General features: G+C 42.1%; 2 protein-coding genes across 3 annotated transcripts; both read left to right on the forward strand.

Annotated features, from left to right (window-relative positions):
- The first annotated feature begins 1,033 nt into the window (after positions 1 to 1,033).
- On the forward strand, positions 1,034 to 33,757 carry kat6a (K(lysine) acetyltransferase 6A). Of its 2 annotated transcripts, none has more exons than XM_022212393.2 (17): positions 1,034 to 1,188; positions 2,605 to 4,071; positions 15,588 to 15,696; positions 17,510 to 17,625; positions 18,211 to 18,292; positions 18,603 to 18,717; positions 19,872 to 20,188; positions 21,207 to 21,319; positions 22,630 to 22,745; positions 23,272 to 23,413; positions 24,369 to 24,530; positions 25,005 to 25,098; positions 25,241 to 25,472; positions 26,547 to 26,745; positions 26,856 to 27,554; positions 27,718 to 27,979; positions 28,074 to 33,757. In XM_022212393.2, exons 2-17 carry the CDS (start codon positions 3,370 to 3,372, stop codon positions 31,433 to 31,435), a joined length of 6,822 nt encoding a protein of 2,273 aa, XP_022068085.2. In that variant the 5' UTR covers positions 1,034 to 1,188; positions 2,605 to 3,369; the 3' UTR covers positions 31,436 to 33,757. The 2 variants fall into 2 exon arrangements, with proteins under 2 accessions (XP_022068085.2, XP_022068087.2); XM_022212395.2 differs by having other exon boundaries at positions 27,721 to 27,979.
- A 6,365-nt stretch (positions 33,758 to 40,122) lies between these two features.
- ap3m2 (adaptor related protein complex 3 subunit mu 2) lies at positions 40,123 to 52,561 on the forward strand. The gene is made up of 9 exons (XM_022212396.2): positions 40,123 to 40,253; positions 42,143 to 42,427; positions 42,527 to 42,698; positions 44,644 to 44,781; positions 45,046 to 45,131; positions 45,492 to 45,625; positions 46,129 to 46,336; positions 46,571 to 46,715; positions 50,770 to 52,561. The coding sequence occupies exons 2-9, from the start codon at positions 42,155 to 42,157 to the stop codon at positions 50,868 to 50,870; spliced, it is 1,257 nt and encodes a 418-aa protein (XP_022068088.1). The 5' UTR covers positions 40,123 to 40,253; positions 42,143 to 42,154; the 3' UTR covers positions 50,871 to 52,561.
- The last annotated feature ends 11,737 nt before the right edge of the window (positions 52,562 to 64,298 follow it).

The raw sequence follows: 64,298 nt of genomic DNA on the forward strand, positions 1-64,298 counted from the left end.
TCATGATGATCATGAAATTGAAGCAGAATAACTCAGTTTTCCTCTATTGATTGTATTTCCTTTGAATGAGGACAAGGCTGTACTTAAATTGCTCAGAGTTCCCCGTAGCAGATTAATAAATTACATGGCAATATGTGTGACTTTTCCATGATTAATAGTCTCTTTTGTAGTTTTTTAAATTTTGTGAAACATATTAGGGCTCAAAGTATCCATAACTTGCACATATTCATCGCAAATGGCATTTAAATCAAGCATGGTGCATGTTCAGACACACTGAGAGTGATGCCTTTACATTATGTCGCTTCCATCTGTCACCAGATGCTGTAATTGATGTTGCACTGAGAGCTGTGAAACCCCTCCTTTCTCCACACATAAATTATATGGGAAAGGTGTTAAAATCAGATGTCATTTAATGAAAAGTAACAAAGTGGATCAGCTGCAGAGAGTTTACATAATCATTTTCTTCGGTGGAAAGATAATTCTCTGTTTCACAGTCTGACGAGCAATGCATCAGTGGACTTCTCTGCATAGGCAGATAATAACATGCTTTATCATGTACTGTAATACTCCAGATAGCTACTCACTGCAACATCTGATCATCTCTGGGGACCGAATCTGTGTGGCTCGCTTTGCATCTTCAGTTTGAAAAACACACAGCTTCTACAATAGACTGCAGTGTGGAGGGGTGTCTCACTTTGATCTTTAAATACCCTCTAACGTTAAGGCACGCTCATTGGCTTTGATTTTTTTTTTTACAACTGATAGGCAAAATGCAGACGCTCCCTTGAATCTCCCCCTATGTGGCTGTAGTACAGCAGAGAATGCGTGAACACCTATCCTTCCTTTTTTTTTTTCCTCCTCCAACACCACCACCATCTGTCCCTTTCTTCCATTTCATGCGCTCCAGCAATATCCACACCCCTCTCATAGCAACAGCACGCCGCCGCCCCCGCGCCTTGCAGTGAATTTTTCTTCTCCTCGATCTTCGCCTCACACTATGCAGACGGTCCCTTGGCCCTGCCTGACGGTTCAGTGTTCCCCCCTCCCCCACCAGCCGTGCTCCTGTTTCACTCAAAGATGGCGTCGGCTCTAGAGCCTCTAGTCTCTGGCTGCATTTTTAGGCTTGTTGTTGTCTTCGTTTCGCACGGTTTTGGCACCTTCTTCTCGGCGGCTCGACACGAAATTCCGGTGAGTAGCAGCGGAAGCCGGACGGAGGGAGATTTTTTTCCACGGTCCGCTTTACCCGAGCTTCCCTCGGAAACCAGAACCGGACCAGCTCGGGCTTTCTGGGGAACCGCGAGAGGTAGAAGGAGAGAGGGGTACGGAGGGATGGTGATCGCGGAGGTGGGTGGGGGGTATGGAGGGGGGAGCCGAGGCCTAGCTACTCCGCTCTAGCGGCCTTGTCTTCACCGCACCGCAGGCTCTAGCGTTACGTGGGAGGGCGGCTGGTGGAGGGAGGAAGTCAGCGAGGTGGGGACCGCTTATAGGGATGCGTCTGGGCGGGCAGAGGCTCCTCGCCCATGCCGAAGGCTGAGAGCTAGGCCGCAGAACATGTAATGCTGCAGAATCCGCCGCTAAGATACCTTGAATTTTGCACTTGCCCGCTAGCCGAGATGGCCGTCTGCAAGTTGCATTGTGCCTTTTACAAGGCCGCAATCTCACGTTAATATCAGAATGACATTCAGAATGAGATTATTCATTTTATTTGCTGCGGTGTATTGGTTGGTTTTGTTGGTAGTATCGGCCGAAAGGGAAATGCTCTGTTTTTGTGTCAGAGCGCTTGCTAACCTCTCGTTTCATGCTGTTTACGTTTCGGGTTAGCGAGTAACGTTAGTAACATAATCGTAACGTTAGCTCGTTGATTAGCTTCTAACGTTAGCTGGCTAAACAACAGTACTAAGCGGGAAGGCTTGTTGTCAAGACACTGAGCTGCCTGACATAATATCAGAAAGAGTAAACAGTACGACAGGAAACGGCATGCCAGTGCGACAGTTAACCTGGTTTTGATTTTTAGCTAGCCTCTCAGCTAATGTTTGCTAACAGTCTGTGCTTTGACTGCATCATGTTTACGTTAGCAACCCAACTAGCCAAGTTGTCAAGTTGGTAGTGCAGTTTTTAGGATGATGATGTTTACAACTTGTGTACCTTACCATATACATCACTGTGTGAGATATTTGTGCCATTTTGGATGTTTATGGTCGTACTTGTATGTCAGCAATGCTTCGTTGTGGTTTTCCTCAGTGATATATATCTATGAAATAAGAGAACTGCATGGCTCGTAATTAAAAGATTAGCAAGCTGATTAGAGATAATATCTATTAGACCGCTTGCTTTTCTTCCAGTTTTGATAATAGAGAATAGCAAACATCATAGTGATGTTTCAAAAGGAAAGCATGGCTCTTGTTTATATGTCTGTGTGAATGCAGTGCATGGTGTAGCAGTGTTTAGACAGTTGTATCATCTCTACGCTACCTCAAAATAATCTTCCTTAAAAGACATGTTGTTGCCATGTTTTATTCCGATTCAAAATAAGTTGTTTCACTTTTGTTCTGTGAGGTTTCTCTAACCTTTTTGTCTGTGTATTGTTTTCTTTTTTTTCTACAGTTTTTGTCAGCAACCGAAGTGCATTAAGCATGAAGGTGATCAGCCCTGGCTGCTCCCTGGGGTGAGATAACTGTTCCGTCCCACAGCTGAGAAGTCCAGACTGCTAGAAGACTTAGAGATAACAAAGGAGAGCAAGTAAAGACAAAGAAACGTGGATGAAGAGAAAAATCATCATTTTGTGACATATTTGATATGTTGCCCTTTCCCTTATCACTGAAACACTAAAGCTGTATCCTGGGGACCATGATCATCTCCCACAACTGACATTGAGAATCAGCTAGTGTGCCAGTGGCAGGAAACTTTCTGAGCAGGTTTTATTGTCTGTTTTTAGGTTTTTGTAGCAAACACCTCATTTCTGTGTAAAAACTCTGATATTAGGATCTGCTCTGTTCCATATTGTATCTTGTGAGAGTTTAAGTCGCCAATAGACCTGATACTTCCTCACCTCCCCCTGCTTCTTGCCAGGGACCTTCACCTGGCTGGGAGTGGGTGGTGGGTGGACCAGATTCTACCAGGTGGAGGCTTGGCTCAGGGCGGTTGTGCTATGATCAGCTGCTCCTTTCCGTGCTGCTCATACTCAGCTTCTGAGGGACTCTCTGTGCGACCCCAGGACAAGGGATAGTAAGCAGGTAGAGGGCAAAGAGGAAGACGAGGAGGCGGCGCTACGGCGCAGGCCAGGTGTTTCCTTGGCTTACAGTCCAGATTTTTTGTGTGCGGTCCTTGCAATAAGGCCCCAGGGGCCCTGCACCCACCCAGACTGCAGCCATGGTGAAACTGGCAAACCCAATGTACACTCAGTGGATCCTAGAGGCCATCAAGAAGGTAAAGAAGCAGAAGCAGCGACCATCAGAAGAGCGCATTTGCAATGCAGTCTCCATGTCCCATGGTTTGGATCGCAAAACGGTTCTGGAGCAGTTAGAGCTCAGTGTCAAGGATGGTACCATACTTAAGGTTACCAATAAAGGTCTCAATTCCTACAAGGACCCAGATAACCCAGGGCGATTGGCTCTGCCAAAGCCCAAAGGTGGTGGCAGCTCCGGAGGAGGAGGAGGAGGAGGAGGAGGAGGAGGAGGTGGTGGTGGTGGCAGCAGCAGCAGCGGTGGTGGTGGAGGTAGCTCTCACTCGCATTCGGGGAAGAAACCAGGACTCGATTGGAACAAGCTCATCAAGCGGGCCCTGGAGGGTCTACATGAGCCTGGTGGATCCAGCTTAAAGAACATTGAGCGCTTCCTAAAGTGCCAGGCTGATGTGGCGGCCTACTTGTCAGGCAGTGGCTCCATGGGGCCTGGCCTCTTCCACCAGCAACTGAGGGTAGCCCTGAAGAGGGCCGTGGCACACGGACGCGTGGTCAAGCAGGGTCCACTGTTCCAGCTCATTAGCCGTAGCAGCTCCCAGGATGACGGGACCGGGACGGTGTCTCTGGAATCACTGCCACCCGTCCGCTTGCTGCCACATGAGAAAGACAAGGTAATGTGTCTGCTCACATGTACACCAAAAAACATCTAAAACTGTGCATGCACCTCAAACTTGGACACAATGACAAAATATATTTTAAAAGTAAACACCTTATCATATTTTTGATTTGCTTTGTATATGTTGGCATGTCACCTGGCTTTGTTATTTACCATTTGGATGTGCCATGTTGTCTTTTTATTTAATATAAGGAAACAGGAAGTTGCTAATCACTTAGCCATTTCTGAGATCAAGATCAAGCCGAGATTATTAAGTATAAAGCACCATTCTCTGCTTTAGTCAGCTGTTTCATGTATAATTGTGGATATCCTGTTGAAACAACTATAGTTTAGGTTGCTGTGACAAATTGAGAAGTTTAGTGTACTCCTCACTTAACTTTTTTGGCGCAACAGAGAGAATGTAAAAATGAACTGTGAAAGTGAAAGTAAACACCCTTTTTATTGTTATACTATACTTCTTGCGTAGTAGCTGCTGCACTCACCGAATAGTCCAGATCTATCTGTGAGAAATACCTGAGACATCGGCATTGAATTTTGTGTGCTTGTCCAAACTGGTCATGCCCTACGGGGCTGTAATTTATTACAGAAAAGTACGCTTTGGCTGTGTGACTGTCAGTTGTGAATTTTCATCCAGCATGTGGTGTGGCAGTTTACAGCTGACTTATTTCAGAATTATTTTAGAAGTTTTCTAAGAATGGCTGGGCAACACTTGCAAGGAACACACATCTTTCCAAAAACTGGAGTGCATGTTTTTATGTTTAAGACATTATCACTGTGTGTTTTGGGTGACAGGGTTATCAGATGAGATACATGTTCGACAGACTAAGTGTAATTAGTTGGCCAGAGCTCTAGTGGGAGTCACAGAATCTCAGATGTGTGTGTTGTGGGCCAGGCGGGCATTGTCGGAGTGATGCTGGATGGGAAGTTGGTGGGCCAGTATTCATAAGCAGAGGAGGAGTAGGTCAGGGGAGAGAGTCACATGACTCCCAGCCTCCTGCAGAGTGTGTGGACCAGCTGCAGAGCTGCTCCCTGTCAGGAGCTGTCAGGAGATGGGAGGAAGAAAGAAAGGAAACAAGGGAAGGGGAGGAACATAGAAAAGCTACAGAGAGGTGGTCTGTAGTGGTGCCAGAGGGAGAGGGTTGGATGACGCAAGCTTCAGGCCTCTGTAACCAGAAAGAGGGAAAGAGGCAGAGACATAGCACAAGAAGAAAATGAGAGAGACAGAATGAGTTGGAGAGGGGGAGAGGCAGACATGCAGGCGACAGAGGAGAGAGGGAACACACCCACTTTTGTAACCTGATCATAGAGAGCAGCCGGCTGCTAACCTCTAGTTCTTATGGCCAGCGACATGTACACACACACTCACACTTGAACCAGTACTATTACATGCAAAGAAAGAAACAATGGAAAACAGGGTACAATCTGACATGATGGCATACACATATTTGTTCACACGTCATAAATCCTCGTCTTTAGAGACATGCACACATTACAGATATACATTCCTACAACCACCATACTCCTTAAGCCCCACACTGCTAACGACCCTCCATGCGATCACATATATCAGACAGTCATTCGATTTGGAGGACACTAAACTGGTCCTAACCACAGTTTTGACTGACTTCTGGCTTTGTGTGGCCCCTTTGTGGGTGTGTGTATGTGTCTGTGCAGCCACGGGGCACTTGGTAAGGAAGCCCATACACGTACATGCACACACAGAGTAGGATTAGCCTAGAGAGCAGGCGGCAGTCACATGGGGTCTGCCTAACACAGTGACCTGCTTGGCTGCAGATGGTCCACCTCTTAAGATGAACACAGCTCAACCTCCTCCTCCTCTCTGACTCAGCCAGTGATCAGCCTGCTACACTGCCTCGAAATTGAATGAAAACACAACCTGAGTAATGCACACCTCAGTGTGAATACATTATTTTTACATGGGCAGATTCATGTGTTATGCCAAGTTATAATGAAACTTTCTCTTATAAATGGAAAGTAAATATTGCGAGGATAGTAAATTTTAGCACTGATTGAGTTGAAAATTCCACCCTGTTGCATCAGTGAAATTGCTAATCAGCCTGAGATTAGAAATTAAATGTGTGGGCATGGATGCTGGGGTTGTGGTGTTTCTTTGTGACGCTTCAGGCTAGATAAAGCATGAAGAAGCTGCTGCAGCAGGGAGGAAGTTGACATTTGTGTCTGGCATTCACCCAGTCCTGTTTACTGTTCTTTGCTGCTTTTTCTTGTGATGGTGCCTTGATGTATCTCTCTGGGAGAAGCAACCTTATTGCTGCTCAATCATCTGCGTTTTGTGGGTGGCTGTTGGTGTGTTCTTGATGTATATGTTAGTCTCTGCCTGTACGAGCGGCATATGCGTCAAAAAGATAAAACTGTATGCGCAAAAGACGGGGACTGGCGTTGTATGATCACTCTCCTCCGTTCACTACTTCTCCACCGGCACATCATTGCCATATTGCCCTGAGTGATTGCTAACAGTTATGATTTCCCAAGGAAAGGGGGAGAGAGAGTGAAGGCAGAAGGGGGAGGCAAATCAAAACAAATGGCTAAGCTCAGGCTTTGACCCCATTTGCAGGGAGATTTGTGTACTCAACATGCTGATGTTTGCGTCAGGGCGTTCCATTCGACCGGGAACCCAGACCCTATTTCTGTCTCTCTGTCTCCCCACTCTCACCCTAATAGGGTGCCATTGCCAGGTCATTAAGGGGGAGGTGAATGGGGGAGTGAAGTCAACCAGGGGTCATGGATATATAGATGGCAAACCTCATTGCCTCCCTGAGCGCCCGTTAGTAGTATGAGGCTACGGCCATTAGGTGGGATGGGCTGGATGCTGAGCCTTTGTGTGTGTATCTGTGTGGGAATATAGTTGTCTGTGTGTGTGTATGTGTGATGTTCGTCCCGTCATAATAGGCAAGAGCAATCTTTCTGCCCTGCAGTTGCCCTCTCCTCAACAGCTGGAGCGGGGTGAACCAGAGTTCTCGATGTCGTCGTGCAGTGTCAAGGCGAGGACGTGTGAAAAAAGTGTGAATAACATACCCACACAGCTATGTCTTCTACTTGTACACTGTGTTGTGGTGATTTCCCTCCAAAACATCCCACTGAGTCCTTTACAGGTTTGGCTAATCTTAGTATCCTGTAACTAATGGATCCTTTGCTGGTAGTAGTGGTAGAGATGCTACATTAGACATTGCATATTATGAATCATAATTAATAGATTTATCCAATGTAATTGTTCCTTTTTCCCTAAATTGAACCAACCCCAAACCTGCTCCTCTAACGTCACACACATTACCCCCTGCTTGTGTTTGCTCAAGGTGAAGACATCACATATTAGCACTCAAAGGATGATTATTACTAAATGCCCCTACACATTGATTATATGCCTTCACTGCAACATGCCTCTTCATCTTTTTCTTTCTCTTCCACTTCCCATCCCCCTTTGCTGCTACATCATGTTATGTAGTCATAGGAGAGGATTTTGTCTGTTCGCTGGATAGATGGAACCATTCCCAGGGTTAGCACTGCACCACAGGAATGCTGGGAAAATGACTAAGTTTGGTGCCATGAACTGTCCTCTCTGTTGTCAGCTTTTCTTGAATTTCAGTTTGAACTGATGCTTTTTCATGGAGGGAAACTTGTAGAAACTCTTTTCTGTTTCCATTTTGCCAAAACATGCCCTCAGTTGACCCATTATTAGTGTTTGAACTTACAAAAGGCACGTTCCACTCTTTGATGGGACCAGCTTTAACTTCATGGTTCGTGGCTGAGTTCTTGTTTGACACTTAGTAATACACACCGGCAGAGATGTGGGAAAGCTGTGCAACTTTTGCTTATTTACAGAGTGAGTTCACGCAAATCACATCAAAGATGTGACTTGAATAATCAGTGATATGATAGTAAAAAAATTAACATCCAACTATACTTGCAATGTGTTAAGCATTATGTTAATCTTAGTTTGTCAAACGCTGTGGTGGCAGTTTCTCAAATGTGACCAATTGTTGCTTTTTTGTTTCAGTTCTTTGTGTTTTGAACCTTTCATAACTTCACCATCGGCCAACTGTGATTGGTATTTTGCATGATTTTCTGTCACTCTCTGGATCAAAGAGTTAATCATTTAATTGAGGGAATAATGTGCATTTTGGTTGATTGTGAGAATGAAAAGTTGCCACTATATAGACCCTCCAGAAAAACGTGGGCAAAAATCCTTGATTATGCGGGCTAAAATCCTTGATTATGTGAATAAATATGCGGGTTTTTATGCCATTTTATGTGGGGAAATTGCGGAAAGTTGCAAAGTATGCGAATAGTTGTGAAATATGCAAAAATATGCGCAATTCACCTGCCGTCTGGCCGCGGAGGGATGTGTCCTCTAATCAGACACTGGGACTGCTGCGGGGTTACTGGACTGACAGCCTTTGGGAGGTTGAGAAGCTCACAGCAGCACCTGCTGCTTGTTGAGGACAGTAACTGCAGAATGATCCGAGTTTTCCTGTCAGTCTCCAAAATGGCAGAAAAAGTCGCTAGATTTGTGGCTAGTCACTTTTGACAAAAAAAGTCGCTAGGACGCTTTGGAAAGTCGCTAGATTTAGCGAGAAAGTCGCTAAGTTGGCAACACTGGCGCCACACTCCGCATCAGCTCGTGCTTCTAGTGTGTGTGTGTGAATGCGCGAACTGATGACGTCAGTCCAGGCGTCACATAAAAACTCACAACTCCATTTATATTGGTTACAGTTTTCTCATTTTATGCGGAAATGGTGAAATCAAGCGGGACCCGCATATTTCTCTTTTCTTTCGTGGAAATGTGAGATTCTTGCGGGAATTATGCGCTGTTTTGCGGGGATTATGTGGCCTTTTGGGAAATAATTGACCCCCGCATAATCAGTGGCATTTTGGTGATTAATGCGGGAATTCATGCGATCGCATAATCGTGTTTTTCTGGAGGGTCTAACTATAGTTGAACCATCAATTGAACTATTATCAAAATCTCAACATGAACAAATGGCATATCCAAATGGTGGGGGTTGCAATTTTACAGAATAGGTTGAATCTGTTCCAACATACTGTTTTACATGAAGTTTTGTGGTGATACAGAGATCACCTGACCTACAAATCATAATCTACAGATGTAAGGGAACATACTTGTTTGGTACAGGCTACAGCAGAAGTAACGATCATTTTCAGCGGAAAAGAAATGCAAAAAAGATTCCCACCAAAATCATGACGCCTCGCAAAAACTCAAAGTATTCACAATTTTTTGCACATTGTTGTGCCCTGACAGCAACCCTTATCCATATTGCAACACAAGGTCTCACATACAGCTCCTGTAGTGATCTCCAGCTGTGTTGTTTTTTGTTTTATATAGCAAATTTTATTGCTTGATGTTAAGTGTTATTGCCACTCATAATTCTGCTGAAAGTCTAGTAGAGTGGATCAGAATGAACATTATTTTGTACTGCACAAAGTTAAAAAAAAAAGAATACATGTAAAAAAAAAACATTTTTTTGTGCTTTTACAAGATAAGCCACAGAACTCGCTGTCAATAGCTTTTATTTGGACTGTCTCTGTAGAAGTTCCTGTCATGCTTGTTACATGTAAAGTACATGCTGCGCTTCACCTATGCAGTTTCAGTGTTTTGTCAATGTCTTCCAGTATATCACTAGAAGCAGCGAAGGAACCATCAGGAACAGATGCAGCTGGCCACCACTCTATAGAAGCAGCATTAGCAGAGGTGTCAGGGCAGAGCGCCAAGGGGGAGCAGTTACCTCGAGCTCACTAGTGACTGTGATGTGAATGGCATTTGGCACGGGAAGTGTAGCTGTGTGAGGCCTTGCGTATGGCTAACCTCACCGCCCCGCAAATAGAGCCAATGTGTTGAGCAGCTGTGGAAGTGACGGCTGGAGCCTGGCCAGCCCTGCTCGTTTGATGCTGTGATTTAGCTTTGTGCTCCCTGGCTAACCTTGATTTTAATGGCGGGTGATGTTTGAATGAGGGACGGGCACGTTGGCACAATACAGGGTCTTCCTCAGGCTGTTGTTGATGTCACACCAAAATGTAAGTTTTCAAGTCATTACCTGGCTAGTGGGGCTGCAGGGATTTTAGATTTGAGATGCTGTATTTATTCTTTTACCTGTCAGCTGATGTCATGAGAGTATCCATGCGTGTAAATGTAACGTTATTGTGTCAAGGTGTGTCTGGTGCTTAGATCATCTTAATGATTTTCGGAACAAGTGCATATGTGGTTGTGTGTTGTCTCTGCTTGCATGGCATGCCCTGTAACAGTGATCAATGTGTTTGTGTTGGAGGTGGGGGCGGCCATAAGGGAAGTGTGGTGGGGGGGCAGCTGAGATTGGGCTCCCATGTTAATGAGATCCTTGACTTGAGACGAGACAAGGACAACAGCAATGCTTTTCTCTTTCTTTTTTCTGCTATTGCCTTTTATTCTTTCTCCCCTCCCTCCTCCTGCATTTCTTCTTTCTCCTTTCGTCCTTCCTCCATTGTTCTCTTTTTCCTGTCTCACTCGCATGTCGTCTGTCTTTGGATAAGAGAAACCAGCAAATAAAGGGTCAACTGGGCCACCACCACTTGTTTTCTATAACCTATTATCTCTCTGTACAAGGTCTTAGACAATGCAACGCGTTGCCTCAAGTATTCATTTCGACCATTTAAAAGCAAAAACAAAGAGCCAACTAACACTGTAGTACAGTTCTACTGGATTAGGAGTATGTTGAACAATACTGTGGTTAAGTGATCCATAAAACATGGTTGGGTGTGTCAGCTGGGTCAGACTAGGGTGTCTTTACCTGTCCGTTTGTGTTAAGGTGTGTATTTATATAGAAACCTGTTACTTGACAGACAGGTTTGTATGGAGTAATGACCTTACAAGGCCACCCTCTCAGTGCAGTTAGTTGCTAAGAGTTACCATGAGGTGTGTCTTTTTTGGCTCTAAACAGCATTTTGTTCCTGTAAATCCTTTGTACATTTGGGAAAAGATAAGAACATGTGGGGCGGCATGGCTCAGTGGGTAGAGTGGCCGTCTTGTAACTGGAAGGTTGCCGGTTCGATCCTTGGCCCATCGTGCTCACGTCGAGATGTCCCTGAGCAAGACACCTAACCCCTAATTGCTCCTGATGGGTTGTGGTTAGCACCTTGCATGGCAGCTCCCGCCATCAGTGTGTGAATGGGTGAATGTGACATATCATCATGTAAAGCGCTTTGGATAAAAGCACTATATAAATACAACCATTTACCATTTATGTCAAAACATGAACACATGGGCTTAAAATAGTTCTACACACAAACAAACGCCCCAAGTTAAATGTCGGCCATGACACTTAAGTCAAACAGTCCATCGATGTGAGAAATTTCTAGAGTGGCGCTGTGGTGCAAGAGTGATCCTGGCAACCAGCGCTGGCTGAGGTAAATAATAAAAAAAAAAAGACAGAAACAGGGAGAAAAATGGCTCTCTGGAGGAATTTGAGGTTGTGTTTTGCAGTTCCAATATCCCTGTCATGGAAGGAGGATTAGCTTTTCATTTTTTAGTATCTGTTGGGGATTAATTTACAGTGGCAGCTAGTAACTGAAGCCTCACTGTAGCGTCAGTCTTTATACAAGGTGTCTGTGCGAAAGGCGATGCTCGCTCTCGTGCTCTCGTCTCGTGTTTACTCAAGCGCTCACAGAGCGTGCGGGAGCAGTTGACCTCCTCCAGCAGGGAAAGGGTTAAGCGTCAGGAATGATTGAGGTGTTGGTCGCACGCAGGCTGCTCAGAAGACTGCTGCTGCAGATTTTCTCTCTTTCTTTACGCTTTCCATTTCCTTCCCTCTCATGCCCTCTGGATTGTTATTTTTGTCCTCGCTCTGTCTTTTTTTCACTCTCCTCTCCTCCTCCTCTTTTCTTTCTTCTTGTTGCTGACTTCCATTTCTCTTCAGTGACTTTGCTGGCATGTTGTGTAGACTATAGCTGTTCTCTGTTTTGCTTCATATTTGCTATTTTTTTCTGCAGTTAGATCATATTGCTATTAAGAATGATTTGTTCTCAAATTTTACACTACAGATCAGTACATTATAATTTTATATTATTTTCACCTGTGAGAACGTAAAATGTTTCCTGTAATAAAAGGCTAGGACTTATACATTCATCCACGGATAAGCCTCTATCTTCCTCTCTGCACCCTGCATGTCTACCTCTCTCTTCACCACTACAACCCTCCTCTTTGTCTTTACCTCTTACTTTTCTTAACTCTCTCACTCTATCCCTTTTGTTTTTTGTTTCTGTCTCAGTCGCTTTGCTGTGTTAGGTGGGTAAGGAGTAGTGGGGTGGAGGGTGTTGGAAGCAGCCCGAGTCAGAAGGAAATGAACCCAATAAATCAAGCTCTTGTCCCCGTCTCCTCCCTGCCAGGACATGCTGCCTACCTAGCTCTCTGCAGCTACAAGCATTTACACAGTTGTGCTGTAGGAAACAACAAAAATAACACCAACTTCAGTGAATGTCATGTTGTTGTTGTTGTTGTTGTTTTTCACCCTTTTGAATTAAGGATTTGCATCACAGACAGCATATTATGGTCTTGGTTGTATGACAGCCTGCTACGAAGTTGTTTATATTTACAAATTATACAATGGTGTAAAATGTACAGATTAGTATATTTACATTAGGTATTCATCCTTGTCACCAGGGATGGACTTTTTCAGTCATGTCTGGCTGTTACCCTGTGGATTCATAGAAAGAGGCAAAACCCGTGTAACTCAGAGTATGTTGAGGTGGAAATATGTCCCATATGTGCTGGTGGCTGGATTTTGCAGGAGAATAACATGGTGCCTTTTCGTGCCTTTTGGGAAGTGACTACATGTGAAGAGCCAGCAAACGTGATTGGTCTAAGTACAGCAAATGCACTGTGTGTGTTACCTTATTTGACAGAAATCTATGCAGGTTTTTTGTTATCTCTGTCCACTTGATAAACCAAGCAAAATTATGCTTTCTTAAATGAGGTGCCAATTTGCAAACTTGGTTTGTTTTCAGTTTTTATCCTTTTGGTGATGGTGATTTTCCTTTGCCACTGACTAAAACAAACCTCTTTGTGGGGTGCTAAAAATTCTTCTGTGCAGGAAAAAGCCTGGTTACTAAGCAGTGGTTAGGTACCACAAACTACAGGCTCCTGAGTTGGAATAACTGAATGAACAGCTGGCTGACGATCCCAACAAGAAATAAATGCAGCCTTCATTAACATACTTTGTGTATCTGTTACATTGTTTCATAACATTCTAAGCACATCTTATAAAGTGTGAACAATTGAAAACATTCTTTGACTCAGATACTTAAACCTCATGATGTAAGGCACTTAAAAGCATTTATCTGCTCCATGCCTTTTTTATGTTATGTTGTGTTACCACTTTGAAGAATTAGTGAGGTAGTTATGCTTGACTCTGAGCACAAAATGGGTATGTCAAATTAAAAACAGATCTCTGCAGATTCATCTAAATTAAGCAAAAGTATAAAACACAAAGTACTTGGTGTTTAAGAAGTCTTTAGTTGCATTGCAATAGCAAGAATACTGCTCAAGCTCAGAACATAATAGCAACTTTCAGATTTTGAATTGGACTAAGACCTGGAATCTGACTTGTCCACTCCAGGATTTCATTGTTTTAAAGCTTTGATTATGTATTTTATCCCATGTGTAGTGCATCCTGCATCCTTGTTGGCCCCTGCTTTAAAGATGCACCCCCGCAGTCTTGGATGTTTGCTCTGATATGCAGTGTGTGAATTACATCAAACATAAGGATTTAGAATGATAAAAAGCTCCAACTGGGTTTCATCAGATGGTAGGGAAATCTTGTTCCACTTTATACATTTCCAGTATAGCTGATGACAAGCACCAATCCAGATGTCATGTGAACAGTTTTCACCAGTGGCTTCTCACTTTCTTGTTCTGTTAGAAACAGCTGAGAATATGGAAGCAGTCAGGTAACAGATGTTGTAAGCGGAGTGTTTCCCGTCTTAGCCATCAAGCCGTGTTGTTACTCCAGAGTGTCCATCACCCGTGCTTTTCTCTCACCAAAGAGTGTGAGAAAAAAAATCAGTTTTTGAGGACAGCTTGCCGTAGGCAGGCTGTGCCACAGCTACACTTTTTTTGATAAACATACTGTACTTGGGCTCATATTCAGTGCCTTGGAAATGTTCTGGTGCTCTTCTCTTGATTAGTACTTTTCAGTACACTTTCTTTTGAATTGTTTGGAATCTTCCCTGTCCTCATGCCATCTTTTCCTACTAAGCTATTATTGACATTGGTTATACATATGGAGCGCATGTTTAAACAGAAAATACCCAAAATATATTGAGTACACATAGATGATCTTCATTTTACACTATATGTGACTTTGAACAGCTGGCACTTTATATGTCTTAGCTGACCATTATTGTGTGCTTTTTACTTGTGCACGAGTCAGTTTGTAAAGATTTGGTTTTATATTCACCTCACATCACCTCACAACGTTATAACAGAGGTTTTAAAGCATAGTACAGCTTCTCTTGGCATTTATTGCTACCAGTATCCATTTGTATACAAGACATTTATGTGAACTGTAAGTAACAGAAGCAAACTAGTAGGATTGTTATGGGTAAAGTGGGACATTAATTCAGAATTGACTGAGCTTTTCTGTTGGATCATGCTCAGCGTGTTGGTGAAAATGACTTGTGGTGTACTCAGAGGTAGAAGTAAGCCACCACTTCCCCTCAGGGCTTCCAGGCTCCAGAAACTTTGAAGGAGAGTCACCCTATGTCCCCTCCTCTCTTTTTTTGTTTGTCTCTGTGTGAAGTGCACCTGCAGTGCTTAAGGGATGTGATTTTTCAGCTTTATTGGACACACAAGTCCTATTTGATGTCTAACAACATGTTAAGTGTTATCCTTCCTTTTGTTTTCCTTTACAAAAACCTGGCTTAGGGTTGTGCCTGTGTGTATGTGAGAAATGTGTTTGTTTTGTGTCATAGTGTACACCTGCTGACATGGTTTGAGCACTCGGGGGACACGCTAAAAGATTTATGCAGCCCTAGAACTGAATGTCTGATGACACGTTTCAAAAAAAAGTGTCAAAATAGGACACGTTGCAGTGGAACTAAACTCCTCAGCCAGTAGAACTAAAGGAGTTGAGTTCCAGCTTTTGATCAAACAGCACAGGAGTCAGCAGAGACATTGACACATGATGTCAGCCTCTAACACGACATGCCACATGAATTATACAAGCTCACTCATCACAGAAGCTCTCATGCTCTTCATTATCCTAAACTCTCTGTTCACAGATCCACATGCTCTGTGGTGTCATTGTAGTTTTTAGTCTGCTGTTAGCTTCTTAATACACACAGCAACAGTCATTCACTGTGACAGGACACACAAGGCCACTTTGTTGTTTTCATTTGTACAATGAAGCTGTTAAGTTAACTGACAGTCTCAACTTTCCCTCCTCTATCCCATGTCCCCCTTTCCCTTCTGCTCTGTCCCTCTGCCAGCCGGTGGCAGAGCCCATCCCCATCTGCAGCTTCTGTTTGGGGACCAAGGAGCAGAATCGCGATAAGAAGCCGGAAGAGCTCATCTCCTGTGCTGACTGTGGTAACAGTGGTGAGTACTGCTTCTGGACCGGTAGGTCCCGAACTTCTCTTGAACATTTATGTCTTAGTGCCAGTTTAGTTGATGACTTAGATGTACTTTAAATGCCATTGCGATTGTCAAAGCACAGACACGATTGGTTTTTATAAAAAAATTTTTCTTATTTATAAAAAAGGAAGTTGCTGTTCAAATCCAAATCAACACGCAGTATAAGGACACATGGTTGACTTGAGCTGTAAGAACATTGTAGAGTGTACATTTAGAAAGCTACACACTTGAACTACTTACATGCACTTCAGCTGTCTCTGGTGCATCATTTTCATCTCTTAAACTCAGTCCATGTTCTTAAAATGAACATCATGTAAAGTTCATCACCCACCCGGTTGTACAATGGTCTGTACAAACCACTCTGCAGACATCTGCTGCCTAAAATTTGGAACTGTGCGGACTGTAAATGTACAAGGAAATAAATGAAACTCAAAACAAATGCTTGTTATGAGGGGAGACTGTACAAGAAGACTCTCTAATATCTTATCTAGAAGACCATCTAGTATCCTTATATATCATCACAAATACAATTCTAAGTGAAGTGGTCGCTGTCGGACTTTGGAGGTGCTTTAATTTGTAGGTGCTCTTTATTGACAGTGCGTAAACACAGTGGAAAGTTCCACATTCTACAGAAATCCTGTTCTGTCTGCCCGCTTACTTGACACACCTCAGGAATAATCACAATGACACACACTGCTACAGCCCAGTCTGAAACTGCTATATTCTGCCAGACTGCAGAAACTCCACCGGACACTGTATGTTTTTGTATGTTGGAAATGAAGGAAAATGTGATTGTCTGCAGACCAACGGTTACCTATTGTAGTATGAATAGGGCTGAGTGCACACTTGTTTTCCAAGTCTGCATCTGTTTATTTACAGGTATCGAGAAATGATGAATTGGTCTATACTCTTAAACTGACCCTCCATCTGCACTAATGTTTACACTCTGAGCTGCTTTCAGTCTTTACACTTGAATTGACAGCTTCACTTTTTCATCTTTAAATGTTTAGGTACAAGTCGCATTGTGGGTTCCATTCCAGAATCCAGTTGTTGAACTTGCACAAAATTTCCAGCTTGTTTCAGTGCTTCAACATCATCAGGATTTTAACTTAAATTTACATGTCAGGTGTTTTTGCATATAGAATAAAACTTCAACTTCTTTAACTTCCGCTTTGTCATTTACCTGCCATTCCAATTTCTTTCACTACTTGTATCGCTACAGTCACAAATTCTTAGGAAGTGTTTTCCATATTCTTTCTACAGTTATTCCTTATTGTCAATCTGTTGTTGTTTTTTGATATTTCTCTGCCATTTGTTCCTGTTTCAGGCCCGGGATGACGTTCTTAAACTGAACCACATAAATATTATTGGCATTGGCCTGTATTTTCTAAAAAATATGCAATGTGATTGTTTCCTTATAAAATCTTGTTGCATTGGGAAGGAAGTTGTTGTTCTTGCTACGGCCTGACATTCCTTATTCAAAGCAGAACACAAATAATATTCTGCTTCTTCCCTACGTGTTTTCTGTCCCAGACAAGGCTGTCTTGTATGCTACTTTTCAAACACAGCAAAAGCACAGCTCTGACAGATTGTCATTTATGTTTGAACACTCTCTTTGCAGCCAGGTTTGATTCAGTGAGGGCTTTCAATTCCAAAAGGAGCCTTTTTTTTTTCCTTCTGCAATGATGCAAGTGGGTCACAGCTGTCAGTCAGCAACGACAAAAAAAAGCGTGTGACGTTGATGCACTTGTTTGTGTGTGTGTCTGTCTACCTGCAGGCCACCCGTCCTGTCTCAAGTTCTCCCCAGAGCTCACAGCGCGAGTCAAGGCTCTGTGGTGGCAGTGCATTGAATGCAAGACTTGCAGCAGCTGTCAGGATCAAGGAAAGAATGCGGTGAGTGGATGAACGAATATGGCGGACTGGCAGCCAGGCACTATTTCTTAGTGCTCTCCTCTCTGCTAAGTGCCAGATAGAGATGCTGATAGACATGTCTGTGGTTCTGGGATTGAGCTATTTTAGTCAGCCTCGACATGATTTTCTCTTACTTGTCAAGTGAACAGTCATTGTTATTCAAATGTTTGTTTGGAGGTTTAACAGTGAGACAAAATGCACAACATGCTGCCAAGATGCACAATGATAAAATAACATCTATGAGGACAGCAAGAACTGCATAGTAATAAATCACTTTTTTCCAGGGTTAGGTGGAAATTTTATCAAAACTTGTCATTAAATTCAGCTTAGGAGCTTTAATCAGTATCTCATAGTTTTACCACTGAATTAAATCTCACCTGTGGTGTTGGACATGCATCACAATGACAGACATATATTGACTTAAGAAATAAATTGAGTCTAATATGTTGTTGTACATATCATGTATGTTTGTCTGGTTCACTGTCTCTTTATTGAGTCTCATCCTGTTTGAAACACACATAAAGCTTTTAATAATCACCACTACTTGTGCTTGTTTGTGCTGTATAGGACAACATGTTGTTCTGTGACTCCTGTGACCGGGGCTTCCACATGGAGTGCTGTGATCCTCCCCTCACGCGAATGCCAAAAGGTAAATAAACAGGACTGACTCATAATGTCTCTATTCTTTGCCCATTTGCAGCCGCCATGTATTCAGCTTGTATCTGTTCTGCCCTCAGACAAAGCACACACAGTTCCTACATTACTATTTAATATGACCATTATAGCTAGAGTAAATGATTAAACCATGTCCTGAGCTGTTGCTTCCAGCTCTAATGCTTCACCGTTATGTGCTCATGTATTAGATGCTTTCCAGAACATGCTGGCAACGGCACTGAAGCCTGTCTTCTCAACTCTACCTCAGTGTATGCGGATACATGCTTTATCTCTTTCTTTCCTAGGCATGTGGATTTGTCAAATTTGCCAACCCAGGAAAAAGGGAAAGAAGCTCTTACATGAAAAGGCAGCACAAATCAAACGGCGCTACAATGCACCGCTGGGACGGCCCAAGAACAGGTACTGAGCTGCCTTCAGCTAATTGTGTCTTGTGCAATTTTGTTGTGGTGGAACTCTGCAGGAAGATGCTGTGTATCTGCTTCACCACAGTAAAGACAGCTGCGATGTCTACTCTCCAGAATGCGCTTACAGCTATATTTTCTTTCATTGTAATTCTTTGTAGGGTTTGTGTGTCAGATAGGAGGTAGATGTAGCACTGCTCTGAAGTTTTATCCACTTCAAGTCAAGTGAGCATGCTTTCAAAAGTCATGCCATGAATAGTGATTATTGATCAGTGGAGGAAAAAATGCTGAATCAAATCGATATTTGGTATGAGAACACTTTTCCTTTAAGACAGGGCCATTTCCTCAGAGGAATACTTGTGCCCAGTGTTTCAGGGTAGGTGGGGGCATTCTTTCAAGCATGTTGGAGAACATGCTCAGGGTGGGTGGTGGGGCCATATAGTTGCAGGGTTGCTTGTTCTCCTTGTCAGTGGAGATAATTCTTTGACTCCAAATGGGTGAGTGAGTCATCTTGCTGCAGAATGAATTTGGCATGTCATACCTTGGTGGTATCCAGAGCCAATGTCAAAGATCCACATCACGTCCGATCAAAGCATTTTTCAGTGGATTGGTATCTGTACAACCCTAACCCTGATTCTTTGTTTATGCCACTGAGAGCTCAATTTGTAGTGAGATGCTAGGAATGCAATTTTTGAAATGATTTTCTTAATCTGCAGCATTGTCATTTCATGTTTGTCGTGGATATTGCTGTTTTAGTCCACAGGCATACGATATGGTCGCCAACACAGCTCTGCTGTACGTATGTTAATGACTTAACAGACCTCTGTCCTAGTAAATCCCTGCTTGTATGAAATGTGTTTTCTGGATAAAGGTCCTTAAGCGTCACAGAAGAGTTCCTTGCGATGTGCCATTGTTTGCTAAAACTACCACAATTCTCTCTCCTAAAAAAACTGAAAAACTCCACCTGGTGGCATATTTTGGTACTACTGTTAATCTACAGTACTTAAAGTATGTATTATCAAGAAAAATACTATTTGCGCACTATTGACAGATACTAAATTTTGAATTTCTCCATTTGAATCGGTGTCAAAATACTTGGTTGTTCAGGTACCACCTGACACAGTCTGAACCAGACTCTAATTTTTTCCGCAGGCCGGGACGGCCATTCAAGAAGCTGGGAGGGCGTGGTCGACGGAAGCGCTCAGCCTCAGCCAACTCATCGTCCAGCTCCTCCTGTGAGGGTTACCCAGGAGACGATCGACTGCTTTTTTCAATGCGAGACGACGACGATCTGTCGCACAGCAGCTTGCGCTTCAACAACAAGACCAAGGGCCTTATTGACGCCCTCACAAAGTTCTTCACACCGTCGCCTGAGGGCCGTAAGGCACGGCAGGAAGTAGTGGACTACTCACAGCAATGTCGCATCCGAAAGAAAGCCAATCGCAAAGGAGAAGGAGATGACAGAGGGGGTAAGGATTGGTTTATTTTTCTGCACAGCTCGCCGTACACCAAAAGTTAGAGGACAATAATCAAGTTTATAAAGTTAATCGATGTGAAAATCAAGGACAGCTTTGCATATGTGAAATAAAGTGGTGTACATAAAGAGATGATAAAGTGTTTTTGCAGAAAAATTTATGAAGCTCATTTGCCATTGCACAGTAATAGTTATTGAAGACTACAAAAACATGAACAAACACGCTGTGAAGTTTACCGTCTGATACAGTCACATAAATTGATCATGTTGCACTTAAATGAGCCATCATCATAACATTTAAAACCATACTGTGTCTTCATGCATCCTTTGTCAGTGTTTTGCTGACAGGCTCTGCTCTACCAGCTGTTATTGTGATGCCTCTAAGTTCTTTGTCTTTTTTTTTTTTTTTTTTTGAAAAAAAAGAGATTCACTCCTGATGTTACTTATTTGGAAATTACAGGGTAGGGGTAAAAATTGTGTTGAATTGATTTGTTATTTCCAGCTGGAGAAAATTATTGCTTCTGTGTAAAAATAAAATGCTTTGTAATTTGAAGTGGCCACCTGCAATTCTATTTCTATTGAATTTTTTTTAGACCAAAAATACATAGCCGTGACCAACAAGTTGAACAGAATAAATGTGGCAAAGCAGATGCATCATTTTTTTTAGTAACCAGCAGCACCATTATCTGTGTTTTGTAAATTGATTAACCTGCTTCATAATAATTGTCTAGATAGAGCCACGTCAACCACTTCAGTAATTTTATCATGAAACATATATGTGCATATTCGGTAAAATATAACTGTAATTTATTTTACTGTTTTGGATAATCGTATGTAGCACAAATGCCATTTAGCCAAGAAAATTGGAACAAACTCTTTGAGCACCTGTCTTTTGTGTGTTTAAAGGGAAACTCCAGTCCAGCTGTTCATTATAAACAAAGCAAACATTATAGTAATTTAGCAAGCTAGTCACTGGGTTTGTGTTAATGTCACCTTTTTGTTTCAATCATCAGACAATCAGGAAGGCAGCGACTGGCGTGACGAAGATGAAAAACTGCCTGGCCATGAGAACTTAACGGAAAAAGACATTGAACTGTTCAGACACATCCAGGAGTTGGCACTACAGGTACACAGACTGAGGGATTAAATATTGAATGTCTTAAATATTTGATAAATGAGCAGAGATGGGACAAAATTGTAGAATGAGACAGCCTTAGCACTGGAGGAGACCTGTGAGTCTAGACTGAGGTTGCCAGGCTGGAGTCACTGTACCTGGATCTCAGTTTTAATGGTGATGAGAATGTGGTTAGAAAGAGCAGAGTCAACAGCTGGCAGGTTGTAAGAGATGTTGCTGGCTCAGATGAGGTCTGCAGAATGTAGGCACGTTTGTGGGTGGAAAAGTCAATGAGCTGTGAGAAACCATTGAGTTTCAGTGCTGAAAAGAAATTAATTTGGCGTGGAACAGCTGCCAGATTCAGCATGGATATTAAAATCATCCATTACCATAGATGCAGCACACATGGGCCAGAGCTGGATGATAAATGTGGGCTACAGTGAGGATCAGAGGTTCGGTATTAAATGACCAGTAGATGCAAATAGCTGGGGGTGATTTTAGGACAGCAGCTTTACTACACGGTAATTATTCTTTACTGTTGTCACTGGAAATTTGCTTGAATCTGACATTGTGCTTGTGACTGATGGTGAACCCTGCTCCATGATTGGAAGGGCACGGCTGGTTAGTGTAAACATACTTAAAGCTGTGTGAGTCCTCTGTCATGTCTGTAAGGCTTATAAAATTTGTGTCACTTCTTATGTTTGATGGAGGTAACATTGAGCAGGGCACCTCTAATCACAGTGTCCTGAGAGGTTAACCAGTAGTTACAAGGAGGAAACATAAATTAGCCACATTAATGCCCCGTTTCAAACCATAAGTGCAGCAGTAAACTGACCAGAGAGTGGGTGTTTGGCTGCTGTCGTGGGAGTCGTATTAAAACACTACCCTGGATCCAGACTGGAATATCCATACTTGTGTTTAAGTGTTTAGGTCGGCAGAGTGGTAAGAATTAATGAACTGTAAAAAGGGTCAGTGTGTTTTTTTTCTAAGCTGAGTAGCAGTGGAGTAGAGTACATGAGCATTATAAATGGCAGGTAGAGATCACCAGACCGGTCTGTTAAGATTCTGAGGCAGTGCATTCTCACAGATCCACTTAAAGCTCCAGGGTAATGTTAGCAAGTTGACCGGTCTTTCTGAGAATTTGTTGCTACTTGTCTGTTTTGCTGATATATTTGTTTGTGTGTATGGATATTCAGTGCTCTCTCTACCCGTCATACCACAGATCTCAGGCCCATGCTGTGTTAATCCCTACAGTTAAAAACATGGATCTCACCCTCAATATCTCTCCCTCCCTGTCCTATCTTTGTTGTTCACCCCAACAGAAAGTTGGGGTGACAGGCCCTCCAGACCCTCAGATGCGCTGTCCGTCTGTCATCGAATTTGGCAAATTTGAAATCCAGACATGGTATTCATCTCCCTACCCACAGGAGTACAGCAGGTAAGCTGACAGGCTGTAATGAAGTACTCACAATTCTGCTTGTAGGTGGAAAAACTACTGCCAGCGTAATGGAACTTAGGCCTACTATTTTTTTTTTTTTACAAAATTTTCTTCCATTAGGTGTTTGAAAATGATAAGAGACAGAATACTTGCCTAGATTAAAAGCTTGCAATCCTTTTAAAAGCAAAACTCTTAATATTGGCCCTAATTTTTTTAAAATCCACTTGTTTCCATGTACGTCTCAGACAATGCAGAATTGTTTGCACCATTTAAAACAAGAGCTTTGATAAGCAGGGGCTTGTTATTCTCAGCAGTTTGCCTTTGCTCTCATTGAAGCCTTAAAAAATCCAGTCTGAGAAGCTGGAAACAGAAAATGTTTAGTGTTTTGCATTCAGAAACACTTACATTTGCCAGATTAATCAGATAAATCCTCTGCCACTCAACAATTAGTTTCATTTGGAACAGACTTGCGTAAAACTATTCCTGACTGCTCCTTCTTTTTTTGTGCTTCCTTTCCCCTTTCCAGACTACCCAAGCTCTACCTATGTGAGTTCTGCCTGCGCTACATGAAGAGCCGGAGCATCCTTTACCAGCACATGAAGAAATGCAGCTGGTTCCACCCCCCTGCCAACGAGATCTACAGAAAGGACGATGTGTCTGTGTTTGAGGTGGGCTGTAGTGATAATTTAAGAACTGGAAAGCCAAGAGATGAAATGAGTGAATGATGCAGGATGCTGCTGCCAGTAGAACCATTAAACAGCAGTGGTGTTAGAGCGATATGTTTCATGTTTTTATTATTATTCTTTATTTTACCAGGTAAGGTCAATTGAGAACAATTTCTCATTTACAATGATGACCTGGCAAGAGATCTGTTCCATTGCAAACCTCCATACAGTTGTCCAGCATAATCAATGTGCAGACCAACAAATCCTCCTTCTAAATTTATTCCATGCTTTCTCTACTTTACCACAACCCACTAATGGGTGTTTAAGACATTCATATTATCTGCATGGTCTGAATCATATGCTTGGCGCACTAGTAGGACTTCTCCACCAACTTTATTGACATACAGTATGTTAATCAGACAAATTCCTAATGGTGATTAACTGACATCGCCGCCTACCATGGTGGAGTGTTCTTTTGTTTATGTCATTGGGGGAAGACACTGTTATTATTAGAAGAATTCACATTTACCAATTTACAGTTAAGCAGTTCTTCTGGGTCCCGTAGCACAGTGGGCAGCTAATTCATTGGATTGTTGTCTGCAGGCTACTACCACTGCAGCTTCTGTCTTAGCCCGCTCTGCAGTCCATCCTCGCTCTGAGGAGAGCAGAGATACCTGGCACTCTGCCAACCTGAACCTCCCTCCTTCTCTTTCTCTTTACCACTCATTGTTTCTCCCCTCCCTCTCTATCTATCAGGGTCTCCAGAGACACAGCAGAGATCATACCCTCACACTAACTTCGACTGTTTTCACCTTCACTTTACTCCACAGCTGTCAAACAGCAGCTTAAAGATGTAATTCTGTAGACTGTTGTGTTACGGATTTTGGAAAGTAGCCATTTAAGAGACTTTCTGTCAGTATATTGTACTGATTTCTGTTTCCCGCTAATCCCACAACAGGTTGATGGAAATGTGAGCACAATCTACTGTCAGAACCTGTGTCTGCTGGCCAAGCTGTTCCTGGACCACAAGACCCTCTACTATGATGTGGAACCTTTCCTTTTCTACGTCCTCACCCAAAATGACAGCAAAGGTTGCCATCTTGTCGGCTACTTTTCCAAGGTAGTATGGGCTTTCAGTCACCACAACCTCTCAGTGAAACTCCATTCATTTTGAATTTTATATTTTCTGTTTTCCAATAACCTCATGTCTCCTGCTAGTTTTACATGGCACAGTATTCACACTGCACCAGCTTACTTAGAAGAACATGAGTGGGGGAGAAAAATCTATTCAGATTAAATGAAATTGCAATGCATTTGTATCACCCCACAGTGCTCCACTCACACAAACATACAAATGCTCATGTGTGTCCCACATAAACAGTGGGTGCTGTGAGCTCCGCTGTCCCTCTCGAGGTTGCAGCTGCAGGTGCTCCCATTAGCATGCCGCCGCGCTGCCAAAACACAGCAGTTAGTGAGCGGACGCAGCACCATCAACACCCTGCTGTACACCCACACAGGCCTGCTCTATAATGTGGTTTCATTATTTTTTTTTTTCTAATGGTTGAATGTGTCTGTGTGTTTTTCTTTTTTCCAGGAGAAGCACTGTCAACAGAAATACAACGTATCGTGCATCATGATTCTTCCACAGTACCAGCGCAAGGGCTACGGACGCTTTCTCATTGACTTCAGTAAGGATGTTAAAACACATTGAGGACACCAATAACTAGCAGAAATCATATATGTTTTGAACATTTTCTTTTTTTTTAATAGACACTGCATTAAAATATGAGGCTTATGATGTCTGTGTCGTGGGTCTTTCCCTTCCTGCAGGCTACTTACTTTCAAAGCAAGAGGGACAGCCTGGATCTCCAGAGAAGCCTCTGTCGGACCTAGGCCGGCTGTCGTACATGGCCTACTGGCGCAGTGTGGTGCTGGAGTGTCTCCATGAGGTCCGAGACCAGCAGATCACCATACGACAACTGAGCAAACTGACAGGGATCTGCCCGCAGGACATAACCACCACCCTGCATAGCCTCACCATGCTGGAGCAGCGAGGAGACAGGTCAGAGACGGGAACTAACACACACTCAGGAAGAAACAACATTATGTATTCTTGCAAAATGACTCAAAGATGCATTGTAGTGGTTCATACTGTTTTCCCGTGTTAACACTTCTCTCAGATCGCATGGTGTTATGTAAAAATTATAACGTTAACACTCTGAGTGACCTATACTTTTTTTTCCTTTCATTGTTGTCTTTCCTGCATTAGCATACTATGTAACTTAATACATTGCAATAAGAGACTGGAGGAGGATCTGATTTCCAAACAGTACTCAAAGTCCTAAAGGCTCAATTGAAACTGAATATGGCCAGTAGCCAGGTTACACCTTGCATGTAAACAAAGACAACCTTTGAAGTCGACTTTAGAAGTATTATTGCTCACATAGTCATGATAAGACGTGAGTGCAGTGTGTAGTTAAATTGACTCTCCTGATTGTCAGTATTACTTTGGTATCCCACTACTGCCTTAATTTAGAGACTTCTAAGTTATTATTGCTACATTTTTTTGACAGATGGATTAACAATTCTGTCAAATTCGAAACCATTTGCTTGCTAACTTTACTAAATAAGACTCTTAACGATGAAGTGCTGATTTTGCTGGAGTTTAATCGAAGCAGCTAAAATATTTTGCTGAGGTTGCCTAATGTCACTGTAAGAAGAAGCATGGATGGGCAGTTGGCTGTGTAATTAGCAGTGTTTGGGTTTACACCAGTGATTAATGGACTGTCACTGTCTGACAATACTGGCATGTAAAACAGGGTTTTTTGGTCACAATGATGTGAGCAGCAAAGTCAGAGACAGCATCAGAAAGATGGACAAAATATCACTTTATAAACATTGGGTTTAAACATATGCACTCGTAATGTGTGTGCATGCAGACATAGTCTTGTATGTGTATCTTTACATAGTTATCTATAGACACACAAGAAACCATACACATGACTGTTGCACACATTAACACATGGACTGTCTGTACTGACATAAGCAGTGATGTTAATCTTGTTTGTTACACTTATATGCGGGAAAACGTACACAGTCATAATGCTCTTCTTTGTGCTTGCTGTGACTTTGTCAGACTTGTCCTGGTGCGACGGGATAAGCTGGTGACTACCCACATGGCTCGTCTCAAGGCCCGGCCACGGCAACTGGAGGTCGATCCTGAGTGTCTCCGTTGGACTCCTGTCATTGTAACCAACACTGTGGTCTCTGACGCTGATGGAGATGATGATGAGGAGGAGGATGATGATGAACTAGATGAAGACAACCGCAAGGAGGTAAATACATTGAATTTGTACCTACTCCAAGTAGAGATGATGATTCATGAAAAGGTTGCTGTAGATTCTTGTTTATTAATGATGTATTTCACTGTACATTATCTAAACAGATCAAACCAAGTCACAAGGTCCCACCGATGTCCTGGCACATGCGGCAAATGAAGGCAAGGGATGAGGAGGAGGAGGAGGAAGAAGAAGAGGAAAGAAAGGGATTTCTGGGGTTTCCCATTAGCCAAAGCTCTCCGACGTCTCCTCCCATCCGCTGTCCACCACCTGTCCCAGAACCACCGCGGCCCCCTCCCCCAACAAATGGAGAACGTAGGCCCCGGGGACGCCCACCCAAAAACTGGCCTTGGGGCAAGGTGAAGGACAGCGCACGGGTGGGACGGCCGTCTAAGATCCGCCCGATGGAGGATGAAGACGATGAAGATGATGAGAGAGCAGAGGGAGGAAAAACCACAGGATCTGCCAGCAGCCCACCCTCCCTTTTCTCCCTGGACAGACAAGCAGATTCCACAGCCTTTCGCTCCCTGGACATGGCCAGGCACCCCTCCATAACCCCCACACGACGAGGGCGACCCCCAAGGAAAAAGAGAGGCCCTAAGCCCAGACTGACTGAAGGGCCTGGAGAGGGGCTGACACAGCTTCCTGGGATTTCTAGGTTGAATGAGTCGCCACCTGTCAGGAAGAGCTGCTTCAGTGAAAGCAGTGAAGAAGAGGAGGATGATGATGATGATGAAGATGATGAAGAGAGGAGGGCATGTTCCCCGCCCATCCTCACCAAGCCAGCCATGGGGCTCAAATGCAAGGTAAGAAATTGCCGTGTCATATTAAAATCTCAGAAATAGGACTGATTAAATATTATTGGAAAATGACTTACTTTGTAATCGTGTTGATCTCAGTTAGTCTTGAGTCATCATTTTAGGCTCATTTTCAAAATCACATCTAATCACCTGTTCTGTTTCTCCCTAGAAGCCCCTGAGGAAGCGGCGCTTTCGCCAGCGTAGCCACCCTCACAGCAGTGTGGTGACAGAGACAATTTCTGAGACCACAGAGGTGCTGGATGAGCCTTTTGTAGACTCGGACTCAGAGAGGCCTATGCCCAGGCTAGAAGAGGAGACGCCGCTGGGCCACCCACTGCGCCGCTACCCTCCAGCCCGATCTGCTCTGAGGTTGTCTGACCCAGCACCCAAGAGGAGCCGTCACTCCAACCTCACAGATTCAGAGGAAGATGGTGAATAGCCACAGTAGATGCTAAGCTTGGCAGGATTTTCTGATTATTTATTGTTGCAGCTTTATCTAACCCCGTTATATTCTTGTTTTCTCAGACATCACACCTGTGTTGAAGCCTGTAGCTGCTCTGCCAGCAGCTCCATCAGAGACTCTAGTGGCTAACCCCGAGGTCCCAGTCAAGAAGAAGAAAGGCTGGCCCAAAGGAAAGAGCCGCAAACCACTGCACTGGAAGAAACGAGGACCTGGAAAACCACCTAGTGGTGGGCCCAACCAGCGAGCAGCTGCAGAGAGTCAGGTTCAGAGTGGGGATCCTCAGCCCCCCAAAATCAAGATGAAGCCAGGCCGCAAGCCCCGGAGCTGGTACCTGCAGCGGGCCCAAGAGGAGGCAGAGAGGCAGGAGCAGGAAAGACGAAGACTGCTGGAACAACAAATGGACAAAGATCCTCAGCTCCTCCAGACCGATGATCATAACAGCAAGCGAATCGGCAGAACCAACACTGACAGAGACAACAAGCAAAAAGACTCTGATGAAGAAGATGACTATCTCCCTAAACCTGTTGAGCAGAAAGTGCCCAAAAGACGAGGGAGACCGCCCAAGAACCGTGCCCTCCACCAGCCACCTCAGCCGGCCCCCAAACCACCGCCAACCTCTGAGCCAGAAGAAGAAGAGGAAGATGATGATGAGGAGGAGACTGAAAGAACCTGGGAAGAAGACAAACCCAGCCGCCCACCATCCCGTCCTTTGCTGTCTCCTTCTTCCTCCTCTTCCACCTCAGGGCCCCGGGCCCCACAGTCCCGGCCTCAGGACACAGATATGGGTGACAGAGAAGAAGATGATGATGATGAAGAGAGGGAGGAAGAAGAATGTGGCAGCATGGGCAGTGGTGGTGGGAGTATCAACAGGCGAACAGCAGCCACACCAGGTTCAGGAAGCAGGCGCAGTGAAGACCATGATGCGGATGATGAAGGTGACGGCCACTTAGAAGATAAGAGCAACAGCAGTAAGAAGAGAAAAAGTCAGGACTCTGAAGATGATGATGATGATGAAGATGAGGAAGAGGACAATGCCTCCCATGCAAACTCTCCTCCAGTCAAAGAAGAACCTCAAGGTGGAGAGGCTTTTTTAGACATGGAGAACAGCGTGGCCCGGGACTATGTCAGCAAGCAGGAGGAGGAAGAAGAGGAGGAGGAGGAGGCTGAAGAGGAGGTGCAGGAGGCCAAGTGTCAGCCCTCATCAGCCGACCCCCAGCAGGAGGAGAGGCGGCGCAGAGAGCAGGAGGAGTCTGCTGCTGCTGCTGCAGCAGTGGAAACCGTGACGGCCATGTCTGTTCCTACTGAGCCCATGGAGCTTCAGCCTCTGCACCCCGATGACAAAGATGTCACGCTGTTGATGGAACCCCAACACACACATCCACACTCCCACCCTCATCAGCACTCTGACTTCAAGGAGGAGCTGGCCCACCATCACCCGCATCACCCCCATCATCACTCCAATGAGCTGGACCTGGAGACTATGCAGGCCGTTCAGTCTCTGACACAGGGAGAAGCCCAGGACGAAGAGACTGAACCCCAGCCGCATCACGGGGCTTACCAGGACTGCGAGGAGACCCTAGCTGCCTGCCGGACTCTGCAGAGTTACAGCCACACAGGGGAGGCTGAAGAGGAGGCGCTGACCTTAGTGGAGGAGTGTGGGGCTTCCCAACACAGCAGCCCACTCCCTAATCCCCCAGTGCCACCCCTGCCTAGTCAGTCTGTACGCTCGGTGAACAGTCCGGGGTTGCCCTCTGGCATCGTTGATACAACACCAGCAGGGCAGAGGGGTGGAACTCCTGGCCCCACTGGAGCAGGGGCAAGTGGTGGAGGTGCTGGAGGGGGGTACACCCAGATCACTCCAGAGCATCCTAGTTCCCTGTCTGCCCCCTCCCAGCAGAACATGGAGACATCACCAATGATGGATGTGCCATCTGTGTCGGACCACTCTCAGCAGGTGGTGGACAGTGGCTTCAGTGACCTTGGCAGCATAGAAAGCACTACAGAGAACTATGACAACCCCAGCAGCTATGACTCCACCATGGGAGGAGGGGGCAATGGAACAGGGAATGGCGGTAACGGAGGGGGAATGTCAGCTGGTGTGGTTGCGGGAGCTTCGACAGCTTCATCATCATCTGTGTCCTCTTCTTCCAGCTCAGCCACCCCTTCATCTTCCTCCCAGTCCAACAGCTGCTCCTTCGTCCCAGCCCCAAGTCTCACGTCTTCCACAGGAAGTGGTTCGTCTCAGCTGGGGATGGGCAGCTGTAGCCTAATTCAACAAACAGGACCAGGGCCCAATAGTGGACCAAGTGCCAGTAATGTTGGCAGTGCCGTGCCACAGCCCCCACCACCCCCACCGCCGTCCAACACCCCCAGCTGTGGCATTAAGTCTCCACAGAGCTGTGGTGTGATTGAGAGGCCGCCCAGCACCAACCAGCAGCAGCAGCAGCAGTCCCAAAAAAAGGTGCCTCAGCAGCAGCAGCAACAAGCCCCCAACCCTCAACCTCCGCCATCAGCCCCACCACCACCACCACAGCAGGCCCTCTCCCAGTGCAGCATGGGCAATGGCTTCGCCTCCACACCCATGATCATGGAAATTCCAGAGAGCGGGAGTGGAGGAGGGGGCCGCACCCTGTATGAGCGTATGGGTCAGGACTTTGGTACGGGGGGCTACCCCCAGCCCTCAGCAACATTCAGCCTGGCCAAACTCCAGCAGCTTACCAACACCATCATGGACCCCCATGCCATGCCCTACTCTCACTCAGCCTCTGTTACCTCCTATGCTACCAGTGTTTCTCTCTCCAACCCCGGACTGGCCCCTTCACCACACACTCCTCTTCCTCAGGGCCAGCCCACTATGACCCCCCCTCCTAACCTTAGCTCTGGCTCCATGAACCTGGGCTCCCTGCAGCTGCAATGCAACATGCCCGCTACCAACATCGGTTTGGGACCCCCACCACACACACAGCGGCTACAGGGCCAGATGACTACAGTCAAGGGCCACATTTCCATCCGGTCCAAAGCTACTCAGCAGCTGGCCCCTGCCCCACACCAGCAGCAGCTCTATAGCCGCAGCTCGGGGGCTGTGGCCATGCAGGGCACGCCGCGCACCCTGGCTGTGCAGCGTGGTATGATGCCAAACCTCATGCCCACATCGGCGTACAGTTCCATGAACATGCCTCTAAATGCCATGTCAGGCGGCTACCGAATGCCCCAACCCATGATGAACAGTGGTTACCACAGCAATCCTGCTTACATGAATCAGCCAGCTCAGTACCCCATGCAGATGCAGATGGGCATGATGGGAGGGCAGGGTTACCCACAGCAGCCTATGCAGCCCAATCACCATGGCAACATGATGTACACTGGCCCCTCCCATCACAGTTATGCTGGTGTCCCAAAACAGTCACCTTACATGAGCAGATGAGCAGCCAAGAACTGAAGAAGGAGATGTGGGGCCAGAGCTGTTTGCTCACTGTACTCTAAATGTCCATTACTCCTCTTCACCCTCTCCTGTGCCTCGGCAGGCATCAGTGAGTTGAGGTGGTTGAAGAGAGAGAGGGTCTTTAGGTTTCCTGTTTTTCTTTGTTGTCATTTGTCCCTTTATGTTTGGGCTGGTTCCCCCCTCCCCTCCCAGCTGGCTTTTTATGGGAGCAATTGGGTAGGGGTTGGGGTGTGTACATGGACCTCGGCCGTGCCATGCTGCCTCAGGCCAGGCCTACACAGTCCTGTAATGTGGTTTCACACAGGCCCAGGAGTCTCCTCCTGCTCATGATGCATTGGAGGAGAGAAGTGGAGGACAAGAATGACAAGGAAATACACAGAAAAACAATACAGGAGTACCTTGCTTTGTCAGACTGCGAATGAAAAGCAGTGGTTAACTGAATATATTCAACCATGCACACAATCTTTTAATTGATATAGGAAGCCTTACCTTGAAAAAGAGACAATGGAACATTGTAGGCGGACTGTTGTTTTGTTTTGTTAAACATAATGTTGAATCTTATTTTTGTTGTTGTTGTTTTTGTTGATTGTTTTTTGAAATACTCGTGTGCAGTCCGACCTCTTATATGCTTTGGTCTTTATATGTGTGGCATTCTGAAATGGTGATACACCATCTTGCTCTCTCAGAAGTACCCAAACACCTCTGAGGCCGCCCGGTCAGACAGCTTTTCACCCAGTTCCAGGAAAGCATGTGAGTGGGGCCTCGAGTGTTTGAGGTGCTGAGCTGTTTCCAGAGTCTCTGTCTTCCCAGATGGACAGTGTTGTACCAAAAACACAGCAAAGACACAGAAGAGACTAGCGTGTTACTGTCTATTATATATCCATAAATGAAACAAGTAGCATTATTTTCCAGTTTGCCGCCACTCTGAAACGTTTAGATGTAAATATTCTGGTACTTCCCAATATTCAGCACACACACACGAACACACACTGACTAGCTGTCGCCAACTGGTTAGCTAGCTCAGGAAAGTACAACATTCAGCTTTTTTTGTCCACACTCCACTGACAGACGGTGTACAATGTCAGCCTTTTTTAGCAGTTTAGGGAATGCAGAGCAAACAGTGGAATTTCCATTTAACTGCTTTAAGGAAAGTCGGTTAACTATAGCTGACCTCGCCTCCTCAAGTGTTAGTGGCCAGAACAGGTCTAGGAGTCTGCTTTTGAATGGTGTATTTTATTAAAACTGTTATTTTTTTCTTCCTTCTCTGCAAAATTCTGCACTCCCATTGGCTAGAAATATGGCAGCAGACAGTTAGCCTTTGTAAAAGGTGTGCCTAAATGCCCAATCTAGTGCATGGTTTGGCCCTCGCATAGAGGGTCGTTTATGAAAGCAGGGTCGGAGGCGAGTAAGTGTTCGAGGTCCTGTTGGTTCTCACTGGCAGGAGTGAAACGGTTGACCTTGTTGCTCCATGTACCAGTATTCAAAGTCAAAAGAGGAGTTTTGTTTTCCTTACAGACCTGACATGCATACTTTATTTGTGTGTATTGTTCCGTTCTGTACTTATTTTTCTTTATGTTTCGTTTCTTTTCTGAATTTTATCAGACTGGGCAGCTTTCTTTTATGACACAAGCTGACTCTTTTTGACTTTAGAAACCTATTGTAGAGAAAATGTTTTTTCTATAATATAAAAGGAAATTCTGACATTAATATTGGTACTGTCATTTTTTTCACTTCTGTTTCAGGAAACAAAAAAAAAACAATACATATTTTTTAGCTCGCCTCTTGGGTAATAATTACTAAGAAATTCAAAATTTAAAAAAATTACCACTCACTTTTAGTGACTTTAAGATGCCTTTAACCTCTCCATTCCATCTCATCTCTAGAGTTTTTCTATCTTTGTGTAGTATATTAATGCTATTTTAAACAAAAGGACTACAAATATCTAAAGGTCACTTGGCATTCTTTTTTTTTTTTTTTTACTTCTTGTGTGTGTATAGGACGACTTCCTTACATTTAAGAGGCATGTAAAAATGAGCTCAGTATATTTCTGTCTGTTTATATTGCTTCCCTTTTTGTATCCTTTGTAATTGTACATGTTGCGTTGTATGCTAAGAGAGAGCGCAAAATAAAGAGAGGGGGTGACAGCCGGGCACACAGTGAAGGTTGATTTGCGCTCAGCCGCCTCAACTCTCTACTCTGTCCTGTATGTATTTCCATTTATTTGTTTTTTTTTCTTTCTTAGCAAGTACTTTCAAAGAACTCTGTACATTTTAACATAAAATGAAAATAAATTATGTTGAGCCATTCATGTTTCCCTGATTTAGTTTAACCTGAAGAAGATGTCCCCTAAAACGGCTCCTTCCTGATTTTTATGCAGACTTATAATTTTTTTCCCCCCCAAATAGTGAATTCTTATTTTAGATTTGGAGTTTAGAACTTCAGGAACAAACTTTGCATATTAAAAAACCCCGTTTTGACAGCTTTACATATTGAACTGTGGGTTAAAGCCCACCATTGGAGTCGTTTCATGCAGCTTTCTCTTCCCTCTGCGCTGTCTGTTATCGTTTCCAAAATCTCCTTTTACTTGGAACACGTCAAAGCAGCAACCTACACACTGGAAATGGCAAGTTCGTGCTCTAAGGCAGGCCTGTCTGGTTGTTTCTCCAAATGGTTGTAATGAATTGCATGTTTACAACATCTGCCGATGAGCAGGGCTGTTCTTGCCCGATGTTTATGGAAAAAGCTTCCTTTTCCATGTTTCACCAAAACAGGTCACAAACCTTTCAGAGACGCTGCTGCTGTAGCATTCTGGGTTTAGCAAGACAATTGTAGTTAGTTTAATGATGCACAAACTTTTTTTAAAGGATAATGATATTTGGTAACTACTGCTACACAACAAAAACAAAATGATGGGCTTATGCTATTTATTTCCATTTGCGTAAACACCTCTTCAAACATCGATTCCAGGTTTTCTTGATGACGACCAATCGACAACAAACTAGTTGACAATGATGGGATAATTTATTTAATCACAAAACTGTTTGAAAAGTTGCACTATTGAAGTTTACTGTTTTTTTTTTTTTAGAATACTGATTGTTATAAAATCTCAGAAAATCGTTGGAAAACAAAAACTGCCTCATTATTTCCTAAATCCCTTTACTGACTAACATTTAAAAACCCGAAAGTATTAACTCATATTATCTTCATATTAGAAACTCTGAACTTTGCATTCTTCAGAAAAATCACTAATATGACTAATTGTTGGACTTTTTCCACGATTATCAATCGACTGATCATTTCCTCTACACAGAACTGGTTAAACTGATTTCTGGGTGTTTGGGAACATTATGACACTGCCATGTACAGTGGAAGTCAATAAGGACGATGTTCACAATATTAAAACCCCTGTTTAAATAAGTGTGAAAACATGCCCTTGGCCTTGGGTATTGTTAAGTGTTTAAAACTCAACACATGGGTAGAAGTAATCACATTTACCCGATAGTGACTGGAAACCCATCCACAAAACCCCACAACTGTTGTCAGTGTGTTACTTAAATACTGCTAAGCTCTGACTTTAGCATTTAATTGATTAGTTTCACCTCAGAGTTAGCAAGCATTGATTTAATGCATCTTATCCAGTCCGGTACCACTTATAGGTCTGCATGAACCACTTGTGGCCACTAGAGGTCACTGTTGAATCTGTTATCTCCACGTCCACTCCCAGCTGCAACAGAATCCTAATGTCCATGATCTTGTCAGTGTGAGATGTCTGGATACAGACGTCCCATTTGTCAGACCTGTGTGATGCACCACGTCTAATCGCTGACAGCAGGTGAGCATTTAAACACAACAAAATGTAACTGAGAACATCTATCAAGTTGTCTTTATTATGTGAATTAGAACACATTTCGGAGATGAGTTCCAATTTATGCTACTTCTGTTGTAGATTTTGGGGGGAAATGCCGTGTTTTACTTCACTACATTTATTTGATAGAAAAAAAGATCACTTATTTAGCTAGTAGCTTTTCAGATTAGAATCTTTATATACAGAAGCCGTGATCTTTTAAAAAAAAAAATGGAACATAGAGATTAAGTGATTTAATAGTATATAAAAAACAGCAAATTTTATCTAGAATCTATGAAAATTGAAATGCAGCTTACATGTTCTTACATTAGAAGTAAGAGTCTAACAATATACACTTCCAGTCAAAAGTTTTAGAACACACCAATTTTGCCATTTAAAAAACAAACACGAAATTCAAGTAGCACTCTTCAGTGTCCTGCCCGCAGGACACTTTGAGATCTGCATAAGCATTTCCTTCAATGTCTGAAGCTGTAAACACGACTATACAAACACTATACACCCATGGAAAGCTTAGATTCTCATGAATCCGCCGGTATAAACCACTTTCAGATGTGATTACCACAGCCGGTAATATAAACACATTTCTCCAACAAACAACAAAAATTTAAAGGGCACAACTCACCTTTGGACGCTCTTTTACTGGTCAAAGATGAAAATAATCCACAAAAACCGGCCAGAATCCAAGCTTAAGCATCCAGACAATACTAGCAAGTATACTATTTTGTCCAAAACATGTCTTGAAATAAGTAAATAATCCACAAATAGCTTGGGTCCGTGCGTGCACACCCGGCGCTGCGCGTTTCATATTCACTGTATTTATGTCCATATTTTTGTACAGAGATCCATGCGGTCTTGCACTCAAAATGGCGACTGAAGTCTTTCCTTTATGTTTACTCCACATTTCATCCAGTGATTCTGGCCTGCCTCTGAGCCCTAAATGGCCAACCGTAGCCGAGACTGACCGATCTGGACCTACCTCATTTCATCAGTAAATTCTGAGCAAATCACGTCGGAGGAAACGTTTGACTGACAGGGCTGATAGCCAATGAGCCTGCTGAATAGCAGGATATAAATAGAGCCTCTGCCAGCTGGATTCTGTGACTCTTCACACATCGGCTCTGGCTACAGCTGGACCCTTTCTGTCTCCCCCTCCCAGTCTCTCTGTCTGATACACACTGGAGCTGCTCTGAAGTGCCTTTTTGAGTTCTTTATGAGTTTTTGGAGTGAAAATAATGTGAAAACGGGCTAAAAAACGAACATATACCATTTTTGCCCAGGGTGTGCAGAGGGTGTACAGAGGGTGTCCAAAATTGACAGCGCCTGGCCATAGCAGTACAAATACATGTGTGAAACACTCATTTCTTGTAGTATTGCTCTGAAATTTTGACCTGAACTATGTAAGACCCCAGGCTGTTGCCTTTTTGTGTTTTCAAGCACTCACAGTGCTGCCACTTATTTTCAGGTGTTTTATTAGGGAAATAATTTAGGCGAGAATAAAAGTCATCCTAATTCAGTGTGTTCCAACATAAAATACTCTGTGCCAGTAGGACCTAGAGTAATTCTGACTGCACTGGGTGAAAATTCAGGTTGTCAGCTTTCAAAGGAGACCCCAAGCATGCCTGTACTCCAAACAGTTCAAGAACAGCATTCAATTTACTTTCCGTACACCTTCAGTAGAAATTTCAGGCGAAAACTGACGGAAGCTTATAGGGTTTTAAGTCTAATGAATAGCTTGAAATGTTACAAAAGTAAGTGGTGAACTGTCAGAGGTTATAAAAAAAGTAAGGTTACCCAAAACTGAAAAATAATGTACATTTCAGAATTATACAAAAAATTAACAATAGAAGAGAGACAGACGATCATAATCTAGATCTTTCCGACAGAGAAATTGCGAAGAAAGCCAAAGTGTCAGTGAGTCCAGTTTTCTTCACCATCAAAAGGCTCAGAAATTGGAGGAAACTCTGACAGGAAGAGGTCTGGAAGACCCAAAGCCACAACAGAATGAGAAGACAAGTTTCTGAGAGTCAACAGCTTGGTGATAGGCGACTCACAGGACAACAGCTTCATAGTAGTTGTAGTAAGAAGTCTCAGTTTCAACTGGGAAGAAAAGATTTGGAGTTGCAGGTTTGACATTTGGAGTTGCAGCAAGAAAGCCATTGCTAAGATGTCAGAATAAGAAAAAGAGGCTTTCCTGGACCATGAAACTCTATCAATGGACTACAGAAGACTGGAAGAAAGTATTAAGGACTGAAGAATCAAAATTTGAAATGTTTGGCTCATCACATTGGATTTTTGTATGCCGTCGAGTAGGAGAAAGGATGGTTCCTCAATGACATCAACTGTCAGACATGGAGGAGGAAGTGTGATGGTCTGGAGCTGTTTTACTGGATCTAGGTTCAGTGACGTACAGAGTGAGAGGAACCCTGAACCAAACCACAGCATTCTGCAGCGCCATGCAGTACCCTCTGGTATGTTCCTAGTTGGTCAGGGGTTCATCCTACAGCAACAAAATGACCAAAAACATCAGTCCAAGCTATGCCAGAACTACCTTAGGAAAAAAGAACAAGATGGTAAGCCTGAAAACATGGAGTGACCAGCACAGTCTCCAGACTTAAACCCATGGAGCTGGTTTGGGATGAACTGGACAGAAGAGTGAAAGCAAAGAACCTACAAGAACCACACATTTATGGGAACTTCTGCAAGAGAGTTGGGAAGAATTTTATGAAGAATATTTGATTTCCATTGTAGAAAGAATGGCACAAGTGTGTTCAGCTGTTAAATCTGCGAAAGATGGCTACTTTTAAGAGTCTAAAGTTTAGGTTGTTAATTTGCTGACATGTCCATCGGGTTTCTTTACATGCTGGAGGACACATGATTAATGAAATAAGCTGTCAACACTGCTCCAATGTTACATCTTGTCATTGTGTAGCATAGAGTACTTTGACCATGTTTGAGCAGAGTCAAATGTGAGCTGGAGTGGTTCAGGGATTTTATAGATCTGCACATTCTAGAGGAAACAGCAGAGTTACATCTGAACCATTTGAGTGCAGGCAGGGATTCTTTAAATGGAAAATCATCTAAATATGTATGCTACCATTCAAAGGTTTGAGGCCACTTAGCAATGTCTTTATTTTTGAAAGAAAAGCATTTTTTTAGTGACAATAAAATTAAATTAATCAGAAATACAGTGTAGACATTGTTAATGTGGTAAATGACAGTTCTAGCTGGAAACAACTCATTTTTAATGGAATATCTAGATAGGGTTACAGAGGAACGTTTCCAGCAGCCATCACTCCTGTGTTCTAATGCTACATTTTGTTAGATAATGGTGTTGAAAGGCTCATTGAAGAATAGAAAACCTTTATGCAATTTTGTTTGCACATGAATAAAAGTGAGAGTTTTTATGGAAAACATGAAAATGTCTGGGTGACCCCAAGCTTTTGAATGGTAGACTAACTCTGATACACAGAGATGAATTTTTAGGGGTTTAATCAATGACCTAAACCTTTGTGCCACATTAGCAATATATATTTTTTGAAGTCGAGAAAACTTAAAGCTTAAAAAAAAACTGCAATAAAATCTGTGCTGTTCACCATATTTCTCAACTTTAAACTTAACTTTATTCAAATTAAAATCTTCACTTCTATAATTCTAACCAAAGTAGGATTTTTTGTTGTGTGTTTGTTTATTTGTTCATTAATTCAACTCAGAATTTTGATAACTTACTGCATATTAAACTCTTTCAAATCTGTGTACTGTATCCATTTGAAATCCTTGGGTTACAAATAAGTATTCCTTATTGAAATGCATCATTTATTCTGTTAAACTTTGTCCTCCATAGGAGGTGCTGCTGCACTGTTAGCATTCATTATAAGCCTGGTAACAGAAGATAAATAGCTTACATGTAATGGCCTTCCTTAAGAATTATACCAAAGGGAATAAAGCATCACATGCAGTATTTCATTTGATGATGTAAGCAAAGAATTTAGTCAACTTAATTGATGATCTGAGCTTATAAAATGGTCAGCAAATGTTTAAATAATAATTCATGTAAATGCACAGAATAAATAAAACAGGTGTGCAGCTGTTTAACGTTATGAGATTTTAACATAAAGAAAAATAAAGAGATATTGAAAAAAATGCAAGTTCTAAATATTGTTTCATAGTAATAAAAACACTGAAAAAAAAAGAAATTCGGGAATGGAAGAGTTAAATACGGATAATTGAGATTTCTATGTAACAACTTGGGATGATTATTAATGTGAAAAATGCAAGTTACAGTTTTTGTAACCAGCATGAAGTTTTTATTATGCCCACATAGGTATGATTCTAATGTCCTCAGGCTTTCCTCCAGCACGAGTAGCAACTTTTTTGATGTGCATAATGTCAGACATTATGCACAATTTTCATCTATATTTTTACAATTTCATCTTGTTTTGTGGTATAATATGCATACATTTTGCCTTTGGTATAAGAAAAAATATTGTGCATTGCATTGTGTACGTCTATGGTACGTCTGCAGCCTGAACTCTGCTGAGCTCCTCCTGGTGAACATGTCCCTCTGTTTGTTTGAATGGAGAGAAACTCCACAAGATGAAATTTGATACTGGAAACAAAATGTCAGACCTGGTACAACCTCAGGCCAATCAGCGGGCAGCTTTACTGGTGTTTACCGTCATAGATATCTATGTTTACCGTGGCCCTCCTACCATGGGCCAATCGCAGCCAAGTCACGAGTCACCAGTTCCGTATTGTTGACCTATGACTCTATTAAGTAGGTGGGACTTCACATCCCTTGGGCTCTGATTGGTCCGTTTCTATCCCTCTTGCTTCATGATCTGCAGCTCCACCTAACGGGAAGCAACGACGACTGCTTAATCTTTCATTGAGAGAAAAGGTGAAAGGCGAGACGAAAACGTTTAAAAATTTCCTTCGGTAAGTATCTTTTAGTTTATGAATGGTTCGAGTGCCTTGTGGTAATTTTTCAGTCCGAATAGCATCGTTATTTGAACGTATTTCCTTCAGTGGTACCGGGTGGCGGAGCTTTTCCTCTGTCATGAGACTGAGGCAGGAGGAGGGACTGATGTAGCATCTTGTTGGTGGAGATGGAGGCCTACAACTGCTCTGCTGTGGAGATAGCTAGCTAGTTAGACGCTGAAATGTGGTATCATAGTAATAATTATGCGTAGCTGTAACTAGTTTAGGTTAATGTAGGTCTGAGTTGAAGCCGGTCCGAACTCGATAGCTTTGCCGCATGTTTAATGAATATTCCGGTGTCATGTTTCCCAGCCACCAATGTAAGGAAGACTTAATCGTGACTTACTGCACCAAGTAAACTGCAGTTCTGAAAAATACAGTTCTCTGTACACCAGACTCATTTAAAAGAAGACCAATTTAATGTCACTTTGAAATGGAACCATTTCAGTTTATTTGAATGAGTTCACATGAGCCATGTTTGCGTTGCTGTGAATAAGTTTGTACATCTGATGAATTTTACTCATGAATAATACAATGAATGAAAGTTGATTTTATTTTTATGCACTGGAGGGCTTGTGGGAAATACGAGCCTCACATGTTTGCTTTTTTCAAGCTCAGCTTTTCAGCATATTAAAGGCCAGTGTGTAGTTAGATTGGGCACATTGAGCAAACAAACTCATTCTTGGCTGCCATAGTAAGCACATTGTGTGACCAATGCTATTCAGAGCATAAAACATGCTTTTATCTGCTGCATGTGTGTCATGTGAGGAGAGGAAGGGCTGTCTTTTCAATAGTGGGCATGTAACTATAGGGATAAAAGACAGATTGAGATAAGTTTCTTTCACTGATGTGACTAAATAACTGTACCAGAGGAGTACATTATGTGCATCGTAATCCTTAGTAATAGTCACTTTGGCATGTAACTTTAGGAATGGTAGTTGCTAGAGTACCTTTAGGAACAGCTGTGTTGTTAATGTCTAATTAATGATTGCTGATTTCCATTTACCTGCTTCAATTTTGGGCATAGACTGCATACAAAGATGCATGAAACCTTCATGATGTCACTCATAGGATTCCTGAACAGTTTTAAATGTCAGCGTAGTAGCTTTGGCTGTCACCGTCTATGGTGGTACCTGACTCTTCCTCAGGAAAAGGTTATATATTTCACATACTCAAGGAACTGAGTTTAGTAAATTTCATCATCTTCCCAGTTCCACAAAAGTCACAAAATCCACACAGTGACTAAGCTGCAAGGGCAACAGTGTGCATGCTTGGCAGGGAGTGTAAATGCATGGAATACATGCTGTAGATGCTGACTGACTGGCACGTGTGATACAGAGTCCTCCAAACACACTCCTGTCCACAAGGGAATATAATCACACTTACCTCCTGGATAATCAACAAACTAGCAAATAGGTGGAGGCCAAGTAGAACGGGCTATGCAAACATCTCAGAGGCACTGACTGTACCAACCTGTCCGTCAAAACAATCACACCCTTAACAAGAAAAGCACTCAGAGCGCGCAGTACTCCGCCGAGGCTGCTAGGTCGTTGTATGATTTCTGTTGGATCAGTCCCCATAAGCCCGCAGAGGTTGATTTGTAGTAAGATCGCAATCATGTGATCTTAGGCAGCTGACGTAGTAGTGTTCATTGGTTGTCATAGTTACAGTGACACCTTGCCGCTATCTCACAATGATACAGAAATCTTTGACAAATCTGTGGATCCAGACTAAAAGCTCAATCACTGCCAAAATCTAATCAGGTGGTCTTTGTGTCATTTGTGTCCTTCCCTTTCTTTGTCACATTTTTCTCATCTGGTTTTCTCTTTGTATCGTTTGCCCCACAGCCTCCAGACAAAATGATCCACAGTCTGTTCCTAGTGAACGCCTCAGGGGATATTTTCCTGGAGAAGCACTGGAAAAGCGTGGTCAGCCGCTCAGTGTGCGATTACTTCTTCGAGGCACAGGAACGTGCCACCGAACCTGAGAATGTCCCTCCAGTGATCCCCACACCACATCACTACCTTATCAGTGTGCTCAGGCATCGCATCTACTTTGTAGCAGTCATCCAGAGTGAGGTGCCTCCACTCTTTGTCATCGAGTTTCTGCACAGAGTCGTCGACACATTCCAGGTTGTGCTCCATGTATTTTTCTGTCCATTTTTAGTTTAGCTCAAATGACCCATATCTGACTTTGAATACTCACATGCTGCCTGTGTTCTTTGTTCTCAGGATTATTTTGGAGTATGTACAGAGGCAGCAATCAAAGACAATGTGGTAGTTGTCTATGAACTGCTGGAGGAGATGCTGGACAACGGGTTCCCTCTGGCCACAGAGTCCAACATCCTCAAAGAGCTCATTAAGCCTCCCACCATCCTTCGCACTATGGTCAACACCATCACAGGTCAGGACGTAGCAACAACCCTTAGCGAAAGTGTCTACTTGAGTCTAATTTGGACACTTGTTTGAGCATTACATCATATAATGTGTGATTGAAGTGCTGAACAAATTACTGGTGTTTAGAATAGGAGGGTTCCCAAATACACTGAAGTCACAACAGCTTGAACAGTTAGTAAATCAGGTTGTATCTGTGTTTATGCTGTGACAAGGCTGTGGGCACGATTCTCGCTTAGACAGCTGTTTCTGATTTGCTCCACCTTGCTAGATTTTTGCTTTAGTTTATTATTATTTTAATTTGTTTTACAAATAGATAACATTCAGAAAATCCAGGTAAGCAAGTCTCCAAACACCCAAGCATTTCTAATAGCAAAAGTTAAAGAAGAATTACTGTACATTCTGTTAATCTGAATGTTGTTCCTAAAGTGGGCATTCAGGTATTGTCCTGGACTTGCATTTCAAAGTTATTGGTTTTTAGCTATGATGGTGCACTTTAAGTGGATGTTGAAACAATGATCGCACGGCATAGAAATGTTTACCGTGGAGTTATGTATTCATAGACCGAAAGTTGAGATCGAAATGGAATACTAATGTGAGGGTTTAAGTTACAAATGCACCAAAAAACATTGTATAGAACCAGCATCAGCCGTCAGTGTGAGTTATGGCATAAAATATAACAGCTACTGATTTCTGTCTACATGGAATCCATGTATACACTAACATTCAAAAGACTGGGGTCACTTAGAAATGTCCTTATTTTTGAATGAAAATCTCTTTTTTTGCAATGAAAATAACATTAAATTAAACAGAAATACAGTCTTGACATTGTTAATGTGGTAACTGATTATTCTAGCTGGAAACAGCTGATTTTTAATGTAATACCTCCATAGGGGTACAGAGGAACATTTCCAGCAACCGTCACTTCAGTGTTCTGATGCTACATTGTGTTAGCTAATGGTGTTGAAAGGCCAATTGATGATTAGAAAACCCTTGTGCAGTTAAGGCTATGTTCACACTGCAGGGCTTAATGCTCAATTCCGATTTTTTTGTGAAATCCGATTTTTTTTTTTGCGAGTTCGTTCACATTTTCAATTAAATGCGACTTGTATGTGATCTCCTGTGTGAACCTCACATGACCCAAAAGTGTCCCACATGCGCAGAAGAGGACACAACAACGACACGCGCAGAGAGCATGTCCAGTGTTTACGGAAGTAAACATGGACGCTAACAGTAGAGCATGTCTGGCCATTTTAAAGTTGTTGTCCAGCCGGAGCCAGCATATGTATAACTTAATCGTTTTAAGGAGAAGGTCAAGAAGGAAGAGAGCCAGGATTTTGGCCCTGGCGTTTTTCGGGGCAGTGGCAGCAATGTCTGTCCAGAGAACTGTGTGGGTGCAGAGTCACAGCCAGGAGTGGTGGGATAGTGATGTGAGAGGCTTCACAGATGCAGATTTCATTCAGAATTTTCAAATGATAAGGGCGACCTTTACCTACATATGTGAGCGCCTCTTTTTAACACACTCACAGCAAGACACACATCTTCGGCAGCCCGAAGACGTGTTTTGCTTGAACGCAGACTAGTGACGTTTGTTGTGTACCAATGACGTATAGATCGGATAAATGTGACCTGGCCGTTCAGACTGAAGTCGCATGGCAAAAGATCCGGTACGTATCGGAATTAGGACCACATATCCAAGTGGCCTGGGTCGCATTTGAAAAAATCGGATCTGTGTCGTTCAGACTGTCATGAAAAGATCAGATACAGGTTGCATAGGGGCAAAAAAAATCAGATTTGGGTCACTTGAGGCAGCAGTATGAACATAGCCTTAGTTAGCACATGAATGAAAGTGTGAGTTTTCATGGAAAACATGAAATTGTCTGGGCAAACTCAAACTTTTGACCGGTAGGTGTACGTTTTTGCCATTTAACATTTGGTTAATGTCTGTTTTCCAGGCAGCACCAATGTGGGTGAACAGCTCCCCACAGGCCAGCTGTCAGTGGTACCATGGCGACGCACCGGGGTCAAATACACCAACAATGAAGCCTATTTTGATGTGGTGGAGGAGATTGATGCTATCATTGATAAATCAGGTATTGCTCTGGTACAGTTTGACCACGGCTGATGAAACATTTCACTGTTTGTTTACATTTAAATATTCTCTTTGGAAGAAGCAGTTCATTTTGACAAATGCTGTCAAGTTAGTCAAGAAAATGTCCAGTTAAAAATAGTATATATAATAATACATAATAATATATCAGCCATCGGCAACTTTATGCCACAATTATTAGCATCTGCCTTCATAAGCAGTTTTACTGTTGTTTTGCTTTGTGTTAATTTCTATCTGTACCTGTCAGGATCCACCATTACAGCAGAAATTCAGGGAGTTATTGATGCCTGTGTGAAACTGACAGGCATGCCTGACCTCACTCTCTCTTTTATGGTGAGTTTCTTCTTTTTCACAATTTTTAAGCCTCTTGTGCCATTTTCAGGTAGTGCAGTACACTTTATTGTGTATTGTACTTGCAGATTCACATAGAGCATTTCTAAATTACTGAACAATTACAAGTCATTTATAGTGTCAGATGTCTTATGTGTGATAAGTACTATAAGTTCTCACCAGGTTCCACCAGTGCTTTCTGTCATGTTAATGTCCTATGTTATTTTAGTCAAAATGTTTTGGAAAGGGCTTCGACTTAGCGTGGAGGTAAAAATTATTTAAACAACTGAAAATACACAGAAGCATGGAAATAATTTTATGCACTTTTTATTTTACTCATCTTCAAATCGTCCTGACCCCCAGAATCCTCGACTGCTGGACGACGTCAGTTTCCACCCGTGTGTTCGGTTCAAACGCTGGGAAGCTGAGCGGATCCTCTCTTTCATCCCACCTGATGGAAACTTCCGGTTGCTCTCATACCACGTCAGCTCTCAGAAGTTAGTGCATTTTGATTCAGAATCTGTTCATGTCACAGTAATGTTAAGACACATACGGGGTGGGCAATCTGAGTGTTTTATATTCTAGACAATCTAAATTTGCTGTATGACCTGCTTATTGGAGAAGTCACACAGATTGCATCATTAAGGGTGCTGTATGTGTCTGCCGGACAAATAATAGGTAGCATTGGATAGCGGACCAGTAGCCTGTGAGAGGCGGCAAAATGACAGATACCAATCACTACTTCTAGTCAGAACTTCCAGATTAAAATCGGAGCAAAAACATGGTGCAGAGATTAGCTCTGACTTGAAGTGACAACCGTATACATGACTAATCATGAGATCACGTGAGTTCAGCTTAAATCTGTTAGCGCCCGAACCCGCTTTTCACGAGCAGCCTACCAGCATTGGAATACAAGAGAATCACAAAACATTTGTTGAAAGCATGGCTCCACTGGCTTGTGTGACTGACTCCTGCTGTGTGTTGGTTGATTCTTCTTCAGCCTGGTTGCTATTCCAGTGTACGTCAAGCACAACATCACCTTTCGGGAGGGAAGCTCTCAGGGACGTTTCGATCTGACCCTGGGCCCTAAACAGACCATGGGCAAAGCTGTGGAGTCAGTGTTGGTCAGCAGCCAGCTGCCCCGCGGCGTCCTCAACGCCAACCTTAACCCCTCCCAGGGAACGTACACTTTTGACCCAGTCACAAAGGTACTTAGATGTTGTGTCTGATTACATTTATGTGCCTAAAGAAGGAGGAAGGGGATTGTACATGACCACTGGAATGTAAAATAATGGCTCATGGTAGTTTTGTTATAACCTTAAATTCTTTCAGTTCACACAGTTCATCTCGAGGATCAAAATTATCGCCATTGTGTTTGGTGTAACCTTTTTTTTGTATTAGATATTTCATATTGTCGTCTTGATGTTTTGTGTTTTTGCAAGTTGTTGTCATGGGATGTTGGCAAGATCAACCCACAGAAGCTTCCGAGTCTGAAAGGCACCATGAGCCTGCAGGCCGGAGCCTCCAAACCGGATGAGAACCCCACCATCAACATCCAGTTCAAGATCCAACAGATGGCCATCTCAGGTGCGCACACACACACACACACACACACACACACACACACACACACACACACACACACACACACACACACACACACACACACACACACACACACACACACAAACACATACAGCCATTTTTTGAGAGACTTTAAATCGTACCTGGTCACATTCATGTGACTGTATGTTGATCATTAGACTAATCTGGTGCTCCTTAGATTGGTACAGGTAGCGTTTGGTCTTGGGAATGAATCCAGAGATACTGACTGAGCCACTGAAGGAAAAAAGCACTACTTTCAACCACACTGGCTAATGCAGTATTAAGACTGTAAAATGACAAGCAGATGAATCACAATGATTTGACCAACAGTTAAATGAACAAAATTGAGCCCCATGCCTAGAAAACTGCACATATAGAAATAGCCCATGTAGACAAAATCACTTGGTGAGAACCTATTTTTTACTCCTTTGAAGTAATTTTAAATCACATACCGTCCTGAGGAGGGTGCGACAAAATCATGCTGATGCAACCAGCTGAAGAAATTGGTTACGGTAATGCTACCAGTGAGAAGATCAGTCCAGAGCACTGACGCCATTCACTTCAATCCACGCATTTCAACTCCCTCCAGAAATTCTTTAATGTCTTGTACAAATACTTTATTATTTAAATATAAATATATATATATGTATATGTATAGATTATTTTACTTTGTCTTACAAAACAGCAAAGCTTTTTTTCCTAACGTTAAGTTAGATTTGTAGTTTCCCTTAACTATTTTCACTTCCTCAACGCTCACACATTCAAGCAGCTTTCATCACGTAGCCGCTCAGCTGACAACCACCTGACAGTCCCATTGTTTGAGAACAGTGACATAGTAGCCACTAGATGGTGCCAAATGCAATAAATACACCTCCTCACATGACATCAGGAAACACATTTTAGAGTATTATGTCAATGTTAAATTCTGATACTCATGCCCACTTACTATTTTTGCGTTGTTAAATTAATCTATTTAAATATGTTATTATATGACTTTCTTTAATGATAATCTTCACCTATTTAGTGATTATTCTTATGTAGCAAACACTCTCAGCATGCTATTATTCTAAACAGAATTTGAGTTATTATGGAAAGAAATTCTTTACTAAAAAAGAAAGTAATCACACCTCATCCGAATGGTAAAATTTTCCAATTTAGCTGTTAACTTGAAAATTTCTTCTGTAAATTCAGGTACTGTAATACAATTTCTGTGTCACTGCGTGAGAAAAACTGTAACAGTTGCTTAACTTTGTACAAATAAAGTACAAACAAATGCCATTACTAGTTACCATCTTTTGTTTAAATTAGAAAAAAGAGGGGGAAGTAGAGGAAGAGGCATTTAAAGTACATTGGGCAGAATATTTTTTTCATCCAAAAGGGTAAAATGAGTAAGAGAGAGGTCTTTAACAACAGTCTAGGTTTTTCAGATTTCACCCAGAATATCATCCATCCACCCATCCATTAGCTATACCTGCTTTATCATAGAGAGGGTTGCGGGGGGCTGGAGCTAATTCCAGCTGACATTGAGAAAGACACGGGGTACATCCTGGACAGGTCATCAGTCCATTGCAGGGCAAACACAGAGACAGACAAACATGCACACTCACACTCACCAGTGGCCAATTTTGAGTCACCAGTTAGGCTACCATGCATGTCTTTGGTGTGTGGGAGGAAGCCGAAGCACATGGAGGAAACCCACGGAAACGCCACACAGAAGACCCCAGCTGACCAGCAGATCCAAACCCCCGAGCCTTTTTGCTGTTAGCTGACAGTGCTAACCCTATACCACTGTACCTCCTACTATTAATATATACACCATTTAAAAATTTGGGGTCACCCAAAACCTCATGTTTTCCATAAAAGCTCACACTTTTATTCATATAGCAACATAATTCCACAAATTATTTGGCCTTCATTAGATGGGTACAGGGCTGCACAGTGGAGTAGTGGTCAGCACTTTAGCCTTGCAGCAAGAAGATCCCCGGTTCAAATCCCGGCCTGGGATCTTTCTGCATGGAGTTTGCATGTTCTCCCTGAACATGCGCAGGTTTTCTCCGGGTACTCCGGCTTCCTCCCAAAGTCCAAAAACATGCTGAGGTTAATTGATGACTCTAAATTGCCCATAAGTGTGAATGTGAGTGTGATTGTTTGTCTGTATATGTAGCCCTGTGACAGACTGGCGACTTGTCCAGCTGACTCCCTACTCCCACCCCCCACCCCCGCGACCCTAGTGAGGATAAAGCGGTGTATGGGAGACACCAGCGTGTCGTCATTTGCTATGGTCACGTGGTACAAGACTGCTACTGGTTGGCAAGAACCGGCAGTAACATAACGGCTTGCTACGAGAACGGTATCGGGTATGAAACAAATACGTAAAGTTATCGCTTTTCATGAATGAAATTACACATGTATTTACCACAATGGTAATAGCATGTGTAGTTGTTGGTTGTACGAAGCGTTTTGAGAAGGGATCAGGCTTAAAATTTCACCGAATACCGATTTCAGGAGAGAGAAGATGGCGGTGGCTTCAGCCATCAACAGGAAAAATTGTACCCCAGTAAGCAGCAGAGATCGTGTTTGTGGCTCCCACTTTTCTTCAAGTAAACTAGTCAACAGTTTAGCATGTTTAGTATGTCCAACTTTGAGCTCATTTACCAAAAGATATTGATTTAGTGTCGCATCCTTTGCGTGAAGCGATCTCGACACTTTCGGTTTGGTTCAGTGTTGTCATGTGTTACCGATCGCTTTTTAGGCGATGAAAGTATACTAAAGTCGAATGAAACGTATTCAATAGCATCTCCTTAAGCCAGCAGCCTCCTATTTGTAACCATATGTGTTTCTGTATGCGTCTAGCGATCGTTTTTTTAGAATTGTCCTATTTTCGATCACCAATGCTGTGGGTCTGTTAATGTTACATAGAAGCCATACTGCAGACAAAAAATACAGCAACTTCTTGACGTTTCTTTGACATCTTGTTGAAGATTAACAGAAGATATATTATTTTTAATTCATAATTATATATTTTGGGTGGGTGAACTGCCCAGCGGTGTCAATCAAGTAAAAATAAATGTCGGTGAAGGAAATGTCCGGCCACAATGAAGGATCATCAACCCACCCAGTCTTCAAATTGTAGGGATCTGGCAAGGTTTAACCGTTTCCCTGATATCTCAGCTTACTCAAGTATATTTGTCAGGCCTCAGGTGATAAGGATTGAGCATAATCGGACAATTTTACGGAAGGATAGTTCGCATTGTTATCGTCAGCCATTGTTCCTCTGGTTCCTCTTGCCAACCAGCGCGGTAATCACGTGACTTCTTGACGTCACTGTTTGTAAACACTGGCGTCTCCCATAGAGAATGGATGGATGGATGGGTACAGTTGAGAGGCAGACAGGAAAGTAGGGAGAAGAGTGGGGGGAGGACATGCAGTAAAGGGCCATGAGCAGGAATCGAACCCAGGTCTGCTGTGTTGGGAAAACGCAGCTGTTCATGTGTCGCTCACTTAACCAGTTGCGATATCTGGGTGTCTGTACAATGGTTTTCTAATTATCAATTAACCTTTCAGCACCATTAGCTAACACAATGTAGCATTAGAACACAGGAGTGATGTTGCTGGTTGCTGAAAGTGTTCCTCTGTACCTCTATGCAGATATTGCATTAAAAATCGGCCGTTTCCAGCTAGAATAGTTAGTTTCCACATTTCTGATTTATTTAGTGTTGTCTTCAGTGAAAACAATGCTCTTCTTTCAAAAATAAGGACATTTCTGAGTGACCCCAAACTTTTGATGATAATATGTGTGTGTGCGTGTGTGTGCGTGTGTGTGTAGTTTTTAAAATCTTTTTTTTGGTAAAGAATCTAATGCTGACATCTGTGGTGGTTTTAAAAATCCCTCTTTAAGGTCCATACGCTGGTCAGAATCCCCGCTCTGGGTCACACATCATCCTCCAACATTCAACCCCACATGATGGTGTCTGTCCTTGTGCAGTAACACAAGTTAAGGTATCAATAAATTATTAATATTTGTGCCCTTCAACAGGGCTGAAGGTGAATCGTCTGGACATGTATGGTGAGAAGTATAAACCTTTCAAAGGAATCAAGTACATGACCAAGGCTGGCAAGTTCCAGGTCCGGACATAAAGACTGCTGCTCTGTGAACGCCGGACCAAACCACCACAAGACTGAGGGGAGATGTGATGGGGGAAGGGGAGTGGGTACATTCCCTGTGTATATGCATTTACCTATGAAGGTTTACCTACATGAATTGGAGGCTCCTTGTAGCAGCTACCAGTGGACCATTGCACATAGAAATGAAACCTCTGTTGTCAACTGGTTAGAGCTCTGACTGAGTCTGAAGAGTCTGAACTGAAGTATCCTAATTCATTTCCATTTCTGTCCAAATTGAACCCAGGCCAATTCCAAAATATATTTCTCCTCATATTGACTCTTAAGAGCATTTTCACAAAGAGCTCAATCAAACCAGACCCAAACATTTCCATGAGGACTTTCTATGAGTCTGTGTCAATTCAGGCTCCATCGAGTTTAAACATTCATTTCAAACTCTCACGAACAACCTATCAGTCACAATCTAATTCTGATTCTTATCCTTCACCTTTCCACATAGTATTTAATTATGTATGGCATTTTTGTCTGGAGAGGTGTTTGTGGGTTACTGGATCAGACAGTTAGATATTACACCAACAGAGCTTCTCTGGTAATTCTGACATCATGAGCTGTATAGTTTGACACAAGTTCAGTGTTCTATCATGTTAATGGACCTCTGCAAGGTAAAACAACATGTCTGACTGGTAGCACATTAAACTCACGCAAACTAAATATGCTCCTAAATGATATAGAAGAAGCTCCTAAAGTGATGGTCTGTGCTCCAAAGAATGCACATTGTGTGATCATTTATTGTGTTTCCTGTTCTTCTGTCCAGTTTTTCTAATTCCTTTTCCAGCTCTGTTTCATGTGCTTTCTGTTTACTCTTGTTTTTTTCTTGTGCTCCTCTTCTCTGCATTGAAATAATGTGATGATTTTGTCTGCAACACTGGAATCAGCACGCTGACATGATAAAGTGACACTGGACCCGTCCTCAAACATGCACGTTTACATCTGCTGGTACTACCATTTCTTTTCTTGCAAGTAAGATGAATGTATAGAGAGACTGGAGCTGTTTGAGCTTTTTATTAGCATAAAGATAGGCTGAAAACAATTCAGGAACATGCTTGCCTGTTTTACTCAACTTTAATTATTATTTATTAAACAAAAAGGATAATTTGCTAAAGTAAATCCATGTTCTTAAAAGCTTTAACCGGATCTTGTTCTTTAACTATAATGTGAGATTCTGAAATATTGATGCTCAACACTGGTCAGAATTATCCAGAAAGGTTTTCTCAGGGCGTCACAGCCCCCACAGTGAGAGAAACTTTCTAATGTGCATTTTTAGTATCGATTTGCATACATCATGTAAACGTAAAACGATGAATGTTGTCATGGCAACTGAGCTGCTCTGGATAAACCAGTACAGGAGAGGTAAAGTGATACATTCATGCCTCTGGGTCTCTGCTGAAATCAGCCCACATCATACTCTGCTCTTTAACAGTTGGCATCAAGCTTCATGGTTGCTATAAGGACTTTGAGGCGTAAACAGCTGAAAATGAAACGATTATATTAAACTATGTATTAAGGTATAACGGCGAGGTACCTCAGAAGAAATGTTGAAGGTTTGCGTTTTGTGTTTACAACCTTTTTGTTTGTGTTTGTTAAACAGCCTCCAATGGAGTGTTACAATGGTGAAAAAAAATAAAGATTCAATGTGTTATAACTAAGTGATGACACTAGTCATTAAATGTGTATTGTGTTGTGGTGAAGGTTGTGTTGTGAGTCATGAGGTTCTTTGGAAATACATTACTTCTATGAGTTTCAGTTCTTAACTTTTAAACAGATTATATAGCAACATTTTCAGATGAAACTTCATAATATGATTTTAATGTGTGTGTTGCAGTGTTTTGACCACAGGCAGTTTGTGCTTTGAGCCTATTGATATGTAATTTATGTCAAAGCATGTCTATTCAGGGTGAGATGCTTACAAGTCTTACAAGTACAGTTAAGGCCCAGATCTTTTATGCTTGTGCCATATTTTCATTTTCAGAGAATTTTTGCTTGCCCAATAGGTTCCTCTGGCTGGAAACTACAAACGCAAAAGGCATGAGATGGTAAGATGCTGTGTTGTAGATGTTAAGGAACAATCTGAAAAATTTCCATACTGTGTATTGTATATTTTTATAAATCAAGTCATATCTAAAAGTGTTATTTATAGTAATTACAATTCACACCATTAATTGTCACCAAATTAATCAAAAAGCTTATATAATTGCGAATTACTTTGTGTCTTTGAGGGTGGAAAGTTTGCTCTACATCACTGTGGTCTTTAATTACCTCCACAGATACCGGATGAGATGCAGGTGTGGACTCCTGAATTCTTCAGCTCTTGTGTGTCAGATCATTGTCTTATGGAAAGCTCCAACGCTGCCCAAAGTGAAGTTTCTCTGCAGAGCGCCTGGTGTTTTTCTACTAAACCTTAATAAATAATTATGAGCTAAACTGTAGTGGCACAGCTTGGGACCCTCAACTGAGAGTTCACTTTTACACAGCATTAGACATAAAATTGTACTGTGAAGTTATTATAGTAAAAGTCAATGCAAACTTTATTGTTAATATCTCTACATATGCAGGCGATACATCCATCCATTATCTATACACCGCTGAAGTCAGCTGGCTGGACTGGAGTCCATCGCAGCTGACTTAGGGTGAAGGAAGGGGACACCGAGGACAGGTCACCAGTCTATCACAGGACTACATATAGAGACAAACAATCACACTAACATTCACACTTTTGGATAATTCAGATTTACCAGTTAACCTCAACATGTTTTTGAACTGTGGGAGGAAGCTGGAGTACCCAGAGAAAACCCACACATTCACAGGGAGAACGTGCAACTTCCATGCAGAAAGAGCCCGAACCAGGGATCATCTAGCTGCAAGGTGACAGTGCTAACCACTGCTCCGCTGTGCAGCCCTGCAGTAGATACAGAGAAAATTAAATGCTGCTTCTCAGAGTGTACAAAATAAAAAATATATATCTATGTAAGCAATATAATACAAGATATACACTACCGTTCAAAAGTTTGGGGTCATCCAGACATTTTCATGTTTTCCATGAAAGCTCACATTTTTATTCATGTGCTAACATAATTCCACATGGGTTTCCTAATCATCAATGAGCCTTTCAACACCATTAGCTAACACAATGTAGCATTAGAACACAGGAGTGATGGTTGGTGGAAATGTTCCTCTGTACCCCTATGGAGATATTCCATGAAAAATCAGCTGTTTCCAGCTAGAATAGTCATTTACCACATTATAACAATGTCTTGACTGTGTTTCTGATTAATGTTATTTTCATTAAAAAAGCTGTTTTTCTTTCAAAAATAAAGGCATTTCTGAATGACCCCAAACTTTTGAACGGTAGTCTAAATACAGTGCAAACAGTACAGGTGTGCACATTTGGGTATGTTTTAAAAGAAGAGTGAAACAAAAAATAGAGTTTTGAATCAAATAAATAATGCAGTTTTAAGATATTTTAAAAACATCAGATTTTTATTTGTATTTTTATTATTTTCTTCCTACACTTCTCATTTTTTCCCTGAATGATCTCTTGGTTAAAACTCCACTGCTGCAGCCAAGGCTTATGTGGACAAAAACAAAGACTTTCAATTGCGTGTACAAAGGCTGAGCTCTGTCAGCCAGGGGCCGCTGCTGGCCCTCTTCCAGTCGGAGGAATCCAAATCCATCCAGGAGGACTTTAGACTTTTTTAAGCTCCTCATCTCTCTCGTGACGTCACAACATCTGGTTTAAACTCCTTTCATTACATCACGGTTTTTGCAGTCCCATTTTTTTGTTTGTTTCCAGTCTGAAACACCTCTCAAACTCTCACTGGGCAAACCATAAGGGACCATTTCATATCACCTTTAATGACTTCACCTCTTCCCTGAAACCGTCACGTCCCAACGGTGTGACGTCAGCCCTGCCCTGGCTCCAGCAGTAGGACTCCACTCCATAACTTACTGATGGCTGTAACCCTCCCAATCAGTATACCTTCTCCCCACCTCTCTCTCTGGAGACCGGACAGAGCAGGGTTAAGTCAGAGTTATGTCATCAGGTTCCAACTTTAGACTCTCTTCTTATTGCACGAGTTTGTTTTTCAGTGGGTAAAAAAATTAAAAATCTGCCGTATTTTTAAATCCAGAGGAAAAACTTTTTTTTAACTTTGAAATTTTGCCCTTTTGCAAAATTTTATCTTCATTTTGCAAACGTTTTAAAGGCTGGCGTGAAGAGGAATATCGCGGCAGTAGGTGGTAGGTTGCCACTTTTTATTATGAATATTTTGTGTGTGTTTTTAATTTGCAGACATGCATGCTGTGAAGCTTCAGAGCGGCGTTAGTTGCTCATTTATAAATATGTATATACACAAAAGTTTGGGGTCCTCCAGGCAATTTCCAGTTTTCCATGAAAAAAACTCGCACTTTTATTCATGCCCTAGCTTAATTGCACAGGGGGTTTCTAATCATCAGTCAGCTAACACAATGTAGCATTAGAACACCAGAGTGATGGTTGCTGGAAATGTACCCCTATGTAGATATTCCATTTAAAATCAGCCGTTTCCAGCTAGAATATAGTCATTTAGGTACCACATGAAAATTGTCTACACTGTATTTCTGGTTAATTTAATGTTATTTTCATCAAAACAAACTGATTGTCTTTCAAAAATAAAGACATTTCTAAATGACCCCAAATTTGTGAACGGTAGTGTACATATGTGGTAATTATTTATGACAGAATTAATGTTTTTGCTAATAAAAATTGGAGGACTGTTTGGGACTATTTGAGTTGCAAGATAATCGCCCATCCTAGGTTCTGACCTCTGCAACAGATTGACGCAGTCACGTGGTTGTAAATTGAAATGTGTATTCAGGAGGTGTTGTTTTTGTCACCCACAGTAATTAGCCGCGTGGCCTCACTAACAGCGTGTAGTGTTGTGTTTATCCCGCCCTGATAACAGCCTTATCCTAATGTAAATCTGAGGGTGCCTGTTAGTTTATCTGATGGCTTTGATCAGTGCTGCTGGCCAGAGTCCCCGCAGCGAGCACACGTGGACCTACAGTAACAGTATAGGGACTCATTACTGACTGACAGCCGAATGAACACTGATTCATCCAGGTGTTAAACAGCCCCAGGACAATGCTGCTGCGGCTGCGCACTGGCGTTGCTGTAGCTAATTACCTCACCCGTGCAGTCAGCGTTTTTCTTCATACTTAGCATATCACGCTTTTAGCTTTAACTCCATATTTTATTCTCTGTATTTATTATCAACTGCTTACCTAATGTCATTACAGTCAGTGGTGAAATGTGCTAATGTTGTCATAATGTGGTTACATTTACAAAAAGGACGTTATTCAGTTAACTTTACCTTTACATTAATTTTCGCTACACAGTCAAGAGGTTTAGTAGCTTTTTTTAAAAACAACTTCATTACAAATACCTTCAACTAAGAACCACATGGAGCCCCATTTGGTGAGTTTTCATCACAAAATAAGATTTAGTTTTGGATAGCTAAACTTTAAATTTCAGTTAGCCACATTATTAGCTACAACAATAACAATGCTGTAAGGAGCTACGGTTAGCATGCTCACAAGGCTGCATGCTAGCGAAAAGTTTAAGTTTAGTCTACTGTAAACTACGACACTGAGGTGTACATATTTAAATGGAGTAACCAGTTTGTTACTTTCCCATATAGGAGCCATATCATTTGTAATTGATTGTTTCTTTTATTTTTATTTCATGTGAAATTTGGTGCTGTGATAGGGGGTGGAAACAAAATGGCAAGGACAAAAAATATTTAATTTAGTCATATTTTTTTGCCAACATGTAGGCCACTTCCTAACTATAACTATTCAAAATTTTGAAATAAAATGACACCCTTCAACAAAAATATTAACATGTTTCTTTTTTTTTTTTTTTTTAACTTTTTTTAACATGTCCATATAGGTTTTTTTTTTTAATGAAAAGACATAATTTGTAAAATATGCAGTCAGCACCATGACTGAGCATTTCCACGGTAAAACTACAGTGCACTAACAACAGTTTCACAAACACAGATTCTGACTCCCAGGGTTTCATACGTAGCAAATCTAAGGAATCGATCCTGTCAGCTTGTGGAGTGGGACTTTACGTGTCATTATCATTATTCAGAATCAGTTTCCAGTTCAAACATGCATGGCTGAATTACTCCAATAGTAGAACTTTCATTGTGTAGAGTAGAATAAGTTCACAGTCTTTGAGCAGAGTTGTAGGTGAGCTGGAGTGCTCCAATTGCAACAAGTAGAGAGGGGTAAGTGGAGGAAGAGGCAGGAACTTCATAGATCTGCACAGCAATGGTTTGAAGTTATATCTAAGGCAGGAAGTGTACATTTTAATAGAAAAAAAGAAACTTCTACATATGTAACTTTAGTACACATAGGTTTTTAGGGGTTCTATCAACAACTTAAGAGGGACTTTCATCCAAATGAATGCACAAGCCTATTTGGTAATCTAATTTAAATTAGCCTGAGTAGCTTTTACCCTTCATTTCAGTTAAATACACAAAAAACTACAATGCATTTAAAACACACACTCACACACACATCCAGTACAGACTGAGACCAGGCAATGGCAAAGAAACTCTTTTTTTTTCAGCACAATTCACTTTATTGACGCTTGACTGGAGCGTGCGACCACGAGACAAAGAGGACTGTCCCTGGCATCAACTTATCACCCTCCTCTTTTTTCATTTAGGGAGACTTCAGCCCCCCGTCCATGTAGGGTCTGCCATTAAAGCACAGTATCTCCTTAAATTGCTCACATAGACCAGTGTGGTTGTGGGCCAACTGGATGCACAGCCCTGACAGCTGTTTTTACAAACCAGACATATCCAGACAGTAGTCAGGGATGTCAGACTGAACTGTAATGTAGGGCAATGCATGTATTATCATTTAATCACATTTAATGAATGACAGTCCTTTCAATCTGCACCAATTAAAGAAATGGATACAGATCCATTTTTTAAAAATTCAAATGGTAATTCTAAATATTTTGTCCCATGCCTCTTTCATTCTCCACAGTTCCAGACAGAGCCCAAGCTGGGTGAACAGTACCATGAACCTCCAGGCTCCAGTTATGCTTTCCGGAAAGTGGTGGGCAGCCAACCATCCCTCAGGATAGTTGGGATAGATGGACAGACTGGAAGTTACCACCTGGATTCTCCACTGCCATCCAGGTGGCCAAGACCACCAGAATATAATTGCATTGTTCCTTGAGACAAGATGAACTTAAGCTAACTTTTTGGCGTACTGAGATAAGGAGATCTCCAGCTGGTTTCATATCTAGATGGACAAGCCGTGCAGCAAAAACAAACCCAAGACAAGTTTACCAGCTGCCAAACTGCCCTCAAGACCAGAGAGATTCCAACCAATCATTTGTGCTATATTTTTATGGTGACTGGTGTTGATTTTAAACTCTGCTTTTTATACTTTAAACTACCCATGTTTTGCTGTCTGCCTAATTAATATACAGACAGACATACGACAGTACAGTAACCATGCCCAGACCGAAGGCAGGGCCTGGCCCGCCACCTGAGGACATTTTGGAGTTCTCCATGGACACGGAGGAGGCACAGTCTCTCCTCTTACAGAGAAAAAGCTTAGACAAGACATCTCCTCTGAGTAAATATATCGAGGCTGAACACCAGCAAGCAGGACTGTTCTCTCTGTGTCCATATGATACCTCCCCAGATGCAGCTCTTGACCAGCAGAAGAAGCGCAGGAAGAAATGTGGGGTTTGCACACCCTGCCTCCGCAAAGAGAACTGCGGTTCTTGCGCAAACTGTCTGAATCGCAAGACGGGCAAACAGATTTGCAAACTGCGCAAATGTGAACAGCTGAAGAAGAGACGGAACGAGTGGGAGGTGAGTGAGGTACAGATATGTTTATTATTAGTATCATGTAACGTTGTATTAGTGTGAATTCTGGTAATATTAACATTTTATGTTAAATACACCAAGTGTTTTTCCTTTAGGATTTTATATTTCAGTGCAAATATGGGTGCAACTTAGTATTGAAGGAGACCAATTACTTGGAACTAACGTACACTTGCTGTTAACATGAAAATCTCTGTCACAATTTAATGTGAAATTCAACACAAAACTTAGTTTAAATGTTTTTCCTTATTTATGTTTAATAGATGTTTATTTAAAAGAAAAATTTCCAACATTTGTCCTTCAGTGTTAGTAAGCTGTTAATCAAGACGTGCAACCAATCAGACAGTGCTGTGCACAGACAGGGACTACAGACAGAGAGAGGCGGCTGCATCGGAGACAAAAAAAAGCCAATTTTAAAAGGAATTTATTTTTATCAGTGTCAGTTATTAAAAAATAATAATGCCTACAATGTTGAATATTGGATCTGTTTAACAGCCAGACTAACAATCAGTTAATGCTACTAACTACTTAACTACTGAGACTTGTACTCTCTACTGTTGCAGGAAAACAGTGAAAAAACTGCTTGTGGTAAAAATAAACAAATAAATGAAAAATATTTAGGGTTGTTTTCCGCCACTATTGGACCATCCATCCATCCTCATACACCCCTTTTCAGTGCCTGCTCATTAGTGTTTCATATCCCAGAGAATGTGTGCTTGTACTTTTTGTTCATTTAAAACACACTAACATTTTTAGATTACAGACTCAGTTGGGGGTTTTCACAGTAGAAACATGTTCTGCTTTGAGTCAAAATAAGTTCTGGTTGTGTTCAATGTTAAGTAGTGCTGAAGGTACTTTTTTAGAAGACTAAAAAAGAGCAGAGTGTATCCATCTATTCATTTTCTATAGTGCAGCCATTACAGATCATTACAGACATCACACACATCATTTTAGGGCTGTCCATTCAGACAAATAAAATTAAGCTTTGCAGCTGTTGGTGCTGCTGCTGGCAAGCCTCAACCTGATTCTTCTCAGGCTGGGTTACAGGGATAGTCAGTTGCTCTTGCTGTATTTACAGAGTTTTTATTTGTTGAAGCACTCACCCTGAAAAGTAACAGACACATTGCAATGTGAACAGATCTGAGACTGTTAATAATTAGTGGATTCCTAAATGCAATTTATAAATTTGCATTTTATCTGGAGTGTTTTATTCTCCTCATGGCAGCTGCACTGTCGCAGCATCTGCATGTGAACCATTAGCTATTCTTTAATCAAGCCAGAACTGATAGAAGGGATTGTCCTGCCAACTCAAATATATTAATAGAGCACACTTCATACAATGGCGCAACGCTGTGTGTTTTACAAACAAGATTGAGCCATGACTGGTTAAACAATTACAACTTTAACAAATAGTTTATTAAAACATTCAATTCTAGATTAAGACTAAAAGCACTCAGTCAGTTGTGAGCAAATGTTGGTTAAATTATACATTTTGTTGATTTGAATTTCAAATGTTAACACTATTTCTTTTATGATGTTAATGCTGCTTTGTTGCTTCTACTTCACACTAATTTATTAAAAACTACAGATCTGAACTCTGTGTTGTGCCGTCAGAAAACAAGAAGAAGGGACACTAAATGTAGTTAATAGCTGAAAATAACCTTCTAATCATCATCTCCATGCATATGTTTCTCACAAGTGTAGCAGTCTACCTAAATATTCTCCACAAGATGAAGCAGTAGCAAAGTTTTAGTATGAGTGGACAGTGTTTGCACGGCTGAGAGATTGTGAGGACTACCAAGCAGCAGCAGTGGAGAATTCCTGCAGTTGCCTGCGCTTTGTCCTTTGACCTCTGAGGCTTCGAAAGAGAGTGGGGGTTAACCTGAGGCAGTTTTGTATTTGTGTGTGTGGGTGTGTAAAGAAAGAGAGAGAGTGCAGCTTCTTAAAGCGTTCATTTGTGTGTTAATGGTGTGCGTGTGTGGCTGTGTGTGTTTGTACGTGCACCAGCATTTTAAACGGGGGGGAAGGGCTGTAAAGTCAAGGAGGAGGACGGGAAGATGCAGTAAATGGTCAACAGTATTGGAAGCAGGAAAACCAGAGTAGGCTGCTAAAGCTTGACCGATGAACACAAACTGCACGGGGCTAATAAAGAGGAAAACAAGCACATGACCTATCTTTTCTGTTAGTAGCAGTCCCAGAGCACCTGAACAGACACTGACAAACTCGCAAAATGACTAGACCGTGTTTTGTGAAGCAGTATGAAGAACTAAAAAGGAATGAAGCTGTTTTAAGGTCCTTTGAAGGGATGTATCAATATAAAGTCTGTAGACCAGTTCTTTAACAAATACATCCGAAGCTAAATGAAGTTAAAATGTTATATAATTTATAACCATTTTCAAAGCTTTTAAAAATATTAAGAGAAAAATGTAACAACATTGGCAATGAAACATACACTCTACTGTAATTGTGTGGAATCCATGCCTTAAAAAATTATTTTAACACTAAAGACCCTGATGCATCCATTTTTTCTCTCAAAGTAGTGAATAGTAGACAAAGTATTTTGATGAGGTACAGCACATGTTAAATGAAACCACATGTTGTGACAATTCCCGATTAAATCATATTTAGTCATAGTTACAATCTGCATATAGCTATTCATCCATCTCCACAGCCATTCATTTTCTTTGAATTAATCATAAACTCTGTCATTGCGTAGAATTGTTAATATCTCCGTATGTGCTCATTGCACAGAGCTTTATGAGTATGCTTGTTGCACATTTCTACATCCTGAAGTGGTGACATTACAAAGACAGATAGTACTTCTACAAAGTAATATCTTTACTGATTTCTTCTCTCATTTTCTCTCATCTTCTTATTTGAATAATACACAAAACCTCTATAGTTTCATAACTAGGCCCACCGTATATTAAAATCAGCAACAGAACTTACCGTTTCTGTTGATCCAAGATGTTTTCTGTGCAGCAAACAGTCATCAGGTTTTGAAATTACATCAAATTATTGCATGTGCTCCATCATAGCGCTAACATTACATCAAACTTTGTCTGAAAAATAAACAAAATAGTGTATTTGCCTTTTATTGCCTCTTCTTTGATCACGAGGCTTCGATGTGAAGCAAACATTTCCCTGGTTTGCCCCCGGGTGCAAGGAAACTACTGCATGTGAGCACTCAAGGGATAACAAGAACAACGTTTCCATGAGTCACTGAGGAGATTTTTTTGTCCCAAATTTGAAGTCACAATGTTTTCCACCACCATGGTTGTTGTATTTCCTTATTCCAGACAATATTTAGTCAACAATTATGAAACGATATCTCTACTGTCAGCATTTTATGGTGGGCTAGTTGTAAACATGTGTAAAAGTCATAAAACAAAGCCTTTTTGCCTTATATATAGGCTAAAATAAAGAAAAATCTGCAAGTAATATCATATCAAATGCTGTAAGAGTGAGATACCACAGACCACCACCCTGTTGATGCCTTTGCAGACGTTGAAGTGTAGAGGAAAAGGCACGATGTTTGTTCAGCCACAAACAGGCCCTCTATCAGCAGTCTTCAGGCCTGTCCTATCTTGTCTGTTAAGAGGCTTCTGAAGTTGCGGCAACAACACATGAGCAACAGTTCTGCAAAATGAGTATGGTGTAGTCTCACAACTCAGCACTGAAACAATTTACATAACTGCCTTTGTGGTTTATGAGGTAAGCTTGTGAGGTAATGTCAGTATTTGGTGTAAAAACAATCATCTGTTAATCATAGTAAGAATCATTAAGCATATCCATATACAGTGTTGTGAACAATGAACATCACAGTCTTTTCCATGTGAGTTAAGGAGTTGATACTGACAGCCTTGGTTAAAAGGATTCTCTGTTTGTACCATTGTTGCTTTCTGAAGCTCTCTTGTCATCAAGGGGTAATAGAAGTTTACAGCCTCCATATTTCAAAACCCCTGCTCTCTGCCTAAACTCCTCCTCATGTCAACCAAACCTTTTTCACCCATTTCATCTATCATCTAGCATCTGTACTATCTGTCTTGAACATGGTGGGGGCACACAAACATTTAATTAGGCCATATTAGATATCTGTAGTGATGACAGTATCCAGAATGATCTGTATTTAACTATTAGGAGAATTACAGCCCAGCAGAAGTTACCGTTTATATCCACGTCTGCCCACACTCATAAAAAATTATAGATGGACACCCAAGTCACTAAGTCGGTATCAGGCCATCTGTGATATACGGTCACAGTTTCTCCTTCTCTTCTTGGTCTATGGTGTTGAATAATAAGGACTGGAAATTTTCGTGCAGACATTACGATGTTGACAATGTCAGCATCAGAATGTACAGTGAAGTTGACCTTTGACCTTTTGAATGTAAAATGTCATCCCTTCATTTATCTTAATAGGGATTTGTGTGAAATTTAGTCAGAAATAGTCTATGAATTTGTGAGGTTCTGCCAAAAAAGTGTTGTGTGAGATTACAGTGAAATTGAAAATCAAAATCTAATCAGTTCTTTGCTGAGTTCAGGTGAATAGAATAGAATAGAATAGAATAGAATAGAATAGAATAGAATATGCTTTATTGTCATTATACAGTGTATAGCGAAATTGCAAAGCTTCTTTTCAGTGCAAGAAAATCTTGAGAAATAGTGCAAAAACAGTCTATTTACAAATATACGTATAAAATAACAATGTGACTATAAATAGCAGAGTAAATGAGGTAGTTGTGTATATTGCACATTCTACATTATGTTGATGGCTGGACATGAGACATGTGAGAGTTCAGGGTGGTGATAGCTCTTGGAAAGAAGCTGTTTTTCGGTCTGTTTGTCCTCGCTTTAATTCATCTTTAGTGCCTACCAGAGGGCAACAGATCAAAAAGCTGAGAACCAGGATGTGAACTGTCCTCGATGATGTTCTGAGCTCTGCTGAGGCACTGGGAGGAGGAGATGTCCATGAGGGAGGGGAGAGGACAGCCAGCAATCCTCTGACTGTTTGTGTTAGATTTTGAGAAAATAATTTCAGGGATTCCTTAATATTGTGTTCACAAAAATGGAACAGATGGGTGCACAATCTGAAAAAAAAAATGCCTCTATCCCAGCTGTCCCCTGCCCCGGTGTCGGCTGGGATAGGCTCCAGCTCCCCCACAACCCCCTATAGGATAAAACAGGTACAGCAAATCAAGTAATAGTTTATGACCAAATACCTGAAAAGTAGTACTATTTCCATCATCCTCAGCTGCATTTTATGCTTAGTGCCATTAAGCAAATGCTAGCACACTAACCAAAGATGGTGATTAACCTTCCTAAGAACAGCATGTGAGCATTGCCATTTTAAGCATGTTAGTGTGCTGACTTAAGAATTTTGATCAGAGCACAGCTTCACTAACCTGCCACCGTGGCTGGACTCTTAGTTTTGCATAAATGCACTGTTGCAATGCTTTAATAAAATATTATTTATCAGCAGTCATTTCACTAG

The sequence above is a fragment of the Acanthochromis polyacanthus genome, chromosome 7, assembly GCF_021347895.1.
Source record: "Acanthochromis polyacanthus isolate Apoly-LR-REF ecotype Palm Island chromosome 7, KAUST_Apoly_ChrSc, whole genome shotgun sequence".
In the NCBI taxonomy this organism is placed as follows: Eukaryota; Metazoa; Chordata; class Actinopteri; family Pomacentridae; genus Acanthochromis; species Acanthochromis polyacanthus.

What these genes read in the sequence shown, in the direction of transcription:
- ap3m2 (XM_022212396.2), top strand. Translation starts at nt 42,155, where the DNA reads ATGATCCACAGTCTGTTCCTAGTGAACGCCTCAGGGGATATTTTCCTG. An exon ending in GAGTCGTCGACACATTCCAG is followed by an intron (nt 42,428 to 42,526) that starts GTTGTGCTCCAT and finishes CTTTGTTCTCAG; the next exon opens with GATTATTTTGGAGTATGTAC. An exon ending in TGCTATCATTGATAAATCAG is followed by an intron (nt 44,782 to 45,045) that starts GTATTGCTCTGG and finishes TGTACCTGTCAG; the next exon opens with GATCCACCATTACAGCAGAA.
- kat6a (XM_022212393.2), top strand. Translation starts at nt 3,370, where the DNA reads ATGGTGAAACTGGCAAACCCAATGTACACTCAGTGGATCCTAGAGGCC. An exon ending in AGGATCAAGGAAAGAATGCG is followed by an intron (nt 17,626 to 18,210) that starts GTGAGTGGATGA and finishes TGTGCTGTATAG; the next exon opens with GACAACATGTTGTTCTGTGA. An exon ending in CCATGGGGCTCAAATGCAAG is followed by an intron (nt 27,555 to 27,717) that starts GTAAGAAATTGC and finishes GTTTCTCCCTAG; the next exon opens with AAGCCCCTGAGGAAGCGGCG.